General features: G+C 39.6%; 2 protein-coding genes across 2 annotated transcripts; one reads left to right on the plus strand and one right to left on the minus strand.

The window, feature by feature from the left end:
* The first annotated feature begins 6 nt into the window (after positions 1 to 6).
* Positions 7 to 45891, plus strand: LOC135712498 (zinc finger protein hangover-like). The gene is made up of 4 exons (XM_065235448.1): positions 7 to 124; positions 42741 to 43438; positions 43549 to 44071; positions 44131 to 45891. Exons 1-4 carry the CDS (start codon positions 39 to 41, stop codon positions 44498 to 44500), a joined length of 1677 nt encoding a protein of 558 aa, XP_065091520.1. The 5' UTR covers positions 7 to 38; the 3' UTR covers positions 44501 to 45891.
* LOC135712499 (uncharacterized) lies at positions 19291 to 21060 on the minus strand. Its single transcript, XM_065235449.1, has one exon. The coding sequence runs from the start codon at positions 20267 to 20269 to the stop codon at positions 19700 to 19702; it is 570 nt and encodes a 189-aa protein (XP_065091521.1). The 5' UTR covers positions 20270 to 21060; the 3' UTR covers positions 19291 to 19699.
* Positions 45892 to 72089: the final 26198 nt, after the last annotated feature.

The following is a 72089-nucleotide window of genomic DNA, read 5'->3' on the forward strand; positions in this document are numbered from 1 at the left end:
TAAAAGCTGCATCAATTTATACGCGGTAGTGATGGAGGATGACAGCATTCCGAAAATTACATCTACGGATCCTACAGTTGCAGAATTGCCACGAACGAAGAAGGTCATCTCTAACAAAAGCTACGTAAGTTTTGCCGCGGTAATATATATATATACAGCCATTCCATAGTAAAACGATATAGTGGTTCTCAGATTTTTGTAACAATTGGTAGTTTTGTTCCTTATCGAAAAATATTAGATTCGTATTATTTTATTTTATTATTAGGGTGACCATTTCCATGGGTGGTATAAAAATCGATTTTATTCTTTTTTTTTTCTACAAAAATGAAATTTTTTTAATCATTACTTTTGAACCACTTTTTCGCAATGTTCTCAGATTGTTGCTCCCCAACAGAAAATCAATTCCTATATACCCCAATAGCCTCTGTGCAAATCAACCTGGCCCAAGCGCTTGCGTGAAAAAAAAATGACTTTTTGACTAATTTTCAGCGATTGTAACTCATAAAAAAAAACTATAAAACTATTTCAAACAAATGTTTTATGGCTTCTGCAAAGTCGCAGAATCACTTCTCTGAAAATAGTAGGTGCCTAAAATGATCGAACAAATCACTTTACAGCAAAACTTTGATCTCTAGGGGCTACGTAATTATAAACTACAACTTTCGTGCTAATATTCCTTGGCTGTAAAGCGTATAGTTTAGCCGTTAATTCAGTTCTTTTAGATTCACATTTAGCATACTTGATCGGAGATAAGCTTGCATGCAAGTTGCAGTATCGATGTCAAAATAGCATAATCTAATTACTCCGTATGAATGGCATGTGATATGTGCGCATGAGAATGATGTGTCCCACATATATAAACTATACGACGAATCTAATTGCAAAATCTATGTGTGGGCTATATTTTGATTTTGCGAGATAGAAGGGGGTTTGTCTTAAGAAGGCCAAATCTCAAGTCGCAAGGCCACACCCCAAAACGTGAGTGGACCATGGTGATCATGTTAAACTATAATGTCTAAAATGGACAACATGCCCCAAACAACCCAAGAACGGCTCCTATACACTCTCCATGCTGAATCGTGAGTCCCCACTTTTCCCATATCATTGCATGTAAAATAATAACTCAATACAGGTCAATTGCATATGCCTAAATGTATTAGTTGCAATGATAATAACAGTATAATATACTAGTTGAATAAAATGAATATTTACCTGTTAATAATGATCGAGATTGGTGAAAAATAAAGAAAGTTGAATTTACCATCACAGAGTTTGACAATAGCGCGATGGTATATTATTATGATACTAATGATACGAATCCTGGGAAAGCATCATCCTCCCTCCCCTTGGCTGGTTTATGCACCTTGCTGTTGGTGGGCGAGCTTAATTTCATGCTTTTTAGTGGAGTGTTGGAGACGGTAGGTTTATGACCGACGTTGCTGGCTCATGCCGCGATAGAATGGCGCCATGGGCATGCAATGGGGATTACTAAGCTTCCCCTCTCTGATAAACCACTGCACTGCTGGTTGAAGCATAACTGTCCCATGTTACAAAACACAAAAATGAGAAAACTGCAGTTAAAGATTGAACAGACGTTTTGCTGCTATCGTAAAATTTCACGGAAAAATTTGGTTGTGCTTTGAAAAACTGACACAATACAACTATTCCATAGAAAGTTTGTCGATATTTTGCATAAAAAGAAATTTTTCCATTACAAAATCTTCTGTGACACTTATGCTGCGAATTTCTCTGACGAGTTGAAAAATATACGCACGGAAAGCCCTTAAGTATGGGATCCCGAAAAAGAAGAAAATTGGAAGACCATGCTTCACATGCAAAACCAGCGCAAGGCACGATGTAGAAGGAAGCGGTCGATCGGCGGATTATTGGCAAAAGGTGGCTAATAACTAAAGCGAGTTTAAAACAGCCACGACAAGATTGTTCACTTATATGGTGGAATAAGAATACGAAGACTTGGAAGATACTCTCAGTGATTCAAGTTAACCAGTGCCCTAACGGAGACGAAATAACTCTAGGAGTTAAAGTCAAGTAAATGTTAATGCCTCAGTGATTCAAGTAGCGATGATCAACTGAACATCCCGGATTTCAGAGGTTTCTCTAACGACGAGGATAATGCTTTCCCAGGATTCATTTTCATTTCATTTTCATTTTGCAGCGTTTGGTGGGGCAATGGGAGCGCAAGTCAATCCAAAGCCGAGGATAAAGGAAGGGTAATGGCTGAATAGTCTATGCGGACCACTTGAGCGCTATGGGAAGGGATTGTAGAGGTTATTGAGGGGTTTTGAGGAAATGACACATAGTACTAGATTTGTGCTGCAAAATGTAAAGAAACCGAAAATCCATCTCCCACCCATTCATCCTTTCACATAAAGGGTGATACGGTCAAAATTTGGTCAATATCAACTTGACGTATTTCTTTCAATTTTGCATTTAAAAAACCTGAACACCCCTCATTTTGAAGGTGTGTGTGTGTGTAGAATGTTGCTCCTATTTTGATTTTGGAATTCACTCTTCAGTTGTCAAAATGCCGTCCAAGCAAGAAGAGCAGCGTATCAAAATTTTGCTCGCGCATCGCGAAAATCCGAGCTACTCGCACGCAAAGTTGGCAAAATCGCTAAAAGTTGCCAAATCAACCGTTACAAATGTAATTAAAGTGTTTGGGGAACGTTTGTCGACAGCCAGGAAGTCTGGATCGGGGGAAATCGAAAACCGGAAGTCGCTGAGACGACAAAGAGAGTTGCCGGTAGTTTCAAGCGAAACCCTAACCTCTCTCTCCGAGATGCCGCAAATAAGCTGGGTGTATCGTCTACAACCGTGCATCGAGCCAAAAAACGAGCCGGACTATCGACTTACAAGAAGGTAGTGACTCCAAATCGCGATGATAAACAAAATACGACGGCCAAAGCGCGATCCCGGAGGCTGTACACGACGATGCTGACGAAGTTTGACTGCGTGGTAATGGACGACGAAACCTACGTCAAAGCCGACTACAAGCAGCTTCCGGGACAGGTGTTTTATACGGCAAAAGGAAGGGGAAAGGTAGCAGATGTTTTCAAGCACATGAAACTGTCAAAGTTCGCAAAGAAATATCTGGTTTGGCAAGCCATCTGTACCTGTGGCTTGAAAAGCAGCATTTTCATAGCTTCCGGGACTGTCAACCAAGAAATTTACGTGAAAGAGTGTTTGAATAAACGTCTGCTGCCTTTCCTGAAGAAACACGGTTGTTCCGTACTGTTTTGGCCGGATTTGGCATCTTGCCATTACGGTAAAAAGGCCATGGAGTGGTACGCCGCCAACAACGTGCAGGTGGTTCCCAAGGACAAGAACCCTATACTGGGCTATACTGAGAAATACTGGGCTATTGTCAAGCGGAACCTAAAGAAGACCAAAAAAACTGCTAAGGGCGAGCAGCAGTTCAAGGCAAACTGGCTTTCTGCGGGGAAGAAGGTGGACAAGGTGGCTGTACAAAATCTGATGGCAGGGGTCAAGCGTAAGGCCCGGCAATTCGGATTTGGAAAAGCGGAAGCCTAACTGAATATTTTTCCTGAATTTTATACTAATTGAACTTGAAAAAGAAATTTAATTTGATTTTTTAAATAAACGATTTCACCGATTTACACGCGTTTTCCCTTGACCAAATTTCGACCGTATCACCCTTTATATACCAAATTGCTATTTTAAAGCAACCATCAAAATAAACAGACAATATATGAAAAGGCTAGTTGCCAGTTGCTTAAAAGGCTAGTTGCCTCCCTAAGCGAATCCCCCGCATCCTAACTCTTTTGTTAATCTACTTAATGTTATAAGGCTGTCTAAATTTTCGTATTTAAGTTCGTTTGATGATTATAATATCTCATTAGCCTAATTTAATAATTGAAATCTCTAATCTACCTAATCAATTATAACCCATGCTTTATTAAGTACCTGGACTTGTGTATGTAATCTAAAATTTAACGTGTATCAAGTTGTTTTTGTCTTTGACCTATATTTATTATATATTATTTCGTCCCAGGTGACACCTTAAAGTGACTAAAATGCTTCACTTTGAAGATAGTTTACTAACTGTTTTTTTTTTTAATTATATAGGGTATATCCTCCAACTACGCTCACACGTTTCCACTATGTCGTTCCTCAATTTTTTTTTTCAGATATTTTTTCTAAATTTTTAAATTTTTTTTTTGGGTTTTAGAGGTTCACATAGAACAAAAATCTTTTCTGAATAAGGTCCAATTGATAAAAGTAAGTTTTGTCCATTTTTCAGGTCTCTAGAACGCCCGCCAATTACCAATCCCCACCGGAGGCGACCTCCTTCTGATGTGACCCCAAAGAGCCACATAGGTCACACACCAATGTAGAGGAAGAGTTAAGCAATTTAATGCAAAAAACGTTTGCGTTGTTTCATTTGCTCATAAAAAAATTCCGAAAATCGTCGATTTTTTGACGTGTTACTTGTATTTCCCCCCTTAAGAAGTTTTTCTCTTCTTTTTATATACGCGAAAGAAGATTCCAGGAATAAACAAAAATAGTCAACCTAATACATGGCATGCTTTTCTGGGGAATGGTTCATTCTGGGGAATGGTGCATTCTGGGGAATGGAATTCTGGGGAATGGTTTTCTGGGAAATGTTATAGAATCAGTAAATGCACGCACTTCCGTAATTCTGCAAATCATAATGGATCATAATTTTAAATAAATATGACTTTCAAATATTATCGTACGAAGAAAATTTTCTTCAAATTGTTCGAAAAAACTAATAAAATTAAAAGGATCAACGATTTTTATTTTACGGATTAGTTCGGTAACAAATTACTTAATCGTTGAAAAAAAAAACCGCCGAACCGTTCGGTACTTTTGTCATTTCATAAAATAAACCGTTAACCGATTGTTCGGTAGTCATTTAGATTACCGAACGTTCAGCTGTTGAAAGTTCGGTAACAAAAATTACCGAATACGGTAATAATTTCTAAGTGTGTATACAGTGTATCTCAAAATTGATTGTACACACTAGAAAATATTTTTTTTTAACATTGTGAATAGATGTATTTTTTTAAATCATGGCTGGTGATTGAACAGATGTTTATTGATTTATGAAGTTAGATTTGATTTAGTAAAACGCTCGATTTTCAACTTTTAACCTAGTGGACGGATTTTAGTAAAATTAGTGGCAGATGAATGATGTTTTTTACGGCTAAAAATGAGCAAAATTTCAAGAATGTTAATTTTATTAAAAAAAAAGATTTTTCAAGAAAAAAGGCATTTTTATTAAATTGCTCTAACTTTTTGTAAACTCAACCTTATATGCCCAATACTGAGCCAATAATTGATAAATGTATGCTAAGTCAGCCAAAAATTCAGAGACGTATCTTTTTAATTTCTGCTTTTAGAGCCGTTTTTCTAAAATTTAAGTACCTACTGTACGATCCATTTTGAGATACACTTTACATTAATAAAAAAAAACACTAATTGCCCTCACTAGCTTTCATTTTAGCAAATGTTTCCATTTCTGATTTTTACTCTTGCTCAATATTATCTTTTTGCTTCACTGCCGCTCTTTGGATGTCCCAGTAGTTTTTGTCAAAACTGAGTTTTTCAAAGCAAATGGTAGCTAACACTCATATTTTCATAATACTGGATGAACTCAATACATTTGTTCTGAACAAGTTTGGAAAGACAACCAAATTGGTTGTATCATCACATAAGAAGCAATGGTATGAATCAAGCTTAAAATCCGATTTTCTCGGCTTGCTGATTTTCGCCATGGAACCGACATGCAAAGAGCGGCAGTTCAAAAGAACTTTCAGGAATAATGTTTCTGGATGTTATTGTTCTGATTTCTTTTTCCACCCATGGCACTGGAAAAGACCAGGCTTTGTGGTGGTTTACTCATTTTTTTGAATATGTTTAACACTTTGACTATATGTTTAGTATTACTTCTGCGTGAACTCAACGATTTACATAGTTGAAGATGCTAATTTCAAACAATAGACTAAAGTGGTAATTTTTATTCGATAGTGAGGAGATGAAGAAAGTATAGAATTGATAGTTCCGTTTAGAGTACGGCAGTGTGAAAATTGCATATACAGGGTGTTTGGTTCCGGGTTTTACATATTTTCAGGGTAGATAGGGTTCCTAAAGTTATGAAAAAATCCCCATGAAAAATAGGGTCGGAAATGACTGCTAAGTGAGTTATTCAACATTTTATGTTTTTTTGTATTGCCAACTTTGGTTAGCTATATTTTTTTAATCTTAATGTGGTTTTCTGATTTCAACATACCAAATGAAAGATTAAAGTCTTGGCTATCAATGCTTTCTAGAAAAGAACTCGATTAAAGTTAATTATCATAAATTAAAATTGAAAAGTATGTTGAAAGTACCGAAAAAACTGGTGAAATTTCATACATTTTAGTGTTTTTAAGTTGAAAATTTTCATTTCTGTTTATTTAGTTGTTCTACAAAACATTTTCCATGCAGTTCCCTAGATTTGTGCCTTTGGTAGTAACCTTGTAGGCTTTATGGTTTCTTCGTAATTATTGGTTTAAAACAGCCAGAAAAACTTGTGACGTTTTCTTAAAATGCGCTATAGCCAACCTATTTTTTTTTTTTGTTAAAGTACGTTTATTTGTTGTTGATTGTTTAATTAAAATTACTTACATAATTATTTAAACCTCGACTTCAAAATTAAATTTCAGTGCATCAATATCTATCCTACCATTACAATTATCAATGAAGGTGATATAAATAAAAAGAATCTTCAGTATCAGTGTTCTTCTATTCACTGGCAGTCTCTCCAGTGAGGGCCAGAGGAGATTATCGAGATGGAGAGAGCGTCGACTGCCAGTCACCACCAGCAGCTTTTGTTGAAGTAGATCGTATGCAGCCTGTACTCTAGGGCTAGGGCAGCCGAAAAACTTGTGTTGAATTGTTTCAACCATCACATTACAAAAAGTACATTGTTCTCCATCCGTTCGCCTCATTATATTCATCAGCCGACGATGCGAGATTTTTTGGTTAACCCAAAAGTACAACACACTGCGCTGCAAAGGTAATAAATCACGCACGGCTATATTCTTCCATACACGGGTCCAGTTGATTGTAGGGTTTGTTGTTTCCACTTTTGGTCTGTCTGTACGATCTATGAAGAATCGATGGATGAGATCGGCGGAAGGGTGTTGTTGGATTTGGAAGGGGAAATTTTGGACATTATTAAGGATTAGCTTTAAACATGGAAGGTCTGAAATGGAATTTGCTTGGGGAGGATTTATCTGGGTTAGGTAGGAGCTATAGTAAGGAAGGGATTCGATCTCGTGTAAGTGGCGGTTTATTAACAGCGCCTGGTAGATGCAGATTAAGCCCGCCGTTTTCTCTACTGCGTGCTAGCTGCTGCATCGGAATGGTCGCACATGCTCCACGGAAAAGGTAATTCCGCATTGTGGCTGTCAGTTTCGCCACGTGGACTGCTTTTGGGTGAAGATTTGAGCAGCGTTACCTTTTGATGTAAAGCCAAGCTGCGCAGTGAGTTTAGCCACACTTGCCGGGCAAAGTTAGTCACGAGCTTGTCCCAGTTTAGTGTGACCATCAATCGCACCGAGTTGGCGAAGATCACTCCAAGAATTTTGATGGTATTTTCTGTTCGAAGCCACGGTACCGTCAAAGGGCTGTTAATGAGGCCAACGTCGATTGCCGTTGTTTTATCTTCATTCAACCGTGCTCCTGCTACTTGCTCAAATCGCCTGAACAAATCTTTCATCGCGTCGAGTTTACCGACGCTGGTGACGATGGCACTGATATCATCTGCGTAAGCGACGATTAGATCTGCTCCACACACTTGTTCTAACCGCCGTAAAAGTGGGTGCAGATAGAGAACAAAAAGATGCATTGAGAGAGGGTCTCCTTGGCGAACCGAACGTTGGATCGGAAATGGTGCAGAGAGGTGCCCATTGATAAGCAAACGAGATGAAGAAGCTGCTGCTATACCGGAAAGTAAGTCAACAAGTGTCGTGTTGAAACCCAACGCTCGCATCGTATTGAACAAAAACCTCTGGTCCACACGATCAAATGCATGGTCCAGATCGAATGAAATCAGTTTACCCTTCTGTTTGTTCGCTTTCAGCTGTGCTATTCTATCTTTCACTGCTAGCGTAGCCTGGAAGATATTTCGTCCAGTGTTAGAACATTTTTGCGAGCCTGACAACACACCATGGGCTCGGAGCACATTTTCGAGACGATGTTTCAGGATACGAGAAAGAATTTTATAGTCCACATTGTCCGATCACGGACACTGGAGATGGTGTGGCAATCCTCGGCTCGGAGGATTCCAGCTGATTTGCTCAATTCCCCCTGTGGGAAAGCCAACAGGAACACAACGAAAAGCTCGACTGAAATCCAACTCAACTCATAGCCCTGAAAAGGACTGTTTTGGCTTCGGCTTGTCCAAGGAAGAAAAAACGAGAATTAAAACTTTCAACGGCGCTATATTTCGGTGTTTGCTTTACAAAGCTTGTGGACTGTATGCTCGCGACGCGCAAAATGCGTCGCTTTAAATGTGTTTGGCTTTCTTCTTCTTGATGTTGCATTCATTCATTTCTCCTTCATTCATAACCAATCAGCACTCGCTGCACGCTCGTTGGTTTGTGGTCGGTCGGTCGCTCGTCGCTCGGTCGGTGCTGCTGCTTGCATGCTCGTGCCAAGCCAGCGGCAGCGTAAGGAAATGATCAAAGCTTGTTTTCAGGGTCTTGATACAAATTACACATGTAGCACATTAGGGTTGGTTTCGGAAACCGATTACCCGTGGTCGCCTCGGGGTTAGTAGAGTTTTAAAGGATTGGGTAAGTGGTTAGGGCGATTACACAAAACAACTACTACTACTACTTCTACAACACATTACGTTCGCTTCAATCGCGAACACACATTGACCAGACTTATTGGTCTATATGAACGTGCGTTTTCCCCAGTACCGCGTTTCTTCACCAAAACAATCACCCCATCGACGAACTGAGTTGGGAAGTTTGACCTGATTGCATCATTCATTATCAAGTTTAGTTCAGGGTGGATCACATTGAAAGTTCGAAGATAGAATTCTTTCGGCAAGCCATCGGGACCCGGTGACTTTTTCGATGCACTTGTTCGGACGGCGGAAAAAATTTCGACTGTTGTTATTTCGCTCATGCAGGCTGTGTTTACATCATCCTGCTCAGGGATGACTCTCTCACAACGAAAGGGACCGTCTTCTGCTTCTTCGTCCACATGACCTCGTGCGTATAGTTCGGTGAAGAATTGAACCATATGATCCTGTATTGCAGCAGAATCACCGATGTTCATGATTCCGTTATAAAAAATCTGGGACTTTGAACAGTTATCTGAAGTCTATGACTTGGAAAATTGGTAACTACACTGCAATGCTCATTTCTGTTTGTCAAACTTTGTAAACATATCAAACAGAAATGAATAAATAGTGTATTACTGAATTATAAGTGGGGATGGGTGGCATTCACTAGCCCGAGAATACCCTCCACATGCTAGCCTCTTCACCAACCATACATCAGTACACACTTATCGAGTCAGTAATTTTTACCGAGTTTTTGAATTGCGGAACTCTTCGGTAAAATTTAAAAAATCTGTGAAAAATTCAAAGTTGAGAAATGGGTTACGAAAATTTACAGACTAACTTCTGTTAACCCCGCGTAATGATGAAAAATAAAATTTTTCGGTTTTATCCAATCCTTACGAATAACAGTCATTTGAATTTTAACCGAGTCAGTAATCCAAAAATCCAGTAAAAATACTAACTCCTGTAAAAAAATCTAAGTGTGTATACAGAAGCAGCGGAGCTCCACACTCCTCCATTGAAAAAGGACCGCAGCTGAGCTGCGAGTGCTATGAAATAAAAAGGACATCGACTTATTACCACTACCTACTTCTCTCCCTTCCGCTCTCAGAATTCGCCGATTCGATGTCTCTCGTTGTGTTTTCTACTGAGACTGAGCAATATTCGATACCGCGAAACATCTCCGCAGTTATGTTTTCTTTCGGCGCAGGAGATGTGCGGTAATCAAAAGTTAAGAATGTAGCTAAACATTTACAATAACATTCTACCAAATTTTCATGTGCGTAGTCCACTGCAACAGCCGAACGTACGAACGAATAGGGTGACTATAGCGCATTTTAAGAAAACGTCACAAGTTTTTAAGGCTGTTTTAAATCAATAATTACGAAGAAACCATAAAGCCTACAAGGTTACTACCAAAGGCACAAATCTAGGGAACTGCATGGAAAATGTTTTGTAGAACAACTAAACAAACAGAAATGAAAATTTTCAACTTAAAAACACTAAAATGTATGAAATTTCACCAGTTTTTTCGGTACTTTCAACATACTTTTCAATTTTAATGTATGATAATTAACTTTAATCGAGTTCTTTTCTAGAAAGCATTGATAGCTAAGACTTTAATCTTTCATTTGGTATGTTGAAATCAGAAAACCACATTAAGATTAAAAAAATATAGCTAACCAAAGTTGGCAATACAAAAAACATAAAATGTTGAATAACTCACTTAGCAGTCATTTCCGACCCTATGTTTCATGGGGATTTTTTCATAACTTTAGGAGTCCTATCTACCCTGAAAATATGTAAAACCCGGAACCAAACACCCTGTATAGGAGTAGACAGCGAGCTAGGACAACTTTCAGGAAGGTACAAATCGGTTTTATCATCTCTCTTTACCAAATTCCCTCTTTGGAGAGGGATGGTGAGGGGTGTCCCCTTGCGAATTGCGTTATTCGATTTGTTGGATCGTATCGTTGGAAGGAGATTCTTAAATTCCCGTGGATTTCGCATAAGTGCCTCTGCTTACGGGTCCACCCAGACAAGATCTTTGAAGGGATGGTGACTACCTTACATACATACATACATACATAGAATACATTGCGGGCAGTAGCACAACACGTGTTCCACTAAGTGGGAACCTGACAGTTATCACAGATTGATCTGAAGGGACCGGCTGCCGAGAAGTTGTGGGAAACTTGATATGTCCTGTCCTCAGCCGTGAGATTATGATCTACGATCGGTGGCAGGTCGTTCCAGCTGTGGATAAAATAAACCGTTTACCGATTGTGATATTGATAGTCGTCTACAAAACTAGGGAACCAAATATGTAAAATGACAAGTTGGACAATAATAAACAACTATGTAAAATAACAAGTAATAATTCTAAAAACACAGATCCGAAACGATTTGCGAATCTGTGTGGAACTACTATGTTTGAAAAATGTCAGTTTTTACTCCGATCAACAATCATACACTGAGAAAAAGCCAATAATTGTTTTCATGTGTCCCACACATAGATTTTTTCCCTGGGCATTGGCATAACCTTGAGGATTGCTTAATTGCAACCAGGTCCCAGGGCTTGTCTGTATCTTTACATTTTGAAAGATGCACATTAATGATGCCAGTTGTGATGTAGCGGACCAAAAGTTTGTTGGAATTTAACTACTAGCCAAAATTAAATAATTGTGTAGTTTAGAATTATGATTTTAACTATGAATTGTTTTTGTTTATTTTGCGGCATCACACAGGTACTACCTATGAATTTTGCTTGATCGAGTGGCGATTTGCTCTACTTTAGATCAAGACGATGAAGTTTTGAAGAAGACAACGATATTAACTATCTGCACGCTGCAGAGAGATAGAACATAATTTTATTTTCATAAAAACAGACAGATATGACAGATTATCAGGAAAGCCCTAAGTATGGGATCCCGAAAAAGAAGAAAATTGGAAGACTATGCTTCACATAGAAAACCAGCGCAAGGCACGATGTAGAAGGAAGCGGTTGATCGGCGGATTATTGGCAAGAGGTGACTAATAACTGAAGCGAGTTTAAAACAGCTACGACAAGATTGTTCACTTATATGGTGGAATAAGAATACGAAGACTCGGAAGATACTCTCAGTGATTCAAGTTAACCAGTGCCCTCACGGAGACGAAATAAATCTAGGAGTTAAAGTCAAGTAAATATTAATGCCTAGCCTCTGTGATTCAAGTAGCGATGATCAACTGAACATCCCGGATTTCAGAGGTTTCTCTAACGACGAGGATGATGCTTTCCCAGGATTCGTATAATTAGTATCATAATAATATACCATCGCGCTATTGTCAAACTCTGTGATGTTATTCAATTACAACTTCCTTTATTTTCACTCTTATGCGTATAACGGCAGTATATTATACTGTCCTGTCATTATCATTGCAACTAATTATTTTGCATGCAATGATATGGGAAAAGTGGGGACTCACGATTCAGCATGGAGAGTGTATGGGAGCCGTTCTTGGGGTTGTTTGGGGCATGTTGTTCATTTTAGACATTATAGTTTAACGTGATCACCATGGTCCACTCACGTTCTGGGGTGTGGCCTTGAGACTTGAGATTTGGCCTGCATAAAACAGACTCCCTTCTATCTCGCAAAATCAAAATCAAAATGTGTCCCATACATAGATTTTGCAATTAGATTCGTTGTTTAGTTTATATTTGTGGGACACATAATTCTCATGCGCACATATCACATGCCATTCATGCGGAGTAATTAGATTATGCCATTTTGACATCGATACTGCAACTTGCATGCAAGCTTATCTCCGATCAATTACGTTAAATGTGAATCTAAAAAAACTGAATTAACGGCTAAATTATACGCTTTACAGTCAAGGAATATTAGCACGAATGTTGTAGTTTATAATTACGTAGCCCCTAGAGATCAAAGTTTTGCTGTAAAGTGATTTGTTCGACTCTGCGACTTTGCAGAAGCCATAAAACATTTGTTTGAAATAGTTTTATAGTTTTTTGGATGAGTTACGATCGCTGAAAATAAGTCAAAAAGTCATTTTTTTCACGCAAGCGCTTGGGCCAGTTTGATTTGCACAGAGGCTATTGAGGTATATACTATACAAATTAAACGGCAGCTAGTGAACAAACTTCGAAATGAAGCTAGTCTCATAAATAAGTCACTTGAGACCCACGAAGATAGACTAAACATACACGCAGAGAAATGGTTTTTTAATTTCAAAAATAAATCACATTGAATTCAACAAAAAATATTGTAGACTCAGGGCCTATGCACATTTTTTCTTTGATACAAAAGTAAATTTGTAAAAACCTATTTGTTGTTTTTAGAATCAACTCTGCAATTTACTGTGAGTAAATTCAACAATATTTTTCTTTGATTCTATCATGACGTTTCTTGAATCAAAACAAATATAATTTGTTCCAATCACGCGCTTCTTTTTACTACAAAAAAGTATGCTTTTTGTTTCAAAGAAAATATTTTGTTGATTCTTAAAAAAGATCATTTAACCTGATATGTGATTTATTTGTATGTATGTATATACAATCCAACTTCCACTGTCCGGCAGTGTTTTTATGGAAGAAAAATGTTTGCAATATAATCTATTATTATCTTATACTGATCTCATTGCAAACAATTTTAGCCCGGAAGTTGAAAGGTGAGATTCAGTAACCCATTTCAGAATGCCTGGTCACTCACGTCCATTCCGAGGTTACTTTCACTTACAACAAGCCCCGCATACACGTAGTACCGATATAAAATGTATATTGGTACTGCGTGTACACTTCCATCATCAAAGCAATTCCTGCTTTGTAGATGGCACGTATTTAGTAGGATGCATTTCATATTTTTATACCGTGCCGATTCAAATTTCGGACACTTAAACTCGAATTTCGGACACTTTTAAAAGTTGATTATCTCGGTCGAATATGATCCACATGTCTTGTAAATTTTAAATTTTTTTGACTAGTGCCCTCCACGATCATCTAACATTATTACTTTGTTTCTAACTGGATGTAATATTTAATTAAATTCCGAAATTTGAATTTCGGTTATCAGTTAGATCTCACCGCTTATGTATTGTGTCCTCGACGTGGAAGCATCGTAGTATAATCTGCAAATTCATCTTTCCCGGTTTTTGTCCAGGGGGCAGAACGCCAATGCTTCCGGAAGTGGAGGCGTAGCACCGAAACACACTAGCACGACGCTACAGCAACACAACTATTCAAATTATAACCCAGGAATTTTCACAATAATTTGCAATATTAAAACACCGATAAATTAATCATGATGAATCTATATTCACATGATAATAATGAAAACGAATTACTTTTTGCCTTGGTACAAGTCAAAAAAAAAAAAAAAAAAAAAAAAACTTGATATGTGATTTATTTTCCATATAATTGTTTCTTTTAATTTTAGATGAAATCAAATAATTAAAATAATTTTTATGATATCAAATAATATTTGTTTTAACTAGTTCGCGTTAGCTTTACGGAGCCGATAGTTCATTGTTCTTTGTTTGTAACAAAATTCACTTAATTCTATGTCTAGTAGGAGTTGGGCCGAATACTCGCGGCTTACTCGAGGTTATAGAGGTACATTGTCAAAGGATAGGATCAGGGGAGGAGCTTGGGGGTAAGGTTTCGTTGTCTCATCAGAGCGTTGTCACCAGTATGAACGGTAGTGAGGTTCTAGTTTCGTCTGGAGTTCGACCGGCTATGGTGACCAGTGGGCAACGATGAGACTCATCGAGACGGGGGTACAAGACAAACAAAAACTAATAAAGAGATTTTTTTTTTTTTTTTTTCTTTATTTTTGTGATTTTTAGCCGTAGGCTAGTTCATCACATTTGATAATCGAGGGTCAGGCTTAGGGCCTGCCTCGAAAGAAAGCGTTTCAGTCTATCATTACATAACGTACAACTGGCTCTGATTACCCACCAAAAGGGACAGACAACATTTTAAAAAACTTAATGTAAAGTGGGAGTTACATCGGGACTGTGGTGAGGAATGGATGCGCGAACAAGGTAGAGCTCCACCGTAAGAGACAGTGCCCCAGTCCGGCAGAGATACCCCGACGGCAGGAAAATAGGAAGGTGAAAGAACACGGACAGCGCAGCCCACGACGAGAGGGCTAGATTTGGTTGTATAGGTGAGCGTCCTTCAAGAATGCAATCAGCGCAGTCAACGTCGAGGGGTCGTTGCCAAGTAGCTCCCTGATGCTCTCTGGGAGTCGGTGTTGTTCGCGTAGCCTCTGAAACTCTGGGCAGACACACAGCACGTGTTCCACCGAGGCAGGGATGCTGCAGATTGGACAAACCTTGTGGAAGGGTGTCCCACCAAAATTGTGGGAAATCCTCGCATGGCCGGTCCGGAGTCTTGAGATAATCCGCTGGTCTTTGTACTTGTGGCTGTCTTGCCAAGGTCGTACGGTTTCTTTGATCTTTCGCAGGAGGGTGGTGCGTGACTGAAACCATTCCTCCTGCCAGGCTTCCATGATGATATTCGCAATCCAACGCCTGACGTCTAGGAGTGGTACGTTCCTGGTGAAGCGGGGTCCGGATGGACCAGATCCCTGATCGTTTCCAGGAACACCGCAGTGCCCGGGAATCCACGTAAAAACGGTTGAGGGTGGGGCAAAACGTGTAATGGCTTGTATCCAGGGGTGGCTCGGGGCTTCGGCTTCCAGCGCCTGGATGACGCTGTGTGAGTCCGTTAGCACAAGGATCGGTTGATCTGCAGGAGTGATGGCTGCGTCAAGAACAGCAGCGGCTTCTGCGGAAAAAACGGAACACTCCTCCGGAAGACTTTGACTTGTTGCGGTGTTTGGTCCTGCCACTCCGAGTCCCACTCCGGCCCGTGATCGCGATCCGTCCGTAAAGCGATGAACGTGCCCCGGATAAGCCGACCTAAGAAGTTCTGCAACAGAGCGCCTCAACGCTACAGAGTTATCTCCGGCTTGGAATCCTCTCTTAATCCGCTTATCTATTTTGATAACGTTTGATCGCCAACTTTTCTCTCCATGCCAGTGGACCCTGGCCACCGGGGGGAGGTCTACGTTGGCTGCAGTGCGGAGGGCTCTGTTCCCCTCGTTGAGGAGAAAGACCCTATCGTTCCCGGATGTCTTAGCAGCGAGGGCAGCGGCTTTGGTGGCAGAGGCTGCAGCAGATCGATAGCGGAAAGGGAGGACTCCGGTTTCTGCACAAGCGGCGTCTGCGGGCGTGGAAGGTAGGAGGCCGGATACGATGCGTACGTAGGTATTGTATACCGGAGCGAGGATGCGGTTCAGCTTCTCGGTGGCTAAGCAGGTAATTTCGAGGCCGTAGAAAAGTCGACTGTCGATAACAGCCCGGGCGACACGAAGGCGGATCTCGCGGTTACTGGAGCGGTGCGGACGGGAGATTGTCCTGACGATGTTGATGCGGCTACGGCAGTTTTCTTTCACCGTTCTGAAGTGTTGGTCGAAACTTAGAGTCCGATCCAGAACTACCCCCAGAACGCGGACTGTTTTCTTAAGCGGAATTGGATGGTCCTGGATGGTGATCGGTGGTCCCCGAATCAGATGACCCGAGTGGCAGATATGGCACCGTACACTCTTTGGTGCGGAGAGCTGAAAACCAACAGAAAGCGCCCACCTGCTGACGGCGGAGACAGCTGCTTGGGCTATATTCCTGGTCCGTATAGTCGTTCGTCCCGTTACGACGATGAGTATGTCATCGGCATAGACGATTACGTGCACGTTCTTGGGCAGTCGGCTGAATACCCCGTTCATTGCCACCAGGAATAGCGTTACCGCTATGACGGATCCCTGGGGCACTCCAGTTTCCTCGGGGAACGGATCCGATCGAGTGTTCCCGACAGTCACCTGGAAGGTACGATCAAGGAGGAAATTCCGTACAAAATGTGTGATGTGGCCTTTCAGGCCCCAGCCGATGAGCTGCCTGATGACGCCGGGCGTCCAAGTCCTGTTGAACGCCTTTGAAATATCAAGGGATACTAACTCCGCATGGTGACCGTTGTCCTGGGCTTCCTTGAGTACATTTCCGAGGGCTGCAAAGTAAGTGGAGGAGCCATGTCCTTGTCGGAATGCATGCTGCCGTTCGTCAAGGAGACTGTTTGACTCCAGGAACTGCCTAAGTCGACGATTTACCATTCTCTCCATCACTTTTGCCGCGCAGCAAGTGAGCGCAATCGGCCTAAAGGAGGAGGCTTCTCCACTCGCCGCATTGATCTTTGGAATGGGCACTACCAGGCTTTGTTTCCAGAGGTCCGGGTACGAGTCAGTGAGCCATAGGTCGTTGAAGAGAGCGAGTAGCCTCGTTTTTCCGTCGAGGGAGAGGTTTTTTAACACCGGGTATCCAATCTCGTCCGGCCCGGCAGATTTACCAGTACTGCTGCCGAGGGCGAACTGAAGCTCCCGGAAGGTAAGAGCATCGTTGATCTGGAGGGAAGGGACATCGGATGGAATTCGCAGGTCGCGAATGCTGCTTGTGGAAGGTTTGACGCGCTGGACGAAATCGCTGTCGTAGCCACTGATAGCGGACAGGCCGGCAAAATAGTTCCCTAAATTGTCAGCGATGTCCTTCGGTTCTGAGATCGTGTTGCCATGAGCTTGGATAGTAGGTGGAGTAGATCGCCGCTTGCCACTGAGAGCGTTGACGCGATTCCACAAGTCGCTCGACGATTGGGATTCATCGATTGAATCCAGGAAGTCCATCCAGCTGGATCGCTTCGCGTCGCGGATCACCTGTCTGCACGAGAGATGGCGTTCTCGGTAGACCTTCAGCGCTTCCTCCCTACCAGGATCGTCTAAGGCTAGGCGCTTAAGCCGGCGTAGGGCTTTGCGTCGTGCTTTTACCGCACATTTGGTATCCTCGTTCCACCAACGTAGGGCTTTTCGCCCGGGTACGCTACCAGTCCTTGGGATGGATAGTGTTGCAGCGTCGTATAGTACTTCCGTGAAGCTGGAGATATCGTTCGGTTCGCGTTGCTGAAAGAGAGCGTCGGATTTCTCCCTGAAAGCGTCCCAGTCGGCTTCCTCGAAGCGCCACCTGGGTCTCCGGGTCGTTGGGGGGACCGCACCTACGAAAAGCTGTATGCGGATTGGGTAGTGGTCACTACCGTGCAGGTCGGTACAGATATTCCACTGTGCCTTGTCTACGATAGATCGGCTGGCAGTGGCAATGTCGATCGCGGTGGTGTGCCGTCCATTAAAGAAGGTGGGAGCGCCATCGTTCAGCACCACCAAGTCCTCTCTCTCAAAAATGCTCGCCAGGATAGAGCCTCTGGGATCTGGGCGAGGGCTGCCCCAGTCCGGATGGTGCCCGTTGATGTCGCCGACGAAGAGCCGCGGTTCCGGAAACTTGGAAATAACTGCACTTAAGACCCCATCCAGATTGGCTATCCGTCCGCAGGGCAGGTACGCACAGCCGATAGCTAAGTTAGAGGCGTTCTTAAGGCGGACGCCGACGATTGGCAGGTTAGTTTCGAGGTCAAGAACATCGTGTGGAATGCTCCTAAGCACCCCGATGGCCACGGAGTGCCTGAAATTGGTGCAACGCTTGTAAGTCCAATCGTATCTCCCTCCCAGCGAGCGATTGAGTTGGTCGGTTGTGACTTTGTTGACCTCTTGTAGAGCGATTATCCAGGGGGCATCGCTTTGGCAGAGAAGCTCCAATTCCCCTAGGCGGCCATGGAATCCGTTTATATTCCACTGGAGAACAAGGTTCACCGGCTTGGGCAGTGCAGGCGTGGGGTACAGGATGGTAGACTCGGCGTTGTCACGGTTTTGACTGCCACTCGGGTTAACGGGCTGGCCAATATCGTGCTGGAGAAACCCATTAATGTTCCAATCCGAATGAGACGGAGCCCCACCAGAGGCAGGAGGAGGAATTCCTCCCACCAGAGGCAGGGATGTTCCAACGGGCGAAAGGAGGTTCGGGTGGTTCTCGGCTGTGTGGTTGGATAGGTCATCATCGGACGGAGGCCCACAAAAGCCAGGCGGGGGAGTTCCGTTGGGCCGAGGCGATCTTGGCGTTGATGACATGGTAGTGGAAGACGCCGATGGACTTGGGCCGATGACCGAATGAGACAGAGCCCCACCGGGGGCAAGCGGAGGCGTTCCGCCCACCCCGGGCAGGGATGTCCCAACGGCTGAGTAAAAGGAGATTGCTTTCGGAATACGTAGGTTGCTGATAGGCTCCGGTATGGTGCTCGGTGATGCTGTTGAATGAGACAGGGCCACACCCAGAACAGGCGGAAGCGTTCCGCCCATCCAAGGCATGGATGTCCCAGCAACGGAAAAAAGTGTACTGCGCGTCGTATTGCTTGGCTTGGTTCCCTCGAGGTCCTTCGGGGAATGGGCGTAGCTTCCCTTGTCCATCCCGATACTTTGCGGTAAGTTCATTCCCTCGTCGTCCATAGAGGGATGGGTGTTGCCACCCTTGTGCGTCTCTCTTCCAGTTCCCTCCCGGTGCCGGGGGGATATCGTCGGTTCCGGTGTGGGAAGGGCGTCCGCACCAACGGGGCCCCGGCTACCGGGGGATATCACTGGGCTCTTCACATGAGTCTTCGTCCTGTGGTCGCAGAGGGTGTCCGCCAGTTCCGGTGGGGTCCTAGCGTCCGCACTGACGGTGCCCTGCGTACCCAAGGCACAGAATTCTTCATCTGGATTGTCTGGGCGTCGGGGGGTGTCCAAAGGTTCTGGTACGAGTGTAGCTTCCAGTCCAATGGGGCCCCGGCTACCCGAGGCAAGTCGCAGACACGGTTGATGATGGTGGCTGGAGATTGAACATGGTATAGTACTGGCGTGGTCCGTTAGAATAGTCCGGGTGGATGGCTTAGGTGGCGTGGGCATTGGAGGTAGTAGAGGAAGTAGCTACTACGTCCGTTTCTCCTTTGAATCGATCTTCTTGGCCGGCGATGTAGGAGACTTCAGGAGCGGCTTCCGTAATTTTGGGAACTTGGTCAGAGCGAGGGGGTCGCCGTGAATGGTCAAGTTCCGAAATGGGGCGCTTGTTGTTTTTGGGTGTGTAGGAGTTGGGCAAAGGAGTGTCCGGTTTCTTGGCAGGGGTCGGGCTATTGTCAGGCGTAATCGTTGAATCACTGGCTCCATCCGAGGAGAAGATGTCACTACTGACGTCCACCAAGGAGGCGTTCGGGTTGTTCGAGGTGCTGGGACTGGAAGGAGCTGAGGCGGTGTTGGTTGAAAGAGCTGTAGTAGAGTTTGTCGGAATTGCAGTACTGGGCTTGCCAACTGTAGGACTGCTAGAGGGTGCGGTAGCTACCTGCAACGAGGATTCAACGTTGCGAAGTCTTCGTTGCGTTTCGATTTCGGTGACCATCAGCGCTTTGATGGATTTCTGGAACCTTTCCTGCATGGCCAGCATCAGGTGGTTGTTGTTCTCCATCTGTTGTTGAAACAACGAAGCGAAGTCAGTTGGAACTGGGTTGAGAGGGACAGCAGTCGGATCGGTGGAAAAGGTCGAGTTGCCTAATAAAGATAATAAAGACTAATAAAGAGAGACAAAAGACAAAGGAATTAAATTCTTATACTAGACATTTGAAGAAACACATAAGCCGACTGCATATAGCAGATATCGCGAGTTCCCAACACGTCTCTGATAGGAACATAGGGCATAGGGCCTCAAGGGTATTCAAAAGTCACTCTCTGGCGGTGTCATTATCCGTACATTGCCAAACTGCGTGATCGATGTCATCGTAACCGTTTTCACACCGACAGATGTTGCTGTCCACGAGGTTTATTCTATTGAGATGAGCATCTAGCGAGTAGTGGTTGGACATAAGTCTACTCATCACGCGATTGAAGTCCCGACTTAAGTCCAAGCCTTTAAACCACGCTCTCGAAGAAACATTAGGAATAATTGAATGTAACCACCGTCCAAGATTTCCATTGTCCCAATCGGTTTGCCAACTCGAAAGGGTACTCTGACGCACTAAATGGTAAAATTCATCGTGTGAAATTTGCCTGTCATAAAATTGCCTTCTTGCGCGCCCACCTGTGATTGAGCAATGTGAGGGGACCCATACAAAGGTAATCATATATGATCTTTCGACCAGCACGCTCATCTGTTCCCTTACCTTTGACAGGAAATAAGAATAGTGCCTACCTTGTTTCATCGACCGAATAGCCTCAATCGAACTGAGACTATCCGAGAAGATGAAGTAATGGTCTGCGGGCATGTTGGAAATCATCCCCAATTCGAAGTTGATTGCTGCCAGCTCAGCAAAAAAACGGAACAAGGTTCCTGGAGTTTGCGGAAGGCGCTAGAGTTTTCATTGAAGACACCGAAGCCAGTGGCTGAGACGAGACCCGTCTGTAAAATATCTGTTTACGCAATTGACGTGTTGGTACTTTTCAGTAAAAATACGCGAGATAATAATAGGTCGAAGTTGATCGAGAATCCCATGAGGTGCTTGTTTCATGGTCAGATCATATTCAATTGAGGAACTGCGATTGGTGAAGTGAGCACGGTCTGGAGTGTAACAAGGAAGACACATATCTGACGATATGTAGTGGTGGTAGATTCTCATAAATCGAGATTGTGTGTTCAGCCCAAGAATTTCTTCAAAATTTTCAATTATAAGTGTGTTTGTCACTCCGCATTTGATAATTATTCTGATAGAGAGCTCCCAGAAACGGTTCTGGAGGGGTGTTACTCCTGCCAGAACCTCGAGACTCATGTTATGCGTTGAGTGCATACAGCCGAGAGCAATACGCAGACAACGATATTGAATTCGTTCCAATTTTATTAGGTGACATTTTCTTGCCGAGAGAAAGCAGAAAGAGCCGTACTCTACTGCCGCTCTTCGCATGTCGGTCCCATAGTCGTTTTTGTCAAAACTGAGTTTTTCAATGCAAATGGTAGCAAACTACCCATATTTTCATAATACTGGATGAACTTATCAACTTTGTTCTGACAAAGTTTAAAAAGACAGTCACATTGGTTGTCCCATCACATAAGAAGCAATCGTACGAAGCAAACTTAAAACGCGATTTTCTCGGCTTGTCGATTTTCGCTATGGGACGGACATGCGAAGAGCGGCAGGTCTAGAACAGAGAGAATTGTTGTTTTATAAAGCATTATGAGGTCTCCCGGATGAGAACCCCACCATGTGCCGCAAATTGAACGGTGAAAGTTGATCCTCTGCTGACATTTTTGCTTCAAATACGTAATATGGGTATTCCAAGTGCACTTTGAATCAAACCAGACCCCAAGGTACTTGAAAGACAATGATTGAGTAATGTTTCTGCCCAAAAGATTAAGATGCATTTGGGCTGGGTACCGCTTTCGAGTAAACACTACCAGTTCAGTGTTCTGCGGCGAGAATTCCCTAGATTCCTAGCCCAAGACGACAAGTTATCTAAGGAACTTTGCAATGGTCCTTGCAAGTCCACGGCATGTGGACCTCTTACGGAAACCACACCGTCATCTGCAAGTTGTCTTAGCGTGCATTGTTATGCCAAACAGTTGTCGATATCTTTGACATAAAAGTTATAAAGAAGAGGGCTGAGACATAAGGCTTGGGGCAGTCCCATGTAGCTAATTCTGGAAGTTGTCAGTTGTCCAAGGGAAAAGTTCATTTGCTTTTCTGACAACAAATTGTACAAGAAATTATTTAAAATTCCAGAAAGTCCACATCTGAGCAGATTGTCTGACAGAATTTTAATGGAAACTGAATCAAAAGCCCCCTTAATGTCCAAGAATACTGAAGCCAATTGCTCCTTGTGCGCAAAGGCCAGTTGAATATCTGTGCAGCGCCAGACAATCGTTTGTTCCTTTGCTCTTGCGGAACCCAAACTGTGTATTTGATAGCAAGTTATTTGTTTCGACCCACTGATCGAGTTTCTCCAACAATTTCCTAATGCACGAAAGCATAGCAATCGGACGGTATGAGTTATGGTCAGACGCTGGCTTGCCAGGTTTTCGAATGGCTATTACTTTGACCATTCAGGCGGAATAATGTTATTTTCTAGTAAGGAATTGAATAAGTCTAGCAAGCGTCTTTTAGCGATGTCTGGAAGATTTTTCAGAAGATTGAATTTAATCATATCGCTTCCCGGTGAGGAGTTGTTCGATGAAAGAAGAGCCATAGAGAATTCCAGCATTGTGAATGGTCTATCCAGAGAGCCGCTGCTCGGAGATACTTCTCGAAGCATGTGTTGTGCTGGAACTGAGTCCGTACAGACCTTTTTAGCGAAATCGAACATCCATCGGTTGGAGTATTTTTCACTCTCATTAGAAGATAAGCGTTTACACATGTTCCGAGCCACCCTCCACAAGGTGTTCATTGAGGTTTCTCGTCAGAGTCCCTCGACGAAATTGTGCCAGTAACCGCGTTTTTTTGCTTTGACTAATTGTTTCAGCTTTGTCTCAAGCTTTGAATATTCCTCGAAGTATGTGGAGGTTTTGTGTCTACAAAAAGCTTTGAAAGCATCAGATTTTTCTACATACAATTTTGTGCATTCTTCGTCCCATCCAGGTGTGGCTGGTCTCCTTTTGAAGGGCGCACTTGGAACTTTTCTTTTTTGTGTTTCCAGTGAGCTTTTGTATATCAAATCGGCGAGGAATCGATATTCTTCCAATAGTGGAAGCAATCGATATTCTTCCAATAGTGGAAGCAATCGATATTCTTCCAATGGTGGATCAAATGGAACTCGAGATGGTTCTGCAGAGTGAGGGGCACACTTAATTGAAATGATGATTGGCAAATGATCGCTACCATGGGGATCATTGATAACCTTCCACAGACATTGGAATTATTGATAGCGATCTTGAACACAAAGATATGTCGAGTCGGCTTTCTCGAGCCGGAGGTTTTGCTATACGTGTCGCTTCACCAGTGTTAAAAATAGCAGACCCCCTTCACTCTTTGGATTTTTTAGAGACAGATAACAGCGCCAAACGGTTTGTTACGAGACAACGTTGAACTGCAGCGTTGGAAGAAAATACGCACACCAACATCTATACATGTACGAACCCACACAACTGAGCAGACGGTACAGCGCAAATCTAAACACGAAGCGGTGTCATCACTCATCGTCATTATTCAGCTTCGGCTACTTCCGTTTGCGTTTGCTTCTACTTGCTACTTGCTACTTCCTACGTTATAAAATAGGAAAGTAATGATAATTCCAATGTAATTTTTGAATAGAATGCGTGCTGCGTTGGCCAAAGAAGACGACATATTTTATTACGTTTAGCAATGATTTCGATACGTTGCATTTCCAGTGACTGGGGTGTTGAAATAATTCTTTAGAGAGAGTGAATGCTTTTCCCATGTTTACTTCTATGCTTATTAAGATTCTTTAGAGCATCAGCTCCGCAAATCATCAATTACTATTAGAGATTTGCATCTTACTGATACCGGTGGTATATTGGAAACTCTTTCGCTCGAAAGCAAAACATATTACAAGCACATCATGATGCGCGCTTGGATGTGTGATTGTTTTCTCAGGTGTTTCTGTTGCGTATTAAGTGGTAATGATTGAAAATCGGAACAATCACAAACAAGTAAGAATCTTGCTATCGCAATATAATGATGATGACTTCGAGGATGATATCGTCCTCTTTCCTCGGCTGATCATCAACGTCCGCATTGACATCTATCATGCTGACACCTGTCAGTTATTGAGCCCAGGTGGTGAAGTTGGTGGGGAACTCCCAACAGTTTCAATGTGCACTCAACAGATAGCACTGTGATCACATACGGGTGGTAATTATATGCCTTGTTTGAGGAATCGATTAGTGGGATATCTTGTTAATTAGATATCTTTGAAAATAGTCAAGTTGAAATCGTCGCATAAATCGTAAAAAATAGCCGCCCTATTGTCATCGTATAGATCGTCCCACCTAGTACCATGGGAGTTCATATCACCCAGAATTAATACTGGGGATGGAAGAATCGAAACTAGATTCCAGAGTTGACTACGGCTAATGGAGGTTCTTGGTGGAACATATACTGAAGCTATGTAAAGGTCTTTGTTCTTCACATTTATTTGGCAAGCGACGATTTCGACGCCTGATAGAGCAGGAAGGGAAATTTCGTAGAAAGGGTAGCACTTTTTGATCCCTAAAAGTACTCCTCCATAAGAATCGTCTCTATCCAGGCGTATAATGTTAAAATCGTGGAAGTTGAGTTCTTTATCGGAATAAAGCCATGTTTCACAGATAGCAAATATATCACAATCAGAATTGTGAAGTAAAAATTTGAACGAGTCTAGTTTAGGCACTAGACTACGGCAGTTCCACTGTAGCACAGTGATCTTATCTTCAACCTCGTTCGACGAATTATCCATCGAAAGATATGATTGATGCAAGGAGGGGTCATGAAACAGTCAATTGCTTAAGATATGATTCTAATGGTGGAAGCAAGGCAGAAACTAAGCTTCTAAGAGGGTCTTGTATGTTGAACATATTTAATATGAATTCCACAATGTCCGAAAAAACTAGCAAACCTCGTTTGGACTTGGGTTTCTTTTGAGAAGTTTGAGGAGCAGCTTTATTATTTTTCATATCTTTGTTGGGCAATGGTGGAAAATTCCTGGTTCAGCTGGAGCCTTCGGTTTCGTTTTTTCATCCCCATTACCCTGGGAATATGCCAATCTTCTGGAGGTGACTTTAGTTTTTTTACGGCGCACTTTCGGGGAAGGGCATTTTGTTTTTGTGGATCCGTCCATTTTTGAAGGTGCGTGTACCACCGTAGAATCACCTTCATCGGATGAGTCAGAGTCCGATTCTTCAGCTGACAAAATCGAAAATTGGTTTGCGTCTTGGACGGCTGATGCAGCCTTCACCATTTGAGCATATGTCTGCTTGGAGCGTCCTGAGATTGAAAGCTGCACTTTATCGGAGTGCTGCTTATACATCGGGCACTCCTGCAAGGGGTGAGGATTCTCGCCACAGTAAGCGCATTTTACTGATTCTTTGTGGCAAGAATCCTCTTTGTGGTTTTCACCACATTTGCCACAACGAGTTTTGTTGCCGCAATGGCTGGCCGAGTGTCCCAGCTTTTTGCAGTTGGTACAATTATAAACTCTCTGTACAAACAACCGCACCGTAAAAAAAGTACCATCAACTTGAACAAAGTTTGGGAGAACTGAACCAGCGAAAATCACCCGAAACGAGTCTGAATGCTGATAAACTTTCTTGCCATCTTGTAAAAACACTGAATGCAGTTGCCTAACATCAAGTATCTTTACAAGCTCGCTTGTGACTTTTCTGTTTTTAAAACAACCCGAGGCACGTTTCAAGTCCTCGACAGACAGACTCGCGTCGGAGACCACGCCTTCTATCTCCACATCTCGAGAAGGGATGTAGATGTTGTACTAACACTAAACAACTCGTGATCAGCAATTTTATTTGCTACATCATAATTCGGCGCTTCTACACGCAGTTTGTTGAATCTCTCCTTATGTACCAAGATTCCCGGATACTTACGCAGCAAGTCTCTCGAAATGTCGAGAGTTTTCAAAGGTTTATTTTTAGGCCGAAAAAAGAAAACCCATGGTCCTTTCGAAAGTGGTTGGTAATACCTGGTTCGCGCAACGTTGGCATCGGAAGATGCCATAAGTGTTGCGCAAAAGTGGTGTGCAACCGCTTAAGAAGGAAAAATAAAATAAAAACCTTCTCCAATTGATTAATTTTAATTACTATTAATTAAAATTTTGCACGGCGTACATGCAAATTAAAGAGAAAAAAAAAAGTTGTCTCACTATGAACCATACTCCCTTACCAGGGGTGAGAGTCAGAGCCACGCGCCACGCGCCACAATAGGGAGGCAATGGACTTGCAAAATGTATTGTCTAATACTTATGCCGGTTGTGTAAACAACCTATCAGCCGGTGCCGCTAGGTATTCCGTTTGCTGCTGCAGCCGGCGCCGGTGGTGTAGTGGTAAACGTGACTGCTAACACCCCAATGGGTCTGGGTTCAATCCCAGCCGAGATCGGTGGGATTTTTCTGAGGCATAAAAATCTCTGGTCACGTCTTTCTTCGGAAGGGAAGTAAAGCCGTTGGTCCCGGCCCATGTGTGTTGAATGGGTGCGATATCCTACGCAGGTGTGGAAGCTGCCTTCCTGCACACTCGATTGCCGTTAATGGATGGCAATCGATGTCCGTCGGTGATTGGCACTAGATTGCGGAACAGAGACCGACGTTAAATAAAGGAAAGAAGAAGAAGAAGAAGTTTGCTGCTGCTACGATGCGTCTATTGACGGAGATGGTGCGATGATGATGGTGATGATTGTATGATGATCGACCACTGGGTTAAAGATGGACAGTCTATACGTAAGACTCAGCTTACGATAGCTGCGTTCGAAAACCGTGCGCGATTCACCTGAACACTTTTTTAAACAACGAGAGCGATGGAAACGCGGTAAAAAAAACGAGTGTCGTATGAAGAGACCAGGACGCTGTTAACTGGCTCAGCACTCGATACGGAATGAGCCAAATAATATTTATTATACTTACAAAATTACAGTATCTAAATAACAATTTTTCATTTACTTTGTAAATGATTATTTTCAAGATGTCAACTGTGTATCGATTTGCTGAAATAATTAGAATTATTTATAGGGCAGAAATCAACTTTTTGTCAGTGTGAACCTCAACCTGAGCTAGGTTTTAAAAACAAACGAGCAAACTGACGTTTGTCAGAAAACAAGCAGACCCAATCTTGATACCCGATCCAGGTTGGAACTGAATAATAAACGAATTCGCTATTAGAATTTTGCTACCTATAAAGTACCGACTACTTCTTCGCTCAAACACAATAATTTAAATAATTTTAATAATTCCAAATCTTCTGCACCGAGAATTTCTAACTCCAGCTTTTCAATCAATCCTTCCTCTGAGGAATCATTTTTTATTCTGTTTGCGTCATGTCATAAAATGGCGGTTCACAAAAAATAAGATCATCCCCAAAAAAATTTAATTAAAAAGCAAGGTATTTGTTTCTAATAACGATTTTGTAGAATGGACGCTGCTGTACATTAGAAACAAAGATTTTTTTTTTGATTTAACAAAAAAAAATCAGTTTAAATTAAAAATTCAATGTATTATTGGTTGCAACTAAAACTGGACTGCTCCAAAAATGCAAGAAGTGTGATAAAAGTGCACGTTCTCGTCAAATCTTTTTTTTTGTCTTGGAAGCACTTATTTCTTGCTCCATAAGCAATAAGTGCACCCAAGCCAACAAAACGATTTGAGATAAAGGTGCACTTTTATCACACTTTTTAATAAGTGAAAACGCGCTAATTTGTCCAGTTTCGTGGGAAATACGTAATATTTGATTCTAATACGCGTTGTTTCTCTGCGTGTAGGTCAAAATCAAAAATTATTGAACTAAGTAACTTAACATTGCTAAGCAAACTGCATTATATCCCAGCGGTTTGATTATTGTTTTTATTTTATATTAACATTTATTGTTGATGTTTTCCCTTTTTAAATAACTGTTTTAACATTTATGCTTAGTTCGGAGTTAAAAGGTACACAAGATTAGATAACAAAAATCATACATGTGTATAACTTTGAGACAACACGATATTAGGTAGAAAGTATCTTAATAACTTTCATTTTTTTGCTGAATCATGATCTAAAGTACGTAATTATTTTTTTTATAAAATGTAATGTCCTGTAATGAGGGCCTAATGTTTTCGTGTACAAAAATCAGGATACGTGGCATCGTGGCACACTTAATTAAAATCACCGAAGTCGGTAGAATTTTACCGGGTTTTTGGACAGTGAAACAAGTCGGTATCATTTTAAAATGACCGTTACTCGTGAGAAATCAATTAAATTTACAAATTTTATTTTTTATAAATAAATGGGTTAATCTGAACAAACTTTACCAGTTCGGAATAAATTTACAAATTATCGAATTTTCACTGATTTTTTAACTTATACCGAACAGTTCTGTAGTTCAAAATATATCGAACGGCGTAGGCCTGGATAAGTGTGTGGTTACTGTATAAAAACAAGGGGGGAGGGGGCTGTCAAATACGAACAACCGTCGCCTACCTCGCATAACTGGTTCCAAACGTAAACAAGCCATAAGAAACCTACAGCGTTTGTTTACGTTTGGAACCAGTTTCATACAAGATGATCAGTAGGCTGATTTGACAGCACATCCCCCCCCCCCCCCAGGGTAGAATGTGTCCATGTCATAACTAATAAATAGCGAATTCGTTTATTATCGGGGTTAACACCAGTTCAAACCCAGTGCGAAACCGAACTTTTTGTCAGTGTGAACCTCAACCTGAGCTAGGTTTTAAAATCAAACGAGCAAACTGATGTTTGTCAGAAAACAAGCAGACCCAATCTTGGTACCCGATCCAGGTTGGAACTGAATAATAAACGAATTCGCTTTAGAGATTGCTGACGTTTATCGTACGCACACGATGTCACGTATACGTATACGCAAAATGTTTTAATCGGGAAAATATCTATAAGCTATCGTGAGAATCGTGAGACCCAGACCTTATTGTTATCCGTTTGTCATATCTTTCAGGGATGCAAACTGTGCAACAAAGAATTCAATTCGAAAATTAACCTTCGGCAACATGTATTTGAGACGCATCTTGAAGTGCAGAACAGCAAAGAAAACCCGGATACAACGTGTAAGTTCTGCCAACACATTTTCGAAGATGTTGTCTTACGCCAGAAACACTACAACAATCTCGAGTGTGTCATGTTTATCGTATGTTGTTCATGTGGAGAACGTTTTGAGGAACATACCGGTTATGTTGATCACGTTTATGAGCATCATTTGCCGCCGCAGCAAACAGGACATGACGAATATGGCTACGAGCTATTCGATCATGATGGTAATTCGTCGTCTTCTCATTTGCGAAATCCTCAAAACTGTCCGGTTTGCAATAAGCAATATAATAATGTAAGTGTGCCGTTACAGAAGGTTTACCAATTATTACAAACATAGTATTTTTTAGTATTACAATGTATTACGTCACATGGAATCGAAACATCCAAACCAGTTGCCGCAAATCTACCAGTGTACAAAATGTAGTGAAGGATTCCCAAGGCAATCTGAGCTGAGAGATCATCTGCAATCCACGCATGGAGAAAGCACACCGAAACAACAAAAACAACAGCCAACAGCCAACTTCCCCTGTAAGGAATGCGACAAATTGTTCTCCGTTTTTTCCGATTGGGTCGACCATCAAAATATTAAACATTCAAGATTCAACTGCTTAAAGTGTAATTTTAACAGCGAAAATCGCGAAAGTTTTACCGTTCATTGTTTTATGGAGCATCGAAATTTCAACACCAGTGCTATTAAAGTTCAGTTATACTCATGTCGTCAGTGCACAAACACCTATAATTCGATTGATAGTTTGCAAGATCATATAGAATCGCAGCATAATGCAGTGCCCGGTGATTCTAAGGCCAATGTAAAAACTCCATCGACCGTTTTCGAAAATGATTTAGTTGAAGAGCGCAATGAAATGCCTGTCGCAACTGACAATGTGGAAAATCCACTAGTTGTGAAAACTCTCAACTGTCGTTTATGCGGATTTATTTTGACTGATATCGAAGCTCTCAGACAGCACATGAGTAAAATTCACGGCATGGACAAAAAGTTCTTCTACTGCAATCAATGCACCGCAAAGTTCATGAATGACAAAGGACTGCGTGTGCATTTGTTCAGATTTCATGGAGTACGAGACGAATCGATACCAGTGAATGCTGGAGCTTCGTTGCTGAAACCGATTCAGCAAGCAGCATCATCCCAGCATCATACAGAAGTGCCACCCACGAGTGATCCCGAATCAAGCGAAACTGATTTGAAAGGTATTGCGTCGTTTGAATGCAGTGTTTGTCATATAGTATATAAGACCACCGACCAGTTGGAAATACATATGCAAGCTGTTCATCCTTCGACTGACAAGTAAGTTTTTTTTTGTCCCAAATTAAATTCATAAGTATTTGCGCATCTTACATTATTTGAACTGCATTCTACTGACAAGTAAGTTTTTTTTTGTCCCAAATTAAATTCATAAGTATTTGCGCATCTTGCATTATTTGAATTGCACTTACTATAAAAAATTGTTTTCCAGAATTATGTAATCATTAGACAATTAGTACTTGTAAGTTACGGGAAGAGGTCGTGAAGTATGTGTTTGACACATAAAATCTATCAATATTGCTTTCAGTGCGTCAAAATCAGTGATTCTACGATACGTGAGCGCTCACTCTGAGTGAACGCTCACGAATCATAAGATCGTTAATTTTGATGCTGTGAAAGCGAAATTGACAGGTTTTATGAGTCAAACACATACTTTACACCCTGTTTTTGTTACTTAAAAGTGCATCATATCAATAATTCCGAAAAACAATTTTTTATATCAAGTGAGTGGAAGCAACCCTGTGCATACCTACATTTAATAAACACATATTGGCGAATAGAAATGCCGTGAAAACAGCAAAAAAAAAACAATACACACACACACACACACACACACACACACAGACACACACAGACACGCACAGACACACACACACACACACACACACACACACACACACACACACTCTCACACACACACACACACACACACACACACACACACACACACACACGCGCACACACACACACACACACACACACACACACGCGCACACACACACACACACACACACACACACACACACACACACACACACACACACACACATACATACATACACACACACACACACACTTGATTATGCTTTTTAAGCTTGTCCATTTAGCTTAAATTTACGTGTTTATTCAGAAGATTGCTTTTAAGTTATTTATTTATTGCATAATGCTTAATGATTTCAATACTCTTAACAATCGAAACGTTTGTCCGTTTGGCTCCACATTTTGGCAGTCCGTTTGAGCCAGAGCCTGCTGGATTTGCCTGTAATTTGAACCTATTATTTTTTCATCAATCTCTTGCACTTTTCGTGTGATCCAAAGGTCGCATATGCAATATATGCATAAGGGGAGAAGGGGCATAATGAGCATCTTATGCATTTTACACATTTTTTGGTGACTTAATGCATTAAAATTTTAAAATTTGAGGCTTCTATATTTCAATATAATCATTTTCGTTTATAACCTGATGATTAAATGATGATTTAAATTGTTGATTTGGACCTTTAAAACTAAAGTTTTTAGATTGATTGACAATGGGACCATTTCAGTAGAGGTACGGGGCGAGTTAAGCGAGTTAAGAGTTAAGCATAAATTCGGGTAGCAATGGTACTAATATTCAACATGCTACACAACAAATAACCCTATGAGAAGGAATGGATTCTACACTACCCCGAATGTCACTACCCCGAACGCCGTTACCCCGAAAGCTACTACCCCGAATGTCCTACTACCCCGAATGGCCATTACCCCGAATACCCTACTACCCCGAATGACCATAACCCCGAAATTAAGACAAACGGAAGAACAGCATGCGATTAAAAGGATAAGGATTGTGCTACATTTCCCCGAATGCCATATCCACGAAAAAAAAAGTTAGGAATTTTTCAACCTTGGCAATTTTCTTACTATATATTGAGCATAGTGAGCAGATTGCAACCCACCTTAAATTTCAAACCATGCGAATGGAAGATTTAATATGAAATTAACCCAACTACCAATTAATTTGCTTCGAGTAGCTAGAAACCCATTCCCAAAGCACAGGATGCTCACTATGCCCCTCTTTTCCCTATATTAATGTATTGAGCCGTTTAAAGCATTTTCATTTTTATATATAGAATAATAATCCAAAACCAGTATGCTTGTTTTCAGTTCATTTATTATTCATCATTATTTGATTTGTTTCTTGGAACACCGTTGAGAAATTCTTCCTTTTTTTTAGACATGAGCAGTTCTTTGGAGTTTTGAGGTTTTCATACTTTTAAACACTGGAATGTAATTGTAGAAGGAGAAAAAGTAATTTAATAAACAGTAATTGGAATTTTTTCCTTCTTTTGATCATGAGCTATTCTTTCAAACTTAATTGGACCAGAACATGATTAAAAATAATAATAAGTAATTTTAGAAAATAAATGGATATTTTTTCTTCTTTTCATGAACTATGGTTCAATTTAATACGAAAGAACAGCTCATGAAGAAATTAAGGGAAAAGAAATCTTTATTGGATATTTCTCCTTCTTTTGAATATGAGCAGTTCTTTCAGAAGGAAAATGGGAATATTCTCATCTTAGAATATTCGATTATGAAGGAATATTATTATATTTTCAATCCATTTGTTGAAGTGTCACTAAAGAGGGAAACTTCAATGCAGAACATGTGAATCTCATACACCCAGATCGCTGTGTGAAGGATTATATTGCCTTTGGAAAAAAATCTGCTTGTGTTTACTGCTAATAATACCAGTTACACCGATTCTATAACATTCCCCAGAAAACCATTCCCCAGAATGTACCATTCCCCAGAAAAGATGATGAAATTAGTAATTTATCACTTTTTTTTTGTCATTTTATATTGTTATATATTCAAAGAAGGGAATATTTCCTTCTTTATCGTATATCCAAAGAATTTATTATTTCCTTTTGTTATATTTCCAAAGAAGGGAATATTCCCTTCTTTATCATATATTTAACGAATTAATGATGTTCTCTTTTATACATATGCAAAGAAGGAAATATTCCCTTCTTTATCGTATATCCAAAGAATTAATTATTTCCTTTTCTTATATTTTCAAACAAGGGAAAACCCTTTGATCCATTAAGGTCTCCTAAAACCCCTTGACCCATTAAGAAGTTTTTCTCTTCTTTTTATATATGCGAAGGAAGATTCCAGGAGTGACTATAATAAACAAAAATACAGCTTACAGCTTTTGGAAATGGATTCGGGGTAATGGTCATTCGGGGTAATGGGCATTCAAGGTTGTGTACTATTCAGGGTAACGGCGTTCGGGGTAGTGTACCGTTCGGGGTAAGGGCGTTCGGGGTAGTGACATTCGGGGTAGTGTCACAGAACCGAAGGGATGCATCGTTTTATTTCCGACTTAAAAAAAAACGCTAAAGATTAAAGTCTTATGAATTTAATGACGGGCAATCAACACCGCTTGATATTTTAAAATTAATAAAAAAAAACATAAATTGCAATTACACTGGTTCCAGCAAACAGGCTTGTCAATTCTGCTTTGTTTGTGTCACCATTAACTATTTTAGCTGTAATGAGAAATTGCAATGAGTGAGTACTTTTCGTAATATTATAGCTAATCGCTAATTATGACACTCTGGAAGCGAAATTGACTGGTTTTATGTGTCATACACAAACTTTACCTCCTCCTCTTGGATCTTACATATAAAAATTATTATTATTATATATATTAGTTTCAAATGCATGATTCAAATGAGCATGTTCAAGCCTGCCAGCAACAAATGTTTAATCTTGCAACACAAAAAAAAGTAAATATTCAAAATGTTTATGTTACTTCACACGTGAAGCTTACGATTTTCCGAGCTGGTTGGAAATGCTATCTAACATGAAGCTTTAGTGTGATAATTTATTAGCTAGAGGATAGTTTGAGGAGGGTAGGTAGATCCGCTAGAGTACGGCAGTATGAAAATTGAATAGAAGTTGAAAATGAGCGAAGGGCCATTAAAGCGACAGTTTACAAGATGGACGCACATTTTTGCCTGTGGACTTGGAGACATACTTCAAGTCCCCGCGTACATCGTACGGGCTAGGCAAAAATGTGCGTCCATCTTGTAAACTGTCGCTTTAATGGCCCTTCGCTCATTTTCAACTTCTATTCAATTTTCATACTGCCGTACTCTAACGGAACTATCCACCTACCCTCTTCCAAAGATCATTCTCTAGCTAATAAATCATCACACTAAAGCTTCATGTTAGCATTTCCAACCAACTCTGAAAATCGTTAACTTCGCGTATGAAGTAACATAAAAAAAAACACTTTGAATGTAACAACTCAAGGCGGGAGTAGCCGTCAACAATGCTGATGATGGTACAGCACGCAACAACCACCCTACTGCTTTCTCTCTGAGATGATCACGTTGGTCATGACGAGAGGAGCAACACAATAGTTGGGTAAAGAAGAACTGCATTATAACACACCATCGACTGGAAATGCTCTCGCAAACGTGGGGCTTTAGGTAGTGATGAAAACGTCGCTAGAACTATTCCACAGCCGCAGTCAGTTTATGAGCAACAGGAGGGACGCACATTTTTGCCTGTGGACTTGGAGACATACTTCAAGTCCCCGCGTACATCGTACGGGCTAGGCAAAAATGTGCGTCCATCTTGTAAACTGTCGCTTTAATGGCCCTTCGCTCATTTTCAACTTCTATTCAATTTTCATACTGCCGTACTCTAACGGAACTATCCACCTACCCTCTTCCAAAGATCATTCTCTAGCTAATAAATCATCACACTAAAGCTTCATGTTAGCATTTCCAAACCAACTCTGAAAATCGTTAACTTCGCGTATGAAGTAACATAAAAAAAACACTTTGAATGTAACAACTCAAGGCGGGAGTAGCCGTCAACAATGCTGATGATGGTACAGCACGCAACAACCACCCTACTGCTTTCTCTCTGAGATGATCACGTTGGTCATGACGAGAGGAGCAACACAATAGTTGGGTAAAGAAGAACTGCATTATAACACACCATCGACTGGAAATGCTCTCGCAAACGTGGGGCTTTAGGTAGTGATGAAAACGTCGCTAGAACTATTCCACAGCCGCAGTCAGTTTATGAGCAACAGGAGGGACGCACATTTTTGCCTGTGGACTTGGAGACATACTTCAAGTCCCCGCGTACATCGTACGGGCTAGGCAAAAATGTGCGTCCATCTTGTAAACTGTCGCTTTAATGGCCCTTCGCTCATTTTCAACTTCTATTCAATTTTCATACTGCCGTACTCTAACGGAACTATCCACCTACCCTCTTCCAAAGATCATTCTCTAGCTAATAAATCATCACACTAAAGCTTCATGTTAGCATTTCCAACCAACTCTGAAAATCGTTAACTTCGCGTATGAAGTAACATAAAAAAAAAACACTTTGAATATTCCCTTCTTTATCGTTTGTCCAAAGAATTTATTATTTCCTTTTGCGCATATATTTTCAAAGAAGGGAAAACCCCTTAATCCATTAAGGTCTACTAAAACCTCTTGGCCAATTAAGAAGTTTTTCTCATACGCGAAAGAAGATTCCAGGAGTGACTATAATAAACAAAAATAGTCAATCTAATACATGGCATACTTTTCTGGGGAATGGTTTTTTGGGGAATGGTTCATTCTGGGGAATGCTTTTTTGGGGAATGGTGCATTCTGGATAATTAGATCCTGGGGAATGGTTTTCTGAGGAATGTTATAGAATCCTATCTACCTACCCTCTATACGGACAGAAAATTGTTTGCATTGAATCAAAAAAAAAAACTTTAGTTGTATTTAAACAAACAATTCCGGTTGGAATTATATTCCATATTATGGTTTCGATAATCCTTATTTAAATTAATTCAAAATAAGATTATTTTTGAAGAAATGAAATTGGGTTGTTAGCGGAATGCTTAAATAAAACAGCAATAAAAGGTTATCTTCCATTTAATTCCACTTAATTAATTTTGTTATCCATACGTATTTCGACTACAATGTGCAGTCTACATCAGTGTCATTCCCACTAAAGAACGTATCAAAATCTAACCCCCTTAGTACTCATCCCCTAGGTAAAAAAGTCAAGATCACAGGTATAAAAATGAAACTACAATGTGTTGAATCGGAACCTACCTAACTAATAAAAACCAAGTGGAATTAAATGGAAGATAACCTTTTTTTGCAAGATTATTTTTGTTTTAATAAGCCACTTTTCAACTGTCCCTCCCCAAGGACATGGAGGTTGACGGTACTGAAGCAAAGGGTTATGGGGTAGACGTACCAGTTATGGCTATACGTTCCCATTATGGTGTGTTCCAAATATGGCCTATGGAATTCCATAGGCCATAATTGGAACACACCATAATGGGAACGTATAGCCATAACTGGTACGTCTACCCTGTTTGATTTCTTTATATTTGCAACGATGATGATTTCCTATAGTGACACATATCACCTTCTTAATGCTTCAGAATACCTCAAACGATTAGTTCTTGGTTGTTAATAGAACTTCCTTGATGAAATCGGCTGCTTCATGCAGATTGAGCAATTCTGATTATAGTATCAGATTTGTTCTGTATACAGAGGAACTGGGAGGGCTTATTAGAAACTTCTCACCAAAAAGCAATGATCTTCTAGTAAATTTTGCATATAATTTTATTAAAATTTTATTTTATTTTAGCATATTAGTTTTGTTACAGTCAATTGGCATTAGCATACGATACAAAAGATTTAATATTACTTGCTGGTTTTTGTGTAAAATAATCAATAATACCTTTGAAAGATTTTTCAAGTTTTTGTGATCTGATAGATTTCCCAGTTTGGTAAGAAGTTTCGAAGCTAACGCATGTCCACAGGCCTAATAGAAAGATAGGCAGAAAAAGTGTATCATGAAGAATGGTTGCATGCAGGGTTTCTTCCACTCACTTGCTATAGATGAGTGATTTTCGGAGTTTTTAACTCGTTAGATGTTGTAGAAGGGATTTGTGTTTGTTGGATGCGGGAGGAGATTGGAGGGCCGGTGTTTGACGCATAGAGCCGTCAATTTCGGTTTCAGAGTGTCGCAGTCGGCGGTTTTATGATTCGTGAGCGCTCGCGATTCGTATTAGAATCGTTGATTGTGGGTTGATTTGACGGGTTTTGTGTGTCGGACGCTTGCCTTTTGGCCTCTTCTTGTGTCTAGCATGTGCAAGGTATTATTATAGCGTCAAATGGTTTTCAGATTCCTGGTTGCGTGAAATACATTTGTGAGAATATCTTTTTGAGATTTTAGTAGTCAGATTTTAGTAGTAGTAGTAGAGCAACTTATCGTCATAAAATTAAAAATTACATTTAGGTATTAGTCAAAAAATGTCGATAGTAAGTTAGATATGTTATGGTATGGACTTCTGCAACGTTTTTTGTTTGTTTCCTTTTTTTTTGTTTTTTTTTTTATTATTTTTTTTTTAGTTAATTATTCTTGAACGCAGTTAAAACTAGGAGATGAGGAAGAAATATAATAATTTGGTGCAAACACACAAACACATACCCACACACACAGATACACAAACACATCAAGACATTAGACAAGAAAACATCCAGACATTAAAATTGACGTACGAATGAGAAGAAGACATAGACAAAGACAGACCAACGATTACCGAAACATAAAGATTTTCAAGAAGATTATGATTAATCAATATCGTGAATCCGGTGTTTAATTGGTCACCATAGACTAATCCGTCCGGCATCTTAGTCACTTGAAAATTTTTCTCATCAACCCCGATCATTGCAATCCTACGGTGATAAAAAAAAAATAAGCCACTTTTCAACTGCAAATATTGTAAAAATATTTTTTTTTCCTTGATTTGTTTTTCGTGCTGAGCACCAATGCTACCGACGCCAGGGAGGCGACTCCCACACCTGGAACCTACCTATCGACTCATCAACTCATGAATCGGGGCCAACGGCTTTATTTCCCTTCCGAAGGCGTGATCAGAGAAGTTATGCCTCAGAACATCCCGGCGGTGCCGACTGGGATTGAACCCAGGCCTGCTGGGGTGAGAGGTAATCACGCTTATCACTACACCTCCGCAACCGCTGAAAAAATAACAATATTCTTTTATTAAGCCAACAATAGTTAATTTTAATTAAGCATTTATTTGTTGTGTCCATTCCCTGGGCCAAGAATGCAAAAATAACTACCAACCATTCCCTCGTTTTCACCCGGACAAAAATGTAAACAATAACACAAAACTGTTCTCGTTTGATTCAACTCTTTTCCCAGTCGAGGTCGGTGGGATTTTTCTGATGCATAAAAATCTCTGGTCAAGTCTTCCTTCGGAAGGGAAGTAAAGCCTTTGGTCCCGGCCCATGTGTGTGTTTGAATGGGTGCGATATCCTACGCAGGTGTGGAAGCTGCCTTCCTGCACATTCGATTGCCGTCAATGGATGACAATCGATGTCCGTCGGTGATTGGCACTAGATTGCGGAACAGAGACCAACGTTAAATAAAGGAAAGAGGAAGAAGAAGATTCAACTCTTGTCCGCGTTCCGTAAATATTGTTTAACTGTGAATTTCGGGAAATAAGTGCAGGATTTCCAAAAATCTTGAGACTTGAGGTAAGTAAGTTTGCTCCCGGCGCCACATCTGGACTCTACCCATCGACCCATCAACTCATGAACCGGGGACCAACGGCTTTACTTCCCTTTCGGAGGATAATGAGTTTCAGGGAGATTTTTTTAAATCGTCGATTTCTTTTTAAACTTTGCTTCTAGCGGTGAGACAAGTTTCTACATTTTGTTCTTTTTAGTTATAGTGACATAATGTAGAAATAATATATCGGACAAATTGCACCATTATTGATATTTAATCACTAGTGATTTTCAAAACAAGTCATACATTTTCAAGTCGATTTACCACCAGGTAATACGATTCAAGGCGGCTTGCCCTCTGGTGGTGAGTGCTGTCAGAAGCAGTATGAAACACCTAATTAAAAAGTTCAATTAAATTAAAAAAGTCTCTCCCATACCTCACCGTAAAGGAATTTGAAACAACCATCAGTCAGTAGTTCTTGCTTTCGCCACCAGGGCCAACATTTGCTTGCTCTCCAATTGTTGCAGTAATTACTGGCAGTTTCTCGCTGCGCCTGACACCAGAGTTAATCAACACGACTCTAAGCAAACATTTTGCAGATCATCCAAACAGGGCAGGGACGGGATTAAAAGTTAATCCGAGTTGGAGCTTACCGCCATAAGTGTTTAAAGATTAACCCTGATGATAATCCCTCCCCATGGACATGGAGGTTGACGGTACTGAAGCAAAGGGTTGTGTTTAATTTCTTTATATTTGCAACGATGATGATTTCCTATAGTGACACATATCACCTTCTTAATGCTTCAGTATGCCTCAAACGATTAATTCTTGGTTGATAATAGAATTTCCTTGATGAAATCGGCTGCTTCATGCAGACTGAGCAATTCTGATTATAGTATCAGATTTGTTCTGTATACAGAGGAACTGGGAGGGCTTATTAGAAACTTCTCACCAATAAAGTAATGATCTTCTAGTAAATTTTGCATATCATTCTATTAAAATTTTATTTTATTTTAGCATATTATTTTTGTTACAGTCAATTGGCATGAGCATACGATACAAAAGATTTAATATTACTTGCTAGTTTTTGTGTAAAATAATCAATAATACCTTTGAAAGTTTTTTCAAGTTTTTGTGATCTGATAGATTTCCCAGTTTGGTTAGAAGTTTCGAAGCTAACGCATGTCCACAGGCCTAATAGAAAGATAGGTAGAAAAAGTGTATCATGAAGAATGGTTGCATGCAGGGTTGCTTCCACTCACTTGCTATAGATGAGTGATTTTCGGAGTTTTGAATTCGTTACATGTTGTAATGGAGATTTGTGTTGTTGGATGCGGGAGGAGATTGGAGGGCGGGTGTTTGACGCATAGAGGCTGTCAATTTCGATTTCAGAGTGTCGCAGTCGGCGGTTTTATGATTCGTGAGCGGTCGCGATTCGTAGAATCATTGATTGTGGCTGCGAGTGGATTTGACGGGTTTTGTGTGTCGGACGCTAGGAATGTGCGTTTTGAAACAAAAAATCGATGTTGTCGAATCGATTCTAAAACTGACTATAAAATCGATCCTCTAAAATATCGAAACAATAAAAATCGATTCGAGTAAAATCGATTTTTTTTAAATATTTGAATTATGCTTTATAATCTTCTATTAGACGAAATATTCCTCTTCCTGTTGTTTTAGTGTATGTGTTTGAGCATTTATTTGTATAAAACCAATTCACAAAAGCAATTGCACTCTATTTAAATATTGAAACCGAATTATTAAGAAATATTGCGAATATTTAGCTTCACAGTTAGAAATACCTAATTTTACATGTGACGGAATCCATCTTTGACATAAAAGATGAGACGTAAACAAACATGTAATGTAAAATCAAATGCTCCGAGACAGAAAAGTTCGTTACTCGACGAAAAATACGTTTTATTGAGTTGAATTTCACGTCTACTATGACACAATTTTATGTCAAAATTGACGCTCGTATATGTCAGGCTCAGAGCACCTAAATTTACATGATTTTTTCTAAGTGTGTTATTCAACCTCAACTCTATATCTGAGCTTTCAAAATCTTCTGTACACACTTAGAAATTTTTAAAGAAATCTGTAAAATTTTCCCGAAATCTCAACAGCTGAACGTTCGGTAAACAGTTTCGCAGATTTCCTGTAATGTTTCACAATTATCTGTGAATTTTTCACAGATATCTGTAAATAATTACAGGAAAAATGTAAAATTGTTTACCGAACGTTCAGCTGTTGAGATTTCGGTAAAATTTTACAGAAATCTGTTAAATAATCTTAGTGTGTAGGTATTAAAACTCACCTTTCCAATGTTTTTTTGCATCAAGGAGTGCGTGTTTTTTTTTTGCAAACAAAATCAGCTGGATGAATTAGAAAGAATGGGTCCAAAGTACACACAACATAAAAAGTAACAAATAAATAAAGCCCAAGATTGAAAGGGTGTTTAGCAAAATTTGAGGACGATGAAATTAATGTCGCTTGATTTTAAATAAAAACATATTTTTTGGGATAGTGAAATACCATTTTGTTTATCATTTTTTTTTTTCAAGAATTCAATGATAACATTTGATTCAACATAATCAACAACAACATAAAAAGAGTTCGGCGATTTTATTTTCTCTTTGGTAATTGAGGCGTTTTGTTTTTTTTAAATGCTTTATAAAAAAGTTTAAATGAGTAAAAAATCGATATCAATTTGAAAAATCGATTCTGTCAAACATCGAACAGAAAAAGATCGGATGAAAAAAATCGATTTTTCGAGGCAAAAAAATCGATTCTGTAAAAATCGCATCGACATCGCCCATTCCTATCGGACGCTTGCCTTTTGGCCTCTTCTTGTGTCTAGCATGTGCAAGGTATTATTATAGCGTCTAATGGTTTGTAGTTTATATTTTATTTATTTCATGTAATTATCGTAAACAATAGTTATTGATTAATAGATAGTTCATCCATATATTCAATAATAAATTGACGAATGACTATAATTTGGATACCTAACAATTGGACAGAATCACTAGCAAGAATAGGTTGCGGAGTGTTCGCCTTCGAAAATATCGAAAGACATTAAATTGGAGACGGATTCTGGTACGAAATTACAGGCTGCTATTTTGAGCAACTTATCGTCATAAAATTAAAAATTACATTTAGGTATTAGTCAAATATGTGGATAGTAAGATTTGTTATGGTATGAACTTTTGCAACGTATTTTGTTTTTTTTTTTTAATTGTTTTTTTCTTGATCGCAGTTAAAACTAGGAGATGAGGAAGAAATATAATCATTTGGTGCAGATACACAAACACACACACACCCTGATACACAAACACATCATGACATTACTCAAGAAAACATCCAGACATTAAAACTGACGTACGAATGAGAAGAAGACATAGACAAAGACAGACCAGCGATTACCGAAGCATAAAGATTTTCAAGAAGATTATAATTAATCAATATCGTGAATCCGGTGTTTAATTGGTCACCACAGACTAATCCGTCCGGCATCGTAGTCAATTGAAATTTTTTCTCATCATCATTGCAATCCTACGGGGATAAAAAAAAATTAAACCTGATGATAATAGGTAAAGGAATGTAGGAAGACTCAATTTAAAAACTTTTCGCTATTTCCTTTTTATTTCAGTACTCACAGCATTGAAGAAAACGTGACACATGATTCCTCGGTAACCTTATCAACCCATCAGCCCCATCTTTGGTTTCAGTGCCGGTACTGTACGGAAAGTTTTGATACTAGCAAACGGCTGTCTATTCACATGAATAATCACGAGGAGCATGATAAAAGCGATCATTCATGTAAAGATTGTGGTGGGGTCTATAGCACAAAAAAATCACTTTGGGTCCACCGGTATAAGAAACATCCAAAAATTCCGGACGCTTCAGCCTGTGATGTTTGCTCGAGAGTATTTTTTGACAAAACGGAACTATGTTATCACACAGCTCAGGCGCATGCCAGTAACGTATGCAGTAATAACGTTATCAACGGGAACTCTCATGGTCAAGAGTTTCATGACATGCGGTGTGCAACTGACGCATTGTTTTCAATGCTAGATACATCTGTAAACTTGATTAATGAAAGTTTCCGTCGTACCAACCGCAAATTAGACGATACCGTTTATCAGTGTGACATGTGTCCCAAGACTTTCCATATTTTGAATGCACTTCAGGTTCACAGAGGTTGGCACTTCAGATCTCCCGATGGACGAAAAGTCCGTGATCCTAATGATATTTGGCAGCCTGATCAACTGCCGCCAAGTAAGATGAAGAAGTTATCACATTTGCATCGTGTATCATCCGGCGTTACTACGGCTCCAGTTATCACCGGTAGGTATCGTTTGACCCGCATCATATATATTTTCAACTTTGGCCACTTAAATGGAATTGAATTTGTGGATAAATGGTACTTATGCAATGATTTTTTTTTTCTTTGTTAGATCCTTCTGTACAAAAAGGTTCACCTACCTGTCCATACTGTTATTCTACGTTTGCCAGCGGAAATAATTTAAAACGACATATAGTAGAGGTACACAAACGAAATGAAACGAAATCTTCGATTCAAAATAGCCCTTCGATAACAGCACATACAGTGGCATCGTCTTTCGTTGAAAAGTTCCGAGAATGTACGACGTGTTTTCTGAAGTTTAGTACTGTACCAGAATGGATCGATCACAAACTGGGTCATGCTCGGGTACAGAAACCTTCTCAGACATTTGAATGGTGTTGCGAAATTTGTGGCAAAGCTTTTACCAGGAAGGAGCGTCTACTTCAGCATATGGTATCTCATCTTAACGTTAAAGACTCTAATGGAGAAAATCAAGAGCGCGTAACAGAAGAACCGAAACACCACGTAGATGGTGAAACTGATGGTTCAATTCGACATGAAACATCGCACCAACAAGGCACTTCATCAGCTCAAATAAAAACGAACGAAGCACAAATAAAGGAAGAAGACGAAGGGTAAGTACAATGCGATTGGGTAGTGCGGAATTATACTTTATGCTTATACTTTTTTGTAGTGAGGATGATGATGACGCTAACATTATTGAAGCGGAGTTTATAGATGATGAAGATGATGCTGATGATGACGGAGAAGATGATAAAAACTGTTCAAACGATAAGGATGAATCTGAAGACGATACTAAAGGCGATGGCTCAAAAAAGACAGAACAATATTTTTGCGAACTGTGTCAAGTTCCTTTTAACACAGCGGATTCGCTACGGCACCACGTATCTGAGCATTTCCTCATCGGAGGATTGGGAGGAAACATTAAATTTTCACAAAGAACTTCAACTGATTCTGCTAGCTCTACTAGCAGCTCGTCCAGTAAAGAGAGCAGTAGCAATGATGCTGTTTATTCAGTTGAGATTAAACAGGAAACGGTTTAGTAAAGCATTTGTATCTGTAATAAGCTTACATACCCTTATAGAACCATGCATGATTTACAGTTTTGGTCACGAACTGCTCATTTGCTAATACTTTGCACACAGTTGACGAAACATAGTTCTTTTTGAAGCAGTAGATAGAATAAACTTGTTATAGATACGTGAAAAAAAAATAGATTTTAATTCTAGTAATAAACTCAGTGCCAACATTTCAAAGGGGCGTAATTGTATTTGTAAACAATGGCTTTAGCCGTCGATTTGTCGCGAATAAAAGCTCACTCATGAAAAATAATGACACCACCAGGTAGATGAATGTTTCCTCTACCAGCTAGCATTTTTATTTTGGAGAGGTAAGATTTCATTCGCGAGAAATGGACGGCTAAAGTCATTGTTTACAAAAGCAATTACGCCCCTTTGAAATGTTGGCACTGAACTGTATTTGTTTTTGCGTTGTAAAAATGAAGTGAGAAATGCTTGCTGCACATCTCGGACTTTAAGCGTAAAAATTCATAGGTGTTGATTCAAATGTTAAGATTTACAAACTCTTTGCACTGCCGTTATACGCATAAGAGTCCCATGGTGCATAAGGATTGCATAGAACATGGGACAGTTATGTGTATAACGGCAGTGCATATCTATAGTAAGCCATGCTTCTAATCTATCAATTACTTTAAACAAAAACAAATTTCAACAACTGAGTGTAAAGTTATTACCAAATGAGCAGTTGGTGTGTACAACTGTGCATGCCAAGCATGGAACCATGACAGTTTCAATATAGGTCGTATTTAACCTTGTTTTGGTTATTGTAAATCAATATTTACTTTAGTTTTTTTTTTATAAATCATAACTCAACGGTATCAAGTTGGCTTATGGAGACGAACCTGCCCAGGGCTGAAAGTCTCCTTAATAAAGATATAAAAAAAAAAAAAAAAAAAAAAAAGTTGGCTATGCGTTGAAAAATTAGTTGACACGAACACAATCATACAAGGCCAATATGGGCTCCGTCACCGTAGGTGATCCTGTAGTTGATCGATCAATGATGAATGAAAGAACGTCCCTTTTTAAGGTGATACTCTAAGGAAGCCTTAGCGTGAAACTTCAAAGGCACAAATGTCAGCTTCCACAAAACAAACAAATTTGAAATTGCTACTCTCTGTTTGTAGTAGCACAACAAACAAGGAGTATCAATTTCAAATTTGTATGTTTTGTGGTAGCTGACATTTGTGCCTTTTAAGTTTCACGCTAAGGCTTCCTTAGAGTATCACCTTAACCTGTCCATAAGTTAGAGTTTCCATCAACCCATTTTTTAGTAGAACCGATTAATATTATTTCTATGACATTTCGATTTTTGCAGATACAAAGAACGTAAAAAGTATTAGAATTGATAAAATAATGTATTTTAACCAATAAACGAAAAGCAAAATGGAACGTATTGTTTTATATTAACGCATATTCTTGTTTTCGTTCGAACCGTATTTTCAATACGAAAAAAACTTTATTTTTGTATGGAAAATACGGTTCGAACGAAAACGAGAATATGGGTAATTATCGAGATGACAATCCTGGTTCCATAAATGTTTTTGCCTTAAATTATTTTGCGATGAGTCAATTCGCGGTTTATGACATTTCGAGTTGTATCGTTTTGCGGTATTAAAATACTCTATTTGATACTTTATTGATGCTTTAACTTTTAAGGCACACGTCTTATCATAATTAGATAAATATGTATATGTAAATACAGGGGAATGCCGTTTGGCATAATATAATCCTAGCATTGCGGTCGTTTGGCATAATGGACGTATGGCATAAATATACGGAATTCTCTTCCAAATGAAAACATAACATAAAAAATACTACACACTTGCACAGTTTCATAATATGAAAGCTCCGCGTGATGATGGAATTTTCTATATCCTCATCAAAAAACTCCCAGAGAGTACCTTGTCTTTCTTGATAAAATTATTTAACAGATGTTTCCATTTGGCATACTTTACTGATAAATGGAAAAATGCAAAAGTTGTTTCAATTTTGAAGCCGTATAAAAATCCAGCTGAAGCTTCAGCTACCGTCCAATAAGTTTGCTTTCTTCAATAAGTAAACTTTTTGAAAAATATAATTGTTCTAACTGTCATTAAAGGCCCCTCGGTTGCTGCGATGGGTAAAAAAGCTTCGAAGAGAGAACAACGACGAACAGCAGCGAAGTTTACTTTTAGCATTCTACCATAGAGGTAACTCTAAGACCAGAAGGTCCCGAAGAAACGAGCTCAACTTTTTGGTTCAGCTCTGGTACTATCTTCGGTCCCAAGCTAATCGATGCACCCCTCGAAACATAGGAAAATCCACTAACCCCTCATTTAATCTGTCAAACTTTCATAGCGAATCAAAACAAACATTGTGTAGTACTAGAATTTCGACTAGAATGGGGTACGTTAATCGATTTGCTTGGGACCAATAGGCTAGTCAAGTAGTGAGCCAATTTAAAATCGTTAGTTTCGTATTGATTGTTGTTTTTTTTTTTTTTTTTTTTTCCCTCTCGCTTTGGCGCAGACCGTGTTGGTCCATAACAGCCAAGTCTTGTAATGACAATTTTAACGTCAAATATTCGAACGACCGATTAATTGAAAAATCTTATCATTTCAGTGACGGGTGGCTACTAATGTAAATATTATTAAACTTATTTTACTCGAATCAATTAGTCTCAAATATTAACTCCTATCTCTCCCAAAAATTTAGCAATTTCTTTGATTTTTTGATAGTTAGTGCCTTTAAGAATTTGAACTATTTCTTCTTTTTGTATAAGTGATTGGTATTTGCAGCGCTTTGTATCATATTTCGGACATTTGTGTAAGATGTGTGTTATATCTTCAGTGACATTACAGTGTTCGCATTTGTCGGAGGATATTAAACCCCATCTATTTAGCCTATCTTTTGTAGCTAAGTGTCCTGTTCGTAATCGACTAATAGTTATGGTGTCTCTAGTGGAAAGCTTTATATCTTCAAACCACGGTTTTAATCTTATATTTTGCATTATACTATAGTGATAAATTCCTTTTTCTTCAGATATTAACTTATATCTCTGATTCCACATGCATGTGGTTTCTAATTTAATGTTAAGTATCAAATCATCTTTGGTTATTGGAGTGTTTTCTATCTGTTGCCTGCTTGTACCCATTTTAGCTGCTAAATCTGCTCTTTCGTTGCCAATTAATCCAGTATGTCCTGGAATCCACTGTATTATAATTTTTTCGACATTAGAGGTTTTAATTTTATTGTATAGATCATTAATTAAAAAGTTATCATTATTAGTATTGTTTTTAATTAGAAGAGCAGCGCTCTTGGAATCAGTTAATATGACTGCAGTTTTTATATTTTTGGAAATTATATATTCTACACTTTTTAATATTGCGAATATTTCGGCATTCATTATTGTAAATTGGGTTTTTAGTCTCCCACTAAAGGATATGCGTTCTATACTATCATAAAAACCATAACCGGTTTTTTCATCGATTTTTGATCCATCTGTGTATATCAGATATTCATTTTTGTAGTTTTTGTCGATTAATTCCAAAACCATTGTTTTCTGTGTTACTGTCGAAATTTCTTTTTTCTTTAGATGTTTTATTTCTGTATTTATTTTCAATTTGGTGGTGGTGTTATACGAAGGTTTTGTACCCAGTTGAATTAGATGGTAATTGTTTATTCCTGCTATTTTTTCTAAAAAAGAAGTCTGACTAGGTAACTCATTCGAATTTATAAATTTTCCTAAGAATGTGACTATTGGTGTATTTTGATGGTATAGATTTTTTACTATTTCTTTAATGGATAAATATTCTGCTCTTTCTTTCATTGGTAATATACCACTTTCTGATAATATTACATGATTTGGCGTAGACTTAAGGTATCTCATACAAGTTCTTATATATAGGTGTTGAACTGTCTCTAATTTTGTAAAAACTGTTTTGGATGCAGATGCTATTATTGTTAGACCATAATCTAAGTGTGGCTGTACTATTGATTTTGCTACTCTTAACATTGTAGATGGATGAGCTCCTTTTTTACCTTTTGCAATCATTTTTAATATATTTATTTTCCGTTTGGCTTTGATTACTGCAGACTCTATATGTTGTTTGTAGTTGAGTTTATGATCAATTTGAACTCCAAGAAATTTATGACAGTTCTTTACTTCAATTGGGTAGTTGTTTATCAAAATGTTTGTATTAGGATGGTATTTGTTTGTAAATATTATTGTAGCACACTTGTCTGAGTTGATAACCAACCCCAATTGTTTTAATATTGTATTAATGTCATTTAAAAATTCATTCATTTTTTCAGAAGCAATCTCTAGGGTTCTTGCTTTTACCATGGCGGTAAAGTCATCAGCGAATTGGAAAAGAATCCTGTCACCTTTAGTTAAAGTATGGAGATTATTTGTATATACATTAAAAAGTATTGGCGAAAGCGGACAGCCTTGTGGTAAACCTTTATTAGTTGTTGCTACTATCTCAGTGCTGTCATTTAGTTTGAGAATAACCCTTCGTTTCCTTAGATAAAAATAAATCCAATTTGTAATGGCTATAGGTGTTTTAATATTCTCTAATATGTTGATTAACGTATCTACATTAACATTATCAAAAGCTTTTGTCATATCTAAAAATGTAGCTAATACTATCTCACTTTCTCTTTTAGCTTCATGCACATGAGATACTAAAGTGTTGATACAGTTAATGGTGGATACTTTCTTTTTGAATCCAAACGAATAGATAGAAAATATATTGTTTGTTTCAATATGAGTATTCAATTGAACTTTGATTACGAAGTTTATAATTTTAAGCAAAACGCAAAGCATTGATAAAGGTCTGTAGGAGTTAGCATTATTTGAGTTTTTTGATGGTTTTAATATCGGTATCACTTTAATGTCTCGCCATTCTTCTGGTAAATCTCCAGTATTAACTACTTTATTTAATATTTCAACAATTTTAATGAGAAGCTTAATATTAGTATTTTTCAAAATTTGAAATGATATTTCGTCCAAACCAGGAGATGAAGTGTCTTTTTTTGAGTGTATTAGTTTATGAACTTGAATATATTCTATGGTAATTTTTTCATTTGTCTGTTTAGGTGTATATTTCAAATCTGTAAGTATTTCTGGAAAATTCAGATTCATAAATGTATCTGCTAATTTACCATCATTAAGTAAGTGGATATTATTTTTGCTGGGAAAACCTCCGCTTATTCTTCTTACTGTATTCCATAAGGTTTTCTGGTCCATCTCAGGATTTATGGTTTCTATTAGATCATTCCAACTTTTTTTTGATTCCTTTCGTATTTCTTGTTTCAGTTTAGCTTTTGATTTTTTAAATTTCATTAGGTTGTCATGTGTTTGGTTTCTGAAATACTCTATTAAATGCTTATTTTTGATCTTATGTAAATTGTCTATTTTATTATTCCACCATACTTTGGCTTTACAATTAAGGTTTTTGGGAGTATATTTTGCCTTTTCTATTTGTTCTTGAATTTTTGGTATTAAATCATATTGATCCTTTATTTCAGTTATTTCTATGTTATTGATTCCCTCTATTGCTTTTTTCTTATTTATATATTTTCTATTGATTAAGTATTGTTTAGCTGTATTATTTATTTCAAACATTATGATTTTATGATTACTGGTTATTTCATCATCAATTACATTCCAATCAATTTTACATGCTATTTCTGGTGTAACTAATGTAAGGTCTATAGTGGATGGAGTTGTATTGGGAGTTTTTATTAATGTAGGTGAATCATCATTAAGTATCACTAAATCTGTCATTTCAATTAAGTTTAGAAGAAGTTCTCCTCTAGGACAATCGTTTTGGTTTTGATTCCATATTTTACTATGTGCGTTAAAATCGCCTGCTAATATAGTTGATATTTTCTGCAATTCTATAAAATCAAAAATTTTCTTCAGTGGTTCTTTTATATCTTGGTTTCTTATCGGTAAGGGAGGTATGTAGATAGAAATTATAATTAACTCTGGTATTGTGTTTAATGTTTTTATTGCTACAGCTTCTATTGGTTCTATTTTCGGAAGTCTAACTTCTTCATATTGCAATTCGTTTTTAATTAACAGTCCAACACCACCGTAACCATTCGGTCTTAGTGATTTAATGAACTTATAGTTTGGAAATTTATATTCTTCATTTGATTTAATCCAGATTTCTTGTAATATTGCAATATCTATGTGATTAGTACTCAGGAAGTGTTTAAGAATTTTTCGAGTTTCTAATGGTCTTATACTGGTGATGTTATGTTGCATTAATTTAAGATTTCGAAGTTGATGCATTTTGGTTATGTGTCAAAGGGTTAGGTTTGATTATTGTTACTTCCGGGTTAATTATAGTTTTTATCTGTTCAATTATATCTGTCAATATTTTTTGATCATTATTGGTTTCCTTGTCGATCAGTTGTTCGTTATGTCTGATGATAGTATCCTGGATTGTTTTGATTTTGTTCATTAATGTGCCAAGGTTCAGTTGTTCAAGTAGTTTTCCTTTAACATGCTTTACAATAGTTTGGATGTCTGTAACTGGAACTATAGTGTTTGGTTGTAGTTGTGATTGTTTTTGCTGACTGTTATTGTCTAGGTTTAGTTTATCTGGTTCTGGGAGGAGTGGAAAATCTAGTGGGGACTGTAGCCTGTTTTGAACTGATTTTTGTCTAGGGAATTTCTTTGCTGCTTCTGCAAAAGTGAGTCTTTCAGTTGCCATTGTATGTAGTATTTTGTCTTGTCTTACTCTTTCGTTACAGTTCCTGTCATTAGCTTTATGCGGTCCAGCACAGTGTATGCAACGTGGTTGTGACCCACATGCATTACTGTCATGTTCCAATCCACAAACGACACATCGTGATTTTGTACTTTTACAAGCTTTGATCTTATGACCATAGCGCCAACAATTTGAGCATAGTTTAATAGGAAAAATGTAGAAATCCACCTTCGCTAGTATTCCAAAAATAGAAACCTCCTGTGGTAGTTCCTGTCCTTCAACGTAAATTTTGATACTGTATGTCGGTTTGAGTTGATTATTGACCATTTTTTTAATCCTTTCTACCTTTGTGATCTTTTTCTTTCCTGCCTGAATGTTGTCTTGTATTTCCTGTTCTGAGAGAGAGGGTGGTACGTTTCGAACTACTCCTATTGTCTGCTTTAGCATGTTTGGTATGTAGATTTTGAAGTGGAATTCATCCTTCAACAATTTTGAGTTAATCAGTTGTTCAGCATCCTTGGGTCGGTTGAAGGTGATTCTGAATCGACCTTGTCCCGCCATTTTTAGTTCCTTATACTGTCGGATTTGAACGTTGTGCAAAATTTTAGCCATTTCCATTGGATGTATTTGTTTATCTTCATTGCTTTGTCGTTCTATGAAAAAAGTGGTGTGTGTGGTGTTTCTTTCCCAGGTATTCTTGGTTGTACCTTTTTTCCCTGTATGGTCTAGCTGTTGTTGTGTTTGTGTGCCTATTACTGTCTGTGTCTGTGTGAGTGTCATGTCTTTGGTTTTGTATTGTGTATGTGTTAGTGTCTTATTCATACCTCCGAATGGATTTGTGCTGCAACAAGAATCCGCCATATTGGCTTTTTCCGCTACCTCACCATCAGTTGAATTAACGCCATTTTCTTTTTTCTTCTTCCCCATTTCTTTCCTTTTCTTCGACTCCGTTGAATCTTGTTCTAACTTTCTACGCACTCCATAACGTTCTTCCTGTAAAACAAATTCTTGGGGGTTTGATTCTATTTCAAACCCCACATCCTCTTCATCGACGTCACAGTTCATTCACACCTTACACTGTCCTTAAAAACTATTCTTAACACTAGTATATACAACTTATTCTAAAAAACACTATTTATGCTATTTTTATAGGAGATATCCGAATTAATAGAGAATTAAAATAAAGAACGCGATAAATTTAATATTGATATTTACACTTTCACGACCAGTATCAAAGAAAATCTAGATTATTCAACTTTAAACTTTGTAATAAAATTCACGATAATGGTTTCGCGGACACGACCAAGACTTAGCTTTTACTTTCCAGTTGTTGCTGCGCTGCTGGTTGGTGCGAGAATGATTGATTGTTGTTCTACTGCGGAAGAGATAGTTGTCATTTTTTTGACGGAAGAGAATAAAGTAGTACACGAAACGAAAATCAATTATTTAATTCATGTGTTTCACTTATACATTTTTGCCAAAGCATCAGCCTTATACATTCCATAGGACAAACCACATAGGTCCTATTAGAATGCATAAAAGGTATGTGTGACCGCTTATACATTTCATTTGACACATGATCTTTATTAACTTTTTGCAAGGCGTCTGCTTATTAGTTGACTTATACATTTTATGAATAATCAGCAGTGGAAATTTGCCAAAAGGTATAAGGAGATTTCTATCCGTGTAGATAGTAGCACCAACAATCAATATGAAACTATCGATTTTAAATTGGCTCACTACCTGTCTAGCCTATTGGTCCCAAGCAAATCGATTAACGTCACAAACGAAGTGACAGACGACTTACTGGCGAAGAAATCCATTAAAATAATGTGGTTCGCTTTAATAAAATTTTCTTGGAAGCTTGTGCCATCATCCACCAGATGGGTTAGTTTTTACCCTTCTTACAAAGAAGGGTATAGACACAGACAAACAGACGTAACGTAACGTAACTGTCTAAAATCTCTCTATTGTTCGCTTGTTCGATCGACGCTTGAGTATTGTTCAGCGGTTTGGAACCCAAACTACAACAACGGTGCCGAGAGAATTGAATCTGTTCAACGTCGCTTTCTTCGTTTTGCGTTGCGTAGATTGCCTTGGAACGATCCGTTTCGATTACCAAGCTACGAAAGCCGTTGTCAACTTATCGACCTAGAACTTCTCCGGACTAGAAGAGACACAAACAGAGCCCTTACCGTGGCCGATATTCTACAAGGAAGGACAGATTGTGAGGCTATCCTGAGGCAAATTGACCTGAATGTTCAACCCCGACCGCTTCGTAATAACCTTATGCTAAGACTGCCTCTACGTCGCACAAATTATGGAGCGTACGGTGCGATTTGCGGACTGCAGAGAACATTCAACAGAGTTGCATCCGTTTTCGACTTTCATCTCTCCCGTGATGCGCTTCGTCGAAAGTTTTCTTCTGTTTTTCGCCGGCAGGAGTTAAGATATTGACTATAAGATATACGTTTTTTAATGTTTTTTATGTTATGACCATGCTTGAATGTATTTTTTTTTTTACCATAGTTGATAAGGTTTAAATCATTGGGGCTTCATCCAGCCTGTTGATGTAATTAAATAAATAACAAAGTAACTCTTCATTGTGTATCTTCGTTCATGCATTTAACGGTTGATTTGAATATTATCAGTTCCGCGAACTACTCGCCGCAGCGCTGGCATCGGATCACTTTGACGTTTCTATATATTCTATAGAAATTTTATGCAATATTGTTTACGAGTTAGCGGGCAAGCTTGTTTTCCGCGAGAAGCCAGATAGATGTCGTCACTGAAGTTATATGTTTTGAGATACTATGTTTTCAAGAACAAGTTTTTCAAAGAGTTACGTCTGTTTGTCTGTGGTATAGATATCACTTGAAAAACCGACTTTAGATCCGAGGCCCGGAGGGCCGAGTGTCATATACCATTCTACTCAGCTCGACGAGATCGGAACATGTCTGTGTGTGTGTGTGTATGTAACGAAATGAATGCGCTCACGTTTCTCAGCAACCGCTCAACCGATTTGGACAAACTCGGCGCCAAATGATAGGTCTTGGGGTTCCATTGAACGCTATTGAACGGTTTTGGAATCGGTGAACCGGTTCCGGAGATATGGCCGGAATAAGATCCGGTGAATATGGGCCTTCACGCTGGATTTAACGGAAAACGTATTAAAACCATCATGCGACACATCAAATTACTACAGAATTCAAAAATAAGATCAATGCAAGTCGTGTTAAGTGTTCCAGACCACATTGGACACACTTGGACATGTTTCGGGTACCCCGGGGAAGTTGCTTGAATATGAATTGAATTAAAACCCATTAAATCACATTAAAATACGATGATAAGGTGATTGGTAGCCTCATTAAATAGACTACACCCGGATATATTCCGGGTACCCCCAGGCAGTGGCGTAGCGTCACTGGATGACACGGGGGTGGGGGGCTTGGTCACTGATAATGACAATAAAATAAATAAACTTGAATAAGTAAGAAGGGTCTGATCACACCATAGGTGGATAAATTCGGGTTTTTTGTTTTGATTTGAACAAAGTTGATTTTGTGTACAATGATTCTTTGACAGTGTGCAAAGAGTGCGTATCATTTTGTCATTTTTTATGCATTTCAGTTTTGAGTAGAGTGAAAGAGATAGAACCAAAATATTCTAGTACATTTGGTGAAAATGCTAGTTCAATCCAATAGTAGTGTCACAAACGAAGTGACAGACGGAGCGGCTCGAAATTTGATTTGACACACTTACATTTACAATTTTCGAGTGTACCTCACGGCAACACTATCTAGTCATATGTACTAGATTAAACTAGGGGGTACCGCCTGTTATCTCTTTTTCTCTAACGAAAAATGAAAGGGAGAGCCAGTTGTCAAACAGCATGTCATTATATCGCTTCTTTTGAATAATGAAAGACCATAGGCCAAAATGATTAGGGATGAACACATCGGGTTAACATTTGCTTACAAGTAAACGATGTTGAGCTGTCAATGACTCGCGCTTGTTGCAATTGTTGCTACAGATTTCTTCAGTCCGTGCTAGAAGCCTAAGTCACAGTCATTCGCGACCGAGAAGACATAGACATCGTTGTTAGACGCCAAACAGAACCCGGCCATACTCGGTATGCTGGTATACATTCACTCCTCCGTAGCGGAACTGGAAGGGTACACCCAAGCTGCCGGATATCAGTTTTGTCTGCTCCAGCTTCTTCTTATTATTCTGCAGAACCAGACAGTGCGAGTACTGGTCGTGTTTGCCAAACCAACCGGTGGAATACTAATCTGAAAGCCGATTTCTTAGGCACGTTGCATTTGTCGCAGTAGATCGTCACTTGCCGCTGCACTTTCATGGAGCGGATTACAATCGCCGTGGCAGTAGTTTCGTCGTACAGATCGATCACTGGATCGATATCAACCCGATAGGTATGGCCGGCATGCTTCGCGTAGTGTCACGGGGAATCCTTTCCGAACAGGCGGCGCATTGAAACTTCTGTACGAATCGATCGGGACATAGGATTTAATGTCACGCTTTTGTCTCTTGCTGCCTCTACTGCTCAGCCTCTTCTTATTCATCATTCAAAACATTTTCCGGTACGGGTGCGGGTAGTGGATGTCCCTGTCGAATTGGTTGATTAGACGAGATCATCGTCATCGACAAGTACCAGTTATCAAACTTTCCAGTTATCATGCAGATGAAGTTTTCAACGGAGTTATCTCTTCCGCCTATGCAGCACAAGCTCGGTTAACAAGCTGCGGCAAGTTTTTACGTCGATGCAAATGGGAAATTGGAATTCAATCTGAAATTGAAAACCAACCCTAATAAAATTGTTATGGTTATTTTGCTTAACGACGTGTTCGGGGTATCATCCAAACCATTTGTTGAATAATTTAATTATTTGGGTTTTCGTTCATTTATGGTAGTTTTTTATTAGGGAAACAGTAAAAAAAAAAGTTGTTGAATATTACAGCAGATAAGCTGCACCTAACATATACACATTAATCCAGTCAGTAATGTTTTACTGGGTTTTTGAATTGCGGACTGTTCGAAAAAGTTTAAAACTCTGCAGGAAATTCAAAAATATGAAACTTTTTCTGAACTTGTACAGATAAAGTTCTGTTAATCTCATTTCTTTTTTTTTTTTCCTTTGATTTGTTTTTCGTCGATCTGGTTTTCCGTACTGAGCACCAATGCTACCGATGCCAGCACTGATAAAAATCCCCTTATACCTTTTGGCAAATTTCCATTGCTGATTATTCTTAAAATGTATAAGGCTACCACCAACCAATTTGGTCCGAACGGCCGGAAGACCAAGCTGAGGCATGGGATGCTCACTATGCCCCACTTGTTCACTATGCCCCTCTTACCCCTACCATAAAATCACAACGAAAATCATGGTATATGAGAAATGTACAATAAAAAAGGGGGCTTGTTAAGCTAAGCATCTTACCAATAAAAAAATTGATTTTTGTCGAACAAATTTGATCTCATCAATATAATTTTCATTGATAATTGTATCGTTGCACTATTCTGGACTGGTCCACTATACGTGGCAAAACTAGTCATTATACCTGCTACGTGTACCTTGTTACCTGAAGACGAGGAGGGAATCTTCGGATTCATGGAGGAGGACATCAGAAATGAGGAAGCTCGTATCATCGTATGCGAGGACAAAAGTGTTACATCTGCAAGGGTTGATGCATATATTATGTCACGCTCTAGGGGGGTGGGGGGGGGGGGTGTGGTCTAAGATTTTGTGACAAGCAATGTATTACACGGACAGAAATTTTTTTGCATTGAACCAAACAAAACTTTAGTTGTATTTAAACAAACAATTCCGGTTGAAATTATATTGCATTTTGTTGTTTCAATAATACTTATTCATATAAATTCAAAAGAGGATTCTTTTTGTTTTAATAAGCCACTTTTCAACTGCAACTCCAACAATAGTTCATTTTAATTTAGCATTTATTTGCTGTGTCCATTTCCCGGGCCATGAATGCAAAAATAACTACCAACCATTCCCTCGTTTTCACCCGGACAAAAATGTAAACAATAACAAAACTTGTGAATTTCGGGAAATAAGTGCAAAATTTCCGAAAATCTTGAGACTTGAGGTAAGTATGCTGCAGTTCGAGCTGCAGTTGCCAAATATAATCAATTTTCTGTTTTTTTCCTTGATTTTTTTTCCGTCGATCTTGTTTTCCGTACTGAGTACCAATGCTCCTGACGCCAGGAAGGCAGCTCCCACACCTGGACCCTACATATCGACCCATCAACTAATTAACTGGGGACCAACGGCTTTGCTTCCCTTCCGAAGGATGATCAGTGAAAAAGAAAACAAAACATAAAAAAATCGGCCATATTATTTCCGGAGTGGTTTGAGATTTGGGCGTAATTGCATTTGCAAATAAATACGTCAATCACTGATTTCTCGCGAATAAAAGCTCAATCTCGAAAATTAATAACACTATGAGATAGAGGAATGATTCCTCTATCATTTGGTATAGTTTGTTTGTGAGATTGAGCTTTTATTCCAGAGAAATCAGTGATTGACGTGTTTGTTTTCAAACGCAATTACGCCCAAATCTCAAATCATTCCGGATTTTTGAATCAATAAACATATTTTTATTTCTATTGCGTGAATTTTCAGACTTCTATTATAAATATGATTGAATCAACAAGAAATCTCTTTTCAATACAAACATTTTTGTTGTTGACCCAGCTGCCAAATTTGACAGCTTACGTCAAAACCATGAAAGCTCTTGTAAATTCGAAAAGATTTTCTTTTTGATTTAACAATCCATGGGTTTTGAGGAACAAAAATACTGGATTGTTGAAACAATAATGATTTCTTTTTGCAGACAAAACAAAATGAAATTTTTATTGATTTTACGTCAAATATTATTACGTTTAAAATATTTTTTTCTGCGTGTAGGTATAGGAAAAACGTCACGATAGGGGGGGGGGGGGGGGGTAAATTTATCTTCGATTTAGCGTGACATAATTAATGCATGGGCCCCAAGGAACGGTATGCGAACGTTTTGTGTTGCACGAAGAAGTGCTTCCGTTCATTTCAGACGCTTTGTGGGATGCAGAATGAGTGCCTGTCGCATTACGTGGATACGTTCCAGTCGTGGTGCGATAAGCACGTAGCGCTGGTGGGTAAGGTGAAATAATCCGGGACCGAAGCCTGTGGGATTTGCTACGATAAGATGGGACCGTACAGGAAGCTGGAATCGATTCGTGCTGTCAGAATGTCTGGTTCCATCGGAGCTGCATGGTACAGTTTGCCCAATCGGCGGGGTACTTTTTCAAGTGCCCTTTGTGCAACAACAAGGACGACTTTAGTCAGCAGATGCAGCAGCGTGGCATTTATATTCCACTGCCACGAGGAACTTCCGTCGAAAACTTCGAGGAACTTCCGTCGAAAAATTGCTTCGAGCCAAACCGGTCGTATCAAATCGTTGACTTCTTCGGACAATGAAGACGAAGCATCTTCCGCCGGATCGTCGACCGTGTTCGATTTCAACTATCGTGTGAATTTGACCAAAAAAGCAGTGCCGAAAATCGATGGTAGAATTGAAGTCGATCAAAGAGTTCATCCGTTCCGACACGGACACGCTAACGGATGCCTCGGTGGGACAGGAGATCGTGCGTCCCAAGACGCCTGCCAGAAATCTTTTGAAAAACTGCTCAAATTGTAGCTTTTCGGGTCGAAAACCGTCCCACGAAAACGGTCCACCAGCGAGTCTGATCCGGAGTACATTACAGCGAAGAAAATTAGGTTGATTTAATTTTAATGGTGACCTTCCTTAGACGGTGAATTTTCCAGCACTAGTCAGGTCTTTCCCACGGCGCAGTGGATTACTGCCAACGGTGCCCCCTCAAGTGGGAATGCGATTCGAAACCGGGTTGACGTTGATGCTCAAAAGTGAGAAAATGTTCCGGATTTCACTACCCACATTAAGCGAATGTCAGCTGGTATCACGCTGCTTTCAGGTACTGAGGCGATGTGCGGTATAAGAGGTGAGGAGAAAGGAAACTAGTGGACTCTTTCATTCTGACGGTGTTCTTATGCAACAGCAGACGTGACGTCACGTCTGTTGCTGCATAAGAAGACGCGAGAACGAAAGAGTCCACTAGTTTCCTTTCTCCTCACCTCTTATACCGCACATCGGTACTGAGGGAGAACCTTCCAAAACTTCTAGTGTTTGGACTGGTGGAGATTGTTAAAGTATGATCCCGATGAAAACATTTTGCGTATACGTATACGTGACGTAGTGTGCGTAAGATAAACGTCAGCAATCTCTATGACACAAAGAATGCACCTGAAACCGACGGAGAATCGCAAGTGCTGTGGTGAGGCAGAAGGAAACAAGTTAGCACTTTCATTATCACGACGTTCTTATGCATAATCTAGTGTGACGTAACGTTAGATCATGCGTAAGAACACCGTGAGAACGAAAGAGTTGTCAACATTCCTTCTGCCGCACCTACAGTAACGCACACGGTTCCCGCGCTAATTGTTCCTTACTTTCTCACTCTAATCAAAATTTCCTTCGATGAGTGAGAAAACAGCACCACGTCAACGCGAGCGAGAACGAGGGTTGCCAGATCATTGCACACAAAACCAACTTGAATTAATTCAAAGCAAAAATACTAGCGAACCTGGCGGTGAGGGGCGGAAGGTGGACTAAAATTCTATTACAGAGAACCACATTATTTTAATTAATTTCTTTGGAGAAAGTCGTCTGTCACTTCTTTTGTGGTAGTGTTGCCATGTGGTACAATCCAGTAGTAGCAACAATCAATACGAAACTAACGATTTTAAATTGGCTCACCACTTTAGTAGCCTATTGGTCCCAAGCAAACGATTAACGTACCCTATTCTAGTTGAAATTCTATTACTACACTATGTTTGTTTTGATTCGCTATGAAAATTTGACAGATAACATCAGGGGTGTGTGGATTCATGCAGAACATGCAGGGGTGAGTGAAATAGCTTGGGACTGCTTGGGACCGTTGTTCTGGAACTGAGTGAGCCAAAAATAATAATGATTTTCTTCGGGACCCAGTGGTCTTAGAGTTACCTCTATGGTAGTAGTGGTGTTGCCATGTGGTACACTGAAAAATTGCAATAGAAGGTTAGTCACCAAAGTTTTCGAGCCGCTCCGTCTGTCACTTCGTTTGTGATTAACGTACCCCATTCTATTCGAAATTCTAGTGCTACACAATGTTTGTTTCGATTCACTATGAAAGTTTGACAGATAAAATGAGGGGTTAGTGGATTTTCCTATGTTTCGAGGGGTGAATCGATTAGCTTGGGACCGAAAATAGTACCAGAGATGAGCCAAAAAGTTGAGCTCGTTTCTTCGGGACCTTCTGGTCTTAGAGTTACCTCTATGGTAGCACCACAAACGAAGTGACAGACGGAGCGGCTCGAAAACATTGGTGACGCACCTGCTATTGCAATTTTTCAGTGTACCACATGGCAACACCACTACTACTGGATTGTATCACATGGCAACACTACTAATAGATTGTACCTCATGGCAACACTAAATGTACTAGAATGTTTTGGTTCTATCTCTTTCACTCTACTCTAAACTGAAATGCATAAAAAAATGACAAAATGATACACTCTTTGCACACTGTCAAAGATCATATTGCACACAAAATCAACTATGTTCAAATCAAAACAAAAATACTAGCCCATCTGGTGGCTGATGGCACAAGCTTCTAAGAAAATTCTATTACAGCGAACCACATTATTTTAATTGATTTCTTCGCCAGTTAGTCGTCTGTCACTTCGTTTGTGGTAGCACTGAGTTTTAGCACAAACGAAGTGACAGACGGAGCGGCTCGAAAACTTTAGTGACTAACCTGCTATTGCAATTTTTCAGTGTACCACATGACAACACCACTTCTACTGGATTGTATCACATGGCAACACTACTACCACAAACGAAGTGACAGACGGAGCGGCTTGAAAACTTTGGTGACTAACCTGCTATTGCAATTTTTCAGTGTACCACATGGCAACACCACTACTACTGGATTGTACCACATGGCAACACTACTATCACAAACGAAGTTACAGACGACTTTCTCCGAAGAAATTAATTAAAATAATGTAGTTCTCTGTAATAGAATTTTAGTCCACCTTCCGCCCCTCACCGCCAGGTTCGCTAGTATTTTGTTTTGAATTAATTCAAGTTGGTTTTGTGTGCAATGATCTGGCAACTCGCATTGACGGGGTGCTGTTTTCTCACTCATCGAAGGAAATTTTGATTAGAGTGAGAAAGTAAGGAACAGTCAGTGCGGGAGCCGTGTGCGTTACTATAGGTGCGGCAGAAGGAATGTAGTCGTCTCTTTTGTTCTCATGGTGTTCTTACACATGATCCAACGTTACGTCACACTATATTATGCATAAGAACGTCGTGATAATGAAAGAGCTGACTTGTTTCCTTCTGCCTCACCAATCACTTTGTATCCTATTGACCAAAAATCGCAACCCGGAGTCCAGCAGCGATTGCTTCTTGTCGCATCCCAAATCGTCCAGAGTTAGCATTTTATGCTTCAGAAATCATTTGACCAATCCGACCAGGTCTTGACTGATTTCCTGTCCGGCCTTGAACATGGTCATCGCCAAGTTTATAACTATCGTTGAAATGTAATCCACAAAATTCCAACTGGAGCTTCCACAGCGGGAGCAAATCTGGGCTTGATTCCTAGGGCAGTATTTACTGAATTTGACCAACATTTGCACAATTCAATGATCGGCTCGGCTATCTCCGAAGCCTGCTGCTTAATTTGATCCAAATGTATCCGCAGTTGAAGTGTGATGAATATAACGATTTCTACCAAAAGCTGATCCGGAGGGGAATTCACACTGAGGATTTTGAATGTCTCTGATATGAATTTCAGCGTTTTCATATCCAGAACAGAGCTGTTTTAAAAAGTTGAGATACTTCCTTAAAATCTATACGGAACATGCCGTTGGCTGTTCTATTCTAGATTCTATTCTTTCAAAAATAGGGTAGAGAACTACTTCGGTCTAATCGCCCATTTTGGGCCTATCGAGCAGAAAACATCAAATAAATCCATGATTTCAGAGTTAACAAGTAAATTATGGGTTTGGTACGATACTTCAGTTAATAAGCTACCGAACGAAGTCAATGAGAACGCGTGGTATGAAGGTTTGCACCCATTGTTCCCAAAAACAAAAGAAGCGTTCCAACCGAATCAATTTTTGTCTTCATCCGATAGGCCGAAGTGAATTCATTGGCGTTTCAATGGCGTTTCAATGCATTAGGCCGAGTTTAGAATCCGTAGGCCGAGTTTGGCATCAAGAAGCAGTGTTAGACTTTTGACAATATCTCAACGATTGGTTTCTCTTTATTAAATCTTACGGTACGTACAGAAAGATAAATAAATTTGGAAGTCATCAGTAATAATAACATTTAGTTTGATGCTATACTGTGCTGAATTAAGAAAGACTGAGTGCGTGTTGTGCTTAATAGGGTGGAAAGGAATCTCCACTAATTGTAAGTACTGCTTGGAAGCCTCACCCAAGCTAAGAATTATTTCCATTAGGCAAACTCTTGTGGAATAATTCTGCCATTTCCATCTCGCTAAACTTCTCTATATATCACTGATACGAAAAGTTTCTGATACACACTGAACAGTCGATACAGCAGCACCGTTGAGTTATCGAACACATCGTTGTAGATCCCTACTGCTTTCGCCCGGATCGCAAACTCGTCAGACTCGGACCAATGCCGCAACAATCGAATTGTGGTGGAGCAGATCACATCCAATCCAGACAAAATAAACTTTGCTGATCCGTTTGCCTGTATGTGCATCGTATATCGCCTTGAGCACCACCCGGCTAACCCTTAGCAACAGCTCCGTGTGCTCTTCCGCCCAATGGCAATCTTCCAGCAAGCAAGCGCATTGCACTAATATGTGTCGTTTATCCTGAAAAAGTAAAATTTATTACACAGAATCCTTCTAAACAAAATCAACTCAGGCATAACATTTGATAACGGCACAAAAGCATTTGTAAACAAACTTTCTAAGGCCCTTTACACGCGAACCAAAGTACGCCCACGCAAACCAATACCACTTTCGGAAAGATGATAGTTGCCCCGTTGCCCCTATCCGATGATGTTGGTTTGCGTGGGCGTACTTTGGTTCACGTGTAAAGGGCCTTAGAAAGTTTGTTTACAAATGCTTTTGTGCCGTTATCAAATGCTATGCCTGAACTAAACTTACCACCTTCCCACTGAACTTCACCGCCAAATTATAAATTCTAAGCACAAAGCGCCATCGAATTCCATCCACCAGCTCGCGACACACTCCAATCAGGTACCTCAGTGTTTCCAGCAATGCCTACAAATGCAGTAGGTCCTCCTTCCTATCACCATCCTCCGACTCCCCGAAGACCGTCAACAGTTGCGCTACGGAGGAGCGAATGACTTTGGTTAGAAGCACGGACTGAAGAAATCTGTAGCAACAATGGCAACAAGCGCGAGCCATTAACAGCTCAACATCGTTCACTTGTAAGCAAATGTTAACCCGATGTGTTCACCCCTAATCATTTTGGCCTACACACTAAGTTTTTTCTACCGAGCTCGGCTGTGCAAATCTCGGCAAAAGAAGTTTTACTGAGATCTCAGCAAACATTTCATTTCTTTGCTGAGATTCGGCTATACATTATCCGAGATTCAGCAATCAAATGTCACTTTTGCTGAGATCTCAGTGAAACTTATTTTGCCGAGATTTGCACAGCCGAGCTCGGTAGAAAAAACTAAGTGTGTATGATCTTTTATTATACAAAAGAAAAGCAGATAACAACTAAACGTCATAATGACATGCTGTTTGACAACAGGCTCTCCCTTTCAATTTTCGTTAGATAAAAAGAGATAACATACGGTACCCCCTACTTTAAGCTAGTACATATGAGTAGATAGTGTTGCCGTGAGGTACACTCGAAAATTTCAAATGTAAGTGCGTCAAATCAAATTTCGAGCCGCTCCGTCTGTCACTTCGTTTGTGCTACTATCATAGAGGTAACTCTAAGACCACTGGGTCCCGAAGAAAATCATTATTATTTTTGGCTCACTCAGTACCAGAACAACGGTCCCAAGCAGTCCCAAGCTATTTCACTCACCCCTGCATGTTCTGCATGAATCCACACACCCCTGATGTTATCTGTCAAACTTTCATAGCGAATCAAAACAAACATAGTGTAGTAATAGAATTTCAACTAGAATAGGGTACGTTAATCGTTTGCTTGGGACCAATAGGCTACTAAAGTGGTGAGCCAATTTAAAATCGTTAGTTTCGTATTGATTGTTGCTACTACTGGATTGAACTAGCATTTTCACCAAATGTACTAGAATGTTTTGGTTCTATCTCTTTCACTCTACTCAAAACTGAAATGCATAAAAAAATGACAAAATGATACACTCAAGGGGTTGGTCACTCTACACAGTGTGCCAAAATCAAAATTGGGCACACCCGGGTGCAGTCATTGGCGTTGTTTGGCACCCATGGTTACAATTTTTATGATCTTTAAAGTTACTGGCAACTCTGATATTTCACTGCGCCTGCGCAGTGCGCATGTGTCAAAATGTTATTGATATTGCCACTCCTAGTCAAATTATTTTCAAAACAACCGTGAATCTCCTCCAAGTCTCGCCATGGATTCTCAAAATCGTTACACCCGTGACGGCAGTCGCATCCACATTTCCTCCCCGTCCCAGATGACGAAGAACCTCGCGAAGAACAGCTAACAGCGGTATCTTGACCTGACCGAGGTTTCCGGCCATGGCTACACGAACTAGCGATGCAACTCCCACGGCTGCGACTGCTTCCAATGCTGCTGTTGGTCCGTCTTTTTACGAATTTTAGAGGAAACGGACCAGCAGAAGGAACAGCAGCAGCAGCAACTAAAGCAGCAGCAGCATTGGAAGCAGCCGCAGCCGTGGGAGCAGCATCGCTAATTCGTGTAGCCGTGGCCGACGCTGGAAATCTTGGGCCGGTCACGACAAGCGGTGCTTGAGTTTTAATCGGAAAGTCAACAACCAAACAAAAACTATACCATCCGACCATTCGAACTGCTCGAATACATCCATGGCGGTAGCTGCTACACCAATCATTCCATCGTCCAACATATAATGGTGGAGGACCGTCTTGGCAAAATCTCAAATAGTTCAACAAATTATTTTTACTCCTGCCTTTTTACACTTCGAACTAACAGCTTCATAATGAACGGGAGTTTTGCCTATTTGTGATCGATCGCGCTGTGGTTGCACTTCATGATGGTGTTCACCGCCAGGGCTACGCTCGGGAACTCGACCAATCCGGAGGAGGAACTTTCCGATTTCAGCGGGAACATTCGCACTTGCGACGGGTGGTAGTCCTTGATGGTGAATGCAGTCAACAGCAGATCCTCGGACGGCATACGGGTGGGGTATTGAAGAAGTTGAGAATGCGATTTTTGCTGGCCTGGGAAGCGATTGTTTTGGAGGCGCTGTAGACCTTGAAGCTGATCGAATTGTCCGGCAGGGTGTACGGGTTGGTGGACTCTGACAAGTAGTTCTGCTTGGAAAATTGGTTCTTCCGTTTTGGGTCAGCGGTGCGTCCTTCATCAGTCCGACGTGTGTTCCGGCCGGGGTTGGTTTCCAGTTTTCCGACGGATGATGCTCGGGCGGTGAAAAATTCGGTGCAAATCCGTTTCCTCCGCCGGCTCCCATAAGAGTTGGTTGACTAATGATTGACGTTCGTTGTGCGGGGTCGGCCTTCCGCCGAAAATAGAAGGATCGTGTAGCAACGGAGCTCGTCCGTTGCAGGCATCCTTGGAGACGGATGCATCCAGTGTGTAGTCCCAACTGGAGTCCGTGTCGTTTTGGAAACATTGAAATACAAAACAAAAACAAGAGCTGTTAAAATACCGGGTTGCCAAACCAGGCATTATTCACAAGCAATCAAATTTCAGTTCAATGACTTCTTGGCACTGCCGGTGCAGCTGCGGCACGCTGAGGTACACTGAGAAAAAAGTTGGCGCAAAACAAGTGTGTAGAGTGACCACCCCTTGGATACACTCTTTGCACACTGTCAAAGAATCATTGTACACAAAATCAACTTTGAGCAAAACCAAAACAAAAATACTATCCCATCTGGTGGATGATGGCACAAGCTTCTAAGAAAATTCTATTACAGCGAACCACATTATTTTAATTGATTTCTTCACCAGTTAGTTGTCTGTCACTTCGTTTGTGGTTTTAGCACCACTACTACTGGATTGTACCACATGGCAACACTACTATTGGATTGAACTAGCATTTTCACCAAATGTACTAGAATATTTTGGTTCTATCTCTTTCACTCTACTCAAAACTGAAATGCATAAAAAAATGACAAAATGATACGCACTCTTTGCACACTGTCAAAGAATCATTGTACACAAAATCAACTTTGTTCAAATCAAAACAAAAAAACTAACCCATCTGGTGGATGATGGCACAAGCTTCCAAGAAAATTCTATTACAGTGAACCACATTATTTAAATGGATTTCTTCGCCAGTAAGTCGTCTGTCACTTCGTTTGTGGTTTTAGTTGGTTCCGTTCTGGGGTGGGACGTGCTGTCAAATCAGCCAACTGATCATTCTTATATGAAATTGGTTCCAAACGTAAACAAACCCTGTAGGTTTCTTATGGCTTGTTTACGTTTGGAACCAGTTATGCGAGGTAGGCGACGATTGTTCAACCGGTGAACACTCGTGCTTATTTCAGTTACCATGGAGACGTAATTTGTGATTAGCCCCGGTCCCTTTCAAATTGCATCATTATTTATGAACGGCCTTATATTTGAAATGACGTTTCACATTCATCTAGTGATGTCCGATTTTCATTCGAATAATCGTTAAATCGATTAACGAACCGAAAAGTAAACTATTTATAATCGGTTAGATCATGCCGATATAAGCATTAACATCTCCACAGGATCATCACCGATCATTTCAAACATGTGCTGCACCAAAGATATCTAATTAACAAGATATCAAAGATATCTAATTAACAAGATATCAAAGATATCTTATTAACAAGATATCAAAGATATCTAATTAACAAGATATCCCACTAATCGATTCCTCATACACGCAGAAAAAAATATTTTAAAACTAATAATATTTGACGTAAAATTAATAAGAATTTCATTTTGTTTTGGCTGCAAAAAGAAATTATTATTGTTTCAACAATCCAGTATTTTTGTTTCTAAAAACCCATGGATTGTTAAATCAAAAAGAAAATCTTTTAGAATTTACAAGAGCTTTCATGGTTTTGACGTAAGCTGTCAAATTTGGCAGCTGGGTCAACAACAAAAATATGTTTGTTTTTAAAAGAGATTTCTTGTTGATTCAATCATATTTATTTTATAAAGTCTGACAATTCACGCAGTAAAAATAAAAATGTGTTTATTGATGTAAAAATAATATGGCATTTTTTTTTATGTTTCGTTTTCATTTTGAAACAAAATTGCAGAAATTGTAATTGAATTTCTGAGGCATAAAATAAAAGCCCCCGGTTCATGAGTTGATGGGTCGATATGTAGGGTCCAGATGTGGGAGCTGCCTTCCTGGCGTCGGGAGCATTGGTACTCAGTACGGAAAACAAGATCGACGGAAAAAAATAAAGGAAAAAAACAGAAAAACACAACTCAAGTCTCAAGATTTTCGAAAATCTTGCACTTATTTCCCAAAATTTACAATTAAAAACAATACTTACGTGGAACGCGTAAGTATTGTTATTGTTTACATTTTTGTCCGGGTGAAAACGAGGGAATGGTTGGTAGTTAGTTTTGCTTTCATGGCCCAGAGAATGGACACAGCAAATAAATGCTAAATTAAAATTAACTATTGTTGGCTTAATAATAGAATATTGTTATTTTTACAATAGTTGCATTTGAAAAGTGGCTGATTAAAACAAAAAGAATCATATTTTGAATTTATATGAATAAGTATTATTGAAACAACAAAAAGAAATATAATTTCAACTGGAATTGTTTGCTTAAATACAATTAAAGATTTTTTTTGGTTCAATGCAAACAATTTTCTGTCCGTGTACAAGGCATATAATTACCACCCGTATGTGATCACAGTGCTATCTATTGAGTGCACATTGAAACTGTTGGGAGTTCCCCACCAACTTCACCACCTGGGCTCAATAACTGACAGGTGTCAGCATGATAGATGTCAATGCTTACGTTGATGATCAGCCGAGGAAAGAGGACGATATCATCCTCGAAGTCATCATCATTATATTGCGATAGCAAGATTCTTACTTGTTTGTGATTGTTCCGATTTTCAATCATTACCACTTAATACGCAACAGAAACACCTGAGAAAACAATCACACATCCAAGCGCGCATCATGATGTGCTTGTAATATGTTTTGCTTTCGAGCGAAAGAGTTTCCAATATACCACCGGTATCAGTAAGATGCAAATCTCTAATAGTAATTGATGATTTGCGGAGCTGATGCTCTAAAGAATCTTAATAAGCATAGAAGTAAACATGGGAAAAGCATTCACTCTCTCTAAAGAATTATTTCAACACCCCAGTCACTGGAAATGCAACGTATCGAAATCATTGCTAAACGTAATAAAATATGTCGTCTTCTTTGGCCAACGCAGCACGCATTCTATTCAAAAATTACATTGGAATTATCATTACTTTCCTATTTTATAACGTAGGAAGTAGCAAGTAGAAGCAAACGCAAACGGAAGTAGCCGAAGCTGAATGATGATGATGAGTGATGACACCGCTTCGTGTTTAGATTTGCGCTGTACCGTCTGCTCAGTTGTGTGGGTTCGTACATGTATAGATGTTGGCGTGCGTGTTTTCTTCCAACGCTGCAGTTCAACGTTGTCTCGTCACAAACCGTTTGGCGCTGTTATCTGTCTCTAAAAAATCCAAAGAGTGAAGGGGGTCTGGTTACGGTCAGCCAGCAGATGGAAATGATGTGAAAATGATAATGACGTTTTGCTAGCTGTCAAATCGTATGGAATATTTTTTAGTATATCATCACTTTTGTGGGTTTGGATTTCAAACCTAGGTGTCGCATGCACTGGTGCAGTTTCGCGTAGATTCATCAATAATTGACGTAAAATTAATAAGAATTTCATTTTGTTTTGGCTGCAAAAAGAAATCATTATTATTTCAACAATCCAGTACCTTTGTTTCTAAGAACCCATGGATTGTTAAATCAAAAAGAAAATCTTTTCGAATTTACAAAAGCTTTCATGGTTTTGACGTAAGCTGTCAAATTTGGTAGCTGGGTCAACAACAAAAATATGTTTGTTTTTAAAAGAGATTTCTTGTTGATTCAATCATATTTATTTTATGAAGTCTGACAATTCACTCAGTAGAAATAAAAATATGTTTATTGATTCAAAATTATATGGCCAATTTTTTTTTAATGTTTTGTTTTCTTTTTCAATGATCACGCCTTCCTTCGGAAGGGAAGTGAAGCCGTTGGTCCTGATGCCTTCCTGGCGTCGGGAGCATTGGTACTTAGTACGGAAAACAAGATCGACGGAAAAAAAACAGAAAAAATGATTATATTTAGCAACTTCAGCTTGAACTGCAGCATACTTACTTATCTCAAGTCTCAAGATTTTCGGAAATTTTGCATATATTTCCCGAAATTCACAATTAAAAACAATACTTACGTGGAACGCGGAAAAGATCTGAATCAAACGAGAAAAGTTTTGTTATTGTTTACATTTTTGTCCAGGTGAAAACGAGGGAATGATTGGTAATTATTTTGCATTCATGGCCCGGGGAATGGACATAGCAAATAAATGCTAAATTAAAATTAACTATTGTTGGCTTAATAAAAGATTTAATTAAGCTATTCTTCTTTCCAATAATCACAAGCATTATCTTCCACTGAATGGATGTATTCAGACAGATAGGATGGAATCTTCCTATCTCTGATAGGCCGTTGAGGACGAGGGGGCGACACATCTAAACCTTAAGTCTAGATGCTCAACAAATCTCACACTAGCGAATCAATCTTCGAAAAATCTTCTTTCATTTCTCGCATCAACTTGCATCGCGTATCATCTTTTTCAGGAAATCTTCAGAATCGCCATCAATCTTCTTTCTATCTACTCAGCGTGTGCGCAGCTAGCCACAGTAAAACATAATCTTTTCTGCATCGTAGATAGGCCACAGTAAAACATAATCTTTTCTGCATCGTAGATAGAGTCGTCCCCCTCGGTTGAGGACGTATGTGTTTTTCGATTTCTGCTCTCACCATTCTTGGACCTTTTTTGTCTGCGATACGTGACGTTGAAGTTGCTGACCATCGGGATAGCAGAGAACCAAACTACCGTTACGTTCTTCGGATACAACGTATCGCTTCATGCCAAATCTACTTTCACCTTTTGTCCTAGATGGGCGTTCTACGACAACCGTGTCTCCTGGTTTAACTCTACATGCCTTAGCGCCACGTCGAACGTCCTCTCGTTCTTTTGACTGCAATTTCGCTTCACCATATCGAGTTTCTAATGCGTGTTCGTCATGATTTGACTTTCCAGGGTGAAGAAGTGGCAATCCACGCTTGATTTTGCGACCCGACAACACTTCCTTCGGAGGCGATTTCGTGGTTGTAATGTGTAATGTAAATATATACACAATTTTATTCTTGACGTCTTTGAGAATACGCGTCATTTCTCGCTAGAATTTTTCCGGTGTGCAGTTGACACCGAACATTAATCTAGTAAAGCGAAACATTCCATTTTCTGATAGAAACGTTGTTAGATCCCTGGATTCCTCACTCAGGTCAAGGTGGTAAAATGCATTTTAGAGGTCAAGCTTGAAGAAAAATTTAGCGCCGTGTAATTTTATCCTCATCTCGTACATCGATGGCATCCGAAAATACTCCCGCTTGATGGCTTTGTTTGGGGCCCGCATGTTCACCACCAAACGAAAGTCATCTTTCCCTTTGGGAACTGCGGACATGCCACTAATCCATTGAGGTGCTGTGATGACTTCTTCAATAATCCCTCGTGCCTCCATCTCTTCGAGTCTTCGACGTGCACCCTCGCGATATGCAGTGGGAATGTTATAATATGCATTGCGCACTGGGGGTATTGAGTAATCTACGTTGAACTTTACCCTCACTCCTGGCATTTTAGGAAATGTTTCAGATTCACAATTGTTTATCACTTCTCCTACTTTCAGAAGCTCCATGTCACTGGCTATAGCTCTCCCAAGCAAGGATCGCCTGCCTTCCCTCACAACAAGAAAATCAGCAGTAACCGTTGGTTTTGTTTAGCCAGCTGCTTCGATTGTTGCCGTAAAAGCACATTCAACCTCCATTGGTTTATTGGAGGCGTAGGCTTGCAGATTCCTGTTGATAGGCTTTTCAAGTGGTACAAGCTTAACTTTATCCATCTTAAGTTGATTCTTCAAGCTGTCCCAGTCTGCACCCCCAAGACGTTTGCATCCGCTCCAGAATCTATCATAAACTTAATCGGACTAAATGAACCAACTCGACAATCAATCAACACGTCTTGGAGCGATAGGGCATTGATTTGCTGTAATGGAGACAAGTGACAAACAAGAAACACAGATGTATGTACTCATAGCATATATTGCTTTCCATTGATATAAATGTTTTTTTTCCAAACCAGTTATAGCAACAATCAATACGAAACTAACGATTTTAAAGTGGCTCACTACTTGACTAGCCTATTGGTCCCAAGCAAACGATTAACGTACCCCATTCCAGTCGAAATTCTAGTACTACACAATGTTTGT

The sequence above is a fragment of the Ochlerotatus camptorhynchus genome, unplaced genomic scaffold (genome assembly GCF_037179485.1).
Source record: "Ochlerotatus camptorhynchus isolate MF236.1 unplaced genomic scaffold, CSIRO-AGI_Acam_v1.1 ptg000486l, whole genome shotgun sequence".
NCBI lineage: Eukaryota > Metazoa > Arthropoda > Insecta > Diptera > Culicidae > Ochlerotatus > Ochlerotatus camptorhynchus.

What these genes read in the sequence shown, in the direction of transcription:
- LOC135712498 (XM_065235448.1), top strand. Translation starts at nt 39, where the DNA reads ATGACAGCATTCCGAAAATTACATCTACGGATCCTACAGTTGCAGAAT. An exon ending in TCATCTCTAACAAAAGCTAC is followed by an intron (nt 125 to 42,740) that starts GTAAGTTTTGCC and finishes TTTTTATTTCAG; the next exon opens with TACTCACAGCATTGAAGAAA. An exon ending in TACGGCTCCAGTTATCACCG is followed by an intron (nt 43,439 to 43,548) that starts GTAGGTATCGTT and finishes TTTCTTTGTTAG; the next exon opens with ATCCTTCTGTACAAAAAGGT.
- LOC135712499 (XM_065235449.1), bottom strand. Translation starts at nt 20,269, where the DNA reads ATGGAGAACAACAACCACCTGATGCTGGCCATGCAGGAAAGGTTCCAG.